Source organism: Phalacrocorax carbo, chromosome 2, assembly GCF_963921805.1.
Source record: "Phalacrocorax carbo chromosome 2, bPhaCar2.1, whole genome shotgun sequence".
NCBI lineage: Eukaryota > Metazoa > Chordata > Aves > Suliformes > Phalacrocoracidae > Phalacrocorax > Phalacrocorax carbo.
This window is the reverse complement of record NC_087514.1, coordinates 117347675-117419537: the sequence shown is the minus strand read 5'-3', so window position 1 is coordinate 117419537 and position 71863 is coordinate 117347675. Positions and strand designations below refer to the sequence as shown.

The window sequence follows — 71863 nt, the reverse complement described above, 5'->3', positions numbered from 1 at the left end:
CAGACATTCTCCCTGCCCCCAAAGTCTTGACCTCCTGTGCCTCACCTGGGAAAAGATGTGGATCTGCAGCGTCAGGGACTAAAGCAGCAGCCACAAATCCTGCAAACCTCTTGTGCAACGCGGCGGAGTCATTGCAACTGGCTCGCTTTGTCTCCTGTGAGAGGCTGAGTCATGCTTTTTGGTATCTGCACCCGCTGATACAAGGGAGCGTGAAGGTTGCTTCTAAGAATACAGAGGGTGCACCAATTCACCCTGTTTTCCTATGGTTAAAGTGATGGCCTGTCCAGATCTGCCAACCAGGACTCAATTATACTATTTTAGAATGAAAACTGAAATGAGATAATAGCCATAAATACAGCTTTGAAAATAATAGTACTGTAAATCAAGTAAAATAGTGGGAAAAGTAAGGTGGATTATGGGGAAGGCAGTGAGGTTGTTTTTGTGTATGTGTATCATGTGGGTTCTAAAGCGGACTGTTTAAATAAAGTTGAATTCATAGTGTTTTAATGATCAGCAGAGAGCTCACTCTGTCAAGAACAGAAAGCATTTAGTCACATATAGTTATCTAACTGGGAAACAAGTAGCAAACCCCCATGAATCCAAGCAACTCAAATTCAGGCAATTTTTTAAAACTAAGGTTGGATTCAGATCCTATGGCTCTGACCAGTATCAGGAATCAGGCTTGCTATTTTGCTTTTTTTTATTTGCAGGAAGAGGTTGAGGTACTGATGTGATGTGTACTGACGGGATCTTTCAAAGAAAATATGTGGAAACAATAATTATTTGAAGTAATAAAAATGAGTAAAAGTTTCTTAGAATTAAAATATAATATAGTTGCCAGAACTTAAATGATAAATTGTTTATAAACATATACATACAGATTTAATAATAATAAAAAAAACCACATTTCAAATAATTATTCAGAACAAACTTCTTTTTTTGGTATTTACTGAACCCATGTATATCTTCAGTTCACAAGAAATTCTATAGCCACTCATTTATACAATGTTTGCAGATGTCTTTTGACACATGTATATGAGGAATTTGATATTTATTTACCCTAATCCGTAAAGTTGCAGTTGGGACTTTCATAAAACAACATTTAGGTGCCAATTTAGCAGTATTTCAATAAAAAATTTAGGTACATCACCATTTCTGCATTCTAGAATGGAAATGGTTAGAGAAGTGAATGCACAGATTTTTTACACAGGCACTTTGACCAGACAAAATTTCTTAGAGACAAATTATGAATAGGGGTTTTGTTCCCCTTTTGGAGCCTCTGTCTTTCCACGGAGAGAACTCACTTATCCACAATGTAAGTCTGGGGGACTATTTCACTGTAGACAAATCAAGAAAAATATATCATAATATAGGCAAGAATATAACATTTTTCTATAAAATCCCAAGTAATATAATGCAAATTTGTAGCAGCAGAAATGGACTCTTAAAATCTGCTTTTAACTGAGTAACCATAGTGTCTGTGATGCCTCAATTATTAATTCCTTGTTTTTTAATATTGTATGACTCATAACAGAAACATTCTTGTATTCATTGCCAGCATTTAAAGACAATAAGTGGCCTATTTAGAAGTAAATTCCTACTGAAATAATTTCTGCATACGGGTTTTTCTGCATGCAAATGTATCATGAGCGATGGATTTTCCAGGACCTACGCCAAGTGCATAAGCGAGCAAGCGTATGAGTGCTTGAATTGACAGCAGATGCAAAGGCCAGCACGGTGCATGGCCATCTTTGCAGTGGACAGCTGAACCTTCCCCTGCATTCACTCTGATGGGTGTCACAACAGACAGAGGAAATTGAAAACGTATAAATTTGAGAGAGATTAGCCAAACATCACCTGTGACCAGAGTTTAAGTTTGTTCAGTTTAAATACCTGCCGATGTTAAACATGTTGGCTGATTTTAGACTAGTTTAAATGCTAATCTATAGCCCAATCCTTTGGGAAGGAAAAGCCATTACAACCTCAGGTAAAACAATATCAATTTAGTGACCAGTACCTTGTTTAATAAAACAACATTCTTCATTCTTAGGCCTCAACAATGTAACTTTTATTCGAGGATCCTGGTATCAAGCAGACATTATTCTAGTTTCACATTGGATCCTGTGAACTGCATGGGGATCGCTTTTGGGAGGACTGCAGCCGGTAGCAGGCTGCTCCGTGAGGGGAGGCAAGCCACTGTCCGGGGTCGACAGCAAGTCAAGGCAGGGCAGGGGCCTCACTGTGTCTTGCCTGGGAGCAAGGCGAGCAGGACGGTCCCCTGGCAGTGCTGGGGCCAGCCAGCAGCCCGGTGGCTGCCACACAGGTCCACAGTCACAAGGCAGGTCCCAGGTCAAGGCAGGTGTCTGACTCAGTGAGGTGCATGACTTGGGCACAGGCACAGCCACCATGTACTTCAGGCTGGGACCCACGGCGAGAGCTGGAGCTTAAATGGAGCTCCCAAGAGAAGGGGGGAGGCCTCCAGCAGGGCTTCTCGCAGGTCTTTCTCACCCACCAGCTTTTCACAGCCATCTGATCCAAGGTTACACAGCTACACCACATCAGTGCTGGCCTCCAGCACAGGCAGTCAGACCTCTGCTGGGGTCTCTGCACCCAGGGTCCTCATGCTGTGGATTTAATGGTATATGTGTGGTCTCTGATTTGTTGGTTGCAGTTAAAATAAACTGGTTTCTTACCTCCATATACACTGTCTCATTTTCTGAAGTGTAAAAATACATGCTTCTTTATGTGTATGAGAATGGCAGTGTTCTTTTGTCTTAAATGCTTTAAACATTTGGTACTGAATGTGGGAGAACTTGTATCCCACTTTGTCACAAAGCTACGTGGTAAAGGAGGAGTAAGAGCAGTAGAACCAGTCATCTGAACTACAGATTTAAATTTGAGATGGACCTGAATGACAACATCTAAAATTTCAACATAGAGTTTGATTTTCCACCCACAGTTCACTTTTATTCATCTCTGTGGTTTTGCTGTAGACCATTATAAGTCTAAGGACTAGTTTCAAAACTTTAGCTGTAGACTTGGGTTGAGATTCAGAAATCCAGAAAATCCTGTTATGATGAGGCTGTGTCAGTCCTTACCTAAGCACAACTTCCCTTGAGTGCAGTGAGTGTTGCTTAAGTATGAGCTTCCAAAGTATGCCCAAAAATAGGAATGAAGCACATCTTGGCAATGGCTAAAATTCCTCATATTTATGAAAGCAATCCTGGGGCATGATGACATTTTCAAAACTAGCATCCAGTTATAAGATTTTGGAAAAAAAAGATTGAGACGTACTTCAACAGAGGATAAGAAAGTAGTATTCTCCCGGTATCATTCTTCTGAAGTATGTATGATGAAAGGAAAGTGCTTCCCGGTCATCCATTTCATTTCTTCAAGCAAACACGTGTATCAATCAGATTTTGCTAACTGAGGAGACTTTTAGAGAAGTTGCAACATTCCTGACGTTTTGTAGCACTACTCCCTTTTCCCTGGGATCCTGGAAGTCTTCACAAAGGCTGTGCTCTCTGGGTTGCACCAGTACTGATTAGACTGGCAACGTTTTCCTTCTTCAATGCAATGTAATTGATACCTTGCTGCTGCTTCAAGAAATGCTAACTTGAGCCTGGAGAATGAAGCAGATATGGTGGCTATGTCTACAATGCATTTGAGGTTACTCTATCCATTTTCACACTGCAGACTGCAGGGGCTTCCAGACTATTACAGGGATGTCCATACATAGGGATACGCCACAGTCATGTCAGAAAAAGAAATCAGACCTTTTGGCTTTGAAAACATTTTTAAGTGCCTATTTATGCAACCTTATGTGTTTAAAGATGTGGCTTTGTGCAAACCAAAAGCTGCCTGCAAGGTACCATTTCAGGAAGCATGGTATTTGTGTGGTTATGTGACCATATTCCTGGCCAGGCCAGGAATTTTATTCAAGGAGTGTTACTCAGTACAAAATACTTCTGCTGTTCTTACTAGCATTAAGTTATAGCCAGAGTCTGTCACAGTCATCTCCAGGGAATCTTGCTAGGCAGTGCTTGGCGTCCCAGGGTTTGGTATTCAGCTGGCATTGCTGGAGGAAGGTCTACAGCTGCAGGTGAAAGCCAGAGTGAAAATACAGGTATAGCTGCTGTGGCTGTGCTTGTCTACTACCAACACTGTTTTTTGTTTGTCATTGTAGGTGCAAGGCAGGCTCTGGCTCCAATGAAGCACTTAGCCCTTCTGGAGCTGGCGCGTGGTGTGATGTCCTCTCTTGTGCCTTGTTGGTGTGATGCTGTAGTCAGCCTGGTGAACAAGATGGCTGAATACCCCACTTGTGCTGCAGAATATCTGCAGAAGCACGTCACAGGGCAAGGTAAGTGCTTGTGGTGCAGGCTGTGGTGTGGCCCTGTAGCTATATGTTGTCCTAGCAGCAGTGCTTGAGAGCAGATCAAGCCCAGACCTCCTCATTGCACACGGATACATGAGGAGGATCCTCTGCTAGCTGAACTAGGTTACTCTCTCAGTGCCTAGGAGCATGCATAAATAATTGACAGTGGACAGTCAAGGTTTCTGGCCTCAGGCAGCGTACAGTCTAATAAGGCAATACAGCTGAGATCACAGAACACGGTTTCAAGTATACTCTCTACCTTCCATGCCAAGACATGATCATTAAATGAAAATCCAAGAACGCAATTATCACAAAAAGTTTTCCTGAGCCATAATTGCGTCCAGTAGTCCATGTAAACGAATGTTTAATCCAAACAGTATTTTTCCACAAAGAGGCACACCCCATCAAAAGATAATGCACACTGTATCTCGCAGGACTGGGCAATGGCTATGTAATCATTGCCTGAATCCAGACAGTCTTTATCAGCTTTAAAATGTGTCTGTAATCTCTCTTCATAAGCATATAGATCTCAGCAGGTGTTTTGCCTGAAGGGTTGTACAGCAGCGGGCCTTCTGAGAGTAATCAAGCCAAAACTCATCATATGGTTTCAATATAAAAAACTGTTGCTGATATTTCAAATATTTCCAGCTTTAATTAAGTTTAGCTACCATTATTCACTCCTATTTAATGTACCACTGTTATAGTTTAATTGCAGATTGACTTTCTTTCCATAACCACTAACTAGCAGTTGGTTTTATGAGCCTTGTTTTTTTCCCGCTCTGATAAAAGTCCATTATACAATAAAATCTGACTTAATTTTGGAAGAGTTCTGGTCACTGTGTTTTATTTCATGTGTCAGTAGTCATAAAATAGAGACCTGATCCTGCAACAAGGAGAAAATCCAATAATAAATTAATACATAATAGCTTTGTACAGTGTTATCTTTTGACACCGAGAGATTAATTTTGTCAGCATGGCATTTGCAGTTGGTAGTAGATTCAAGAGATACGCTACTTCTCTCAGGAAATAAGTCAAAAGCATGGAATGAATATTATTACTTTCAACTTTATCTTGTGGCTCAAAAAAATGAGCACCCTATCACTTCTATGGGTATCCCTTACTTATTTAGGCATTGCTGAGGGTAAGGGTGGAAATATGATTTATCCTTACCGTCATTACCCATGAAAAGTTTTTTCTTTCCCTTCTATAAGTGAATTTTTAAGATAGAAAGGAAAAAGGGCATTTTGTTCCTTGATGGTAACAATGTTGTGGGTTATACAGTAGGGCACAACAGCTACCTCTGAGCTGTAACACAGAGCTAATTGGCTTGGGGCAGCGCTTCTGCTTTGAGAACTAGTTCTGGTGGGACTACGTCAGGAAACTCTGCACTGTGTTAGACAAGGCAAGTAACCTTGTACATTTCCATCTGTCTTCATCTGTTGGCTCTTTACAACTGTATGTTGCTTCAGACAGCATTTTTCTATTTGCTTGGACAGTAATTCATGCAGTTGTGTCCTTCCTCTGCAGCACAGTAATACTGACAACACTAGAAAAGTGAGAATGTCAGACAGCTTAGTTCCTTTCAGGTGTAGTACAGAGCAGAAAGCAAATGCAAGAAATGCACACTTATCTCCATTCTGACGTTGCCCCAGGCCAGTTTGGTCCCTGGAAAAATTCCAGCCACCCTAAGAGTTGCCCTAACTCGTACCATAATTGCTATGTTTCCCATAGGACTTTTCAGCACTCTGCGTGACAAGTACTGAAGAACATCTCAGCCACACCTCAGACTGCTTTCACACTGGTTTGCGCACGGAAAGATCTTTAGCAAATACTACCAGTCCAGTAATTTCTTCATTTTTTAGGAGGACCTCTTCTGGTACAGATCTTCTTGGGAATGTGAAGAGAAGTAAAAGGGGAGAGACAGGGACAGGTAATGGCCACAATATGTTAATGAATCCTACTAAACCAGAAATCCCTGGTTCTCTTCCTGGGCATGGCATGGTAAATAGCTTTTCTGGTCTATATATAAGATAAATCTATTAATATATAATTGCTTCAATTATTGTCTAACTTACTTATAATTTACAAAATGTTCCTAAATCTTTGCAAAGACCCTTGCATGCACCTGCAGTTATTTACTAGGTATTATGGCAAATAAAACCACACTCCCCTTGTTCCTCATTGAATGTCTAAAAGCCCTAAACATTTTGCCCTCACTTAACCAGGACATCCTGAGCTTGATGCTTTTTCACAAGTGTTCTGGGTCATCACCTCAGCTTGCAGTCATTGCCCACAGTCCTCCATTCTTTACAGCATTCCCTTTTCCATTCCCTAAAGAGTTACCATTCTTAATTCCTGTGTTTCCCTGCATATGATCTGGCTAATATGCCATTCTCAAACATGGTTTATCATTCCATGTCAGTATATGAGGAAACAGGAGGGGAAATGAGTTGGAGCAAACTTTTTGTTTGTCAGTGGTGAGATACTGTGTCAGCACGCTGTCACAGCCCAAGAGTGCAAATGACTGGATACGACTATAACATTTCTGAAGGAAATTTCTGGTGAGCCTTAAGTTTTCGTCTTTAATTCCTGTCTTTGCTCTTAACAAATAATAGATCACAAGTAAAATTTACCACCTCTCATGCAGCTGTTTTTTGGGCACATATTTTAATGTGCAGGTATTTAGACCTTATATGAGTTTTATACAAACGGAGATGGTTACCGTCAAATTACTGCATACATTGCTGGCCAATAAACCAGAACATCTAAATAATTAGCGTATAAACACTAGTCTGTTGAAGGGAAAGTCATATTGAATCATCTACATAGTAAAGAAAAAATTCTTTAGCTGCTTCATCTCTGAAAATAGGTACCTCATTAGTCACTGATAAACTGCCATGCCAAGCAGGTAATACTGGTAAGATCAAAATGAAAAAAAAAAATGGCAGTCATGAGGTGGAACAAAACATGCCATGGGAAAATTAATCGACCTGCTACGATGACTCATATCTAGCTAACCAGTCCGAAGTGCATTCTTTGAACCCTGTGAAAAGAGGAGGAAGCTGATGCTAGAAACAAACGTAGACATAGGGGTACAGAAAGGACACACAAAAACACAAATCTGAAAGTGGACAGCCAGATGCATACCTGGTGTTATCAGAGTTACAGAAGCATGAAGGATTCTATCAGTAAAGAAGCGGTTAGTAGTTGCTTTTTACTTTGTGACATTCACTTGCTGTCCTAGAGTGATTCCAAGGACAATTTAAAGTCAGTTATGCCTAGTCATTGTCCAACTCCTAGCTAAGTAGTTTGTATGTAGTGCCAGCTGACTGTAAAATTGACCGCTGATAAGCCTGCCGACGCTTGCATGGGGAGTGGATAGCAATTAAGCATTCATTTAAACGTAATATTTGAGGCAGGAATATATTGCCTTGAGCTCCTTAAAATTTCTTATTTGTGTATGTCAACATCTCTGTATCTGAAAGAAGGGGAAACAGTGTTAAGTTGCTAGGTATAAGCGTTTGAAAGGAATGCGACGTCACAGTTTATGTCAGTCAGTGTGAATGAAAGAAATGTTTCATATACAAATCATCTGAATGTCTGACTCCACACAAGAAAATAACAGGTAAGTTTTCTTTTTTTCCCCCTAGAAGTGACTCATTACAAAAATTTCAGTCTGTGTCCATGACAGGAAGAGCTTCCTGGAAGTTCAGAGGGAACATCAGGCAGAGTAACCTGAGAATTCATGAAGTAAGCATTAGGGATAATCTCCTGAGCTTCTGGAACACAATTTGTGTGCTAAGTTCCTTACAGTAACATTTTAGGTACTGGCATTAGTCAAGCCATGTCCAGATACTTCATGCTGGGATGAATCATATATGAGAAATAGTGCACTGAAATCTGCCCTAATTTATATAACTTCTGCAAAGGTGTTGACTGAAGTGCAGTCTCATCACACAAACTGGCTCATCCAGTGTCTCTCAAACTCTCCCCTTTAATGTCTGAGCCAGACTCTTGTGATGTCTTACGGATGTCCTACCACAATTAGAAGCAACTTTAGCCACAGTTATATCCTTTGATGAGAAAAAAATATATAGGAAAAGTAATGTATTGTAAAAATGCCTTTGATCAAATCATCCTCCCGTTGCCTTTTTTGTGCAAAAGCACACTGCTAATGCTGGGTTTTGTTGCCTGCTTGCACCATGTATGGCCACACAGAGCCAGCAGTATGATGAAATAGAAGACTAAACCATATTTTTTGCATCTTACTTTTCGTAGACTGCTCCAGTGCAAGTTTGTCTATCATTTTTCCTTTGAACATTGCAAAGCAAGCATTTTTAGGAGGAATCCTCTGGCATTGTTGTCAGCAAATCCTGTTGCCATTTCTTTATCCCCAGATTTTTGTGGTTGGACCGAACTTTGCAAAAGAGCTGCCTGTGCTGGCATTTGTTACATTATGTAGCGGAAAAACTGTGTTCTGATTCATTACGTTTGGAACGTGCAAGATAAAAACCTTGCATTATGGACAAGTTTAACAGCAGGACATGAGGATCTCCACAGCTTTCAGAAGTGGATTCCCTATATTGTTATTAGAGGTGATTCTTCGTAAGGCCGCCAGTGCATGCGTTCAGGAGATGTTTTGAACTGGGAAAAGTCATAAGCCCTGCCCTGCATGGCCCATGGAACAACCCTGATCTCAGGGTCTTCTGTCTTTTGTTTGGTCTTTCCATTTTTTGTAAGGTCTCAGACTGTTGTTCACCAGAGTAGGTTGTTTCCAAAGAAGGAGGACCAGAGCTGTTTTTCCTGGACTACATTCCTGAGGAATGAGTTATTCAATTACCACACTAGATGAAGAAACTTGAATTTAAAGCGTTTAAATCAGGTCCTTGCTTTCCACCTTACATGCTTGTCATCCCCCTTGGACCTAAGATTAGGCCTTGGACCCTGCTGTTGTCTCCTAATACCACTCTAGCAGTGTGATTCTGCTCTGTCCAGCATGTAATGACAAATTCTTCCCCCTGACTGTAAGATGCTTTTACGTGGGAGATTCCATCTACACAGAGATGATGGCAATATGCACAGATGGGGGTACGGGGGGTCGGCCCATCCGAGCATGCTCAAAAGTCTGGTTTCTGATTCACCTTGGTTCAAAGTCCCTCAATGTCACTTTACTGAGTAGGCAGAGTGCAGTGTCTCGTTGCTAATCTGAATTGGTGAGTAGGTGGCAAATAACCTAGCAACGAGCAAAGAGCTGAACCGTGCATTTGGGCAGCCACTGCTGCAGGCACCGGAGTAGAGGCACATGCCCCCAGCCAAGGGACAGACGCTTCCCGCCTCACGCATGAGCGACAAGCTTGTCCCTGTTGGAGCACAGGTACACAGCCCACAAGAGAGACAAAGTTTATTACTGTCTTCTCAAAAAACAAGACTGCTTTATGCAGTAAATGAGTTCTAGATATTCGAACTGCTGAAAATAAAATCTCACTGTTGAGAGGATTGCTTAGTGGTGCAAACCTCTGACTTGCTATAAAAAGGGTCTGTTGAATGACAGAACTGAATTTCATCAGTATATTTTAGTGAAGTTTACCAAGTGACTGTATTTCTGCTGGGATCTTACTTACCATCCTGCTTGTTCCGTGTAGCAAGAGGCGATGCCTCTGTACTCGCAAGCATTATGCTGTATAATGACTGGCTACCTAATTCCCTACTTCCATCCAGACTTATTTCAAGCTACGTAAAATTATTTTTATTTCAATATTTTATAAGATATTTCAGGATAAGAAACACTCCAGATAAAAAATACTATTGAAATAAATGCTAAGTCAGCGATTACTTATAAAGGATCTTCCTCAATTAACCAGATGTAATTCCTTTCACATCTTCAATGTAATAAACCTAGCAGTCTGCAAATTATACAAGGAGTTTCCTAGTCAAGCCTTGTAGCTGTAATGTAATAAACAGAAAAAGGCATTTTTCTTGCATTGAATATACAGGCAAAACCAATATAAAATTTAATTACATATTGTAAAATACCAACAAAGGACAAATATTAGTTTCTGTTTCTTTGAAGGCTACTCTGTCCCTCGGTGAAAAAAGTATTTGGGATGAACTGATGACATATTTGGACAAAATTCTTTATAAAATATGAATACAAAGCTTTAAATAAAGCAAGCAATGTTTCAAAGGGAATAAAATTAAGCTGTTGCTTTAGGTAAGCCCCATACTGCAGTAATGAAGAGAATCAAAGTTACCCAGTTAACTTTCATCTATTTTGGTGCTTTCCATTATTGATATATTTGCATTATTTAGTAGTACAGAATTTCAGTGAAAACTTTCTGACTTTAAAATCCCATGGGGTAGCTTAATTAGCTGAGCTTGTAAGAGCAATTTGTAAAATAAAAAGCTCGTCTCTCCTCTGGAATGAATAAAGAATCACATACTTAAGTTTCAGTTGTTTATTATTTTAAAATTAGAAGCAGTAAAAACACCGCATAGTTAGGGGGAGGATATATTGCAAAACACTTGTGTTTCAAGGTCATTAATCCTTTCTTCTTTTAACTTTTAATTGAAGATGTGGTAACATTAGAACACTACCCACCTCCTGTTGGGGCTTCTGAAATCCTATGGCAGTTCAAGGAAATGTTCATAGCAAGAATAAGTGCAGTGTAAGGCAAAAATTAGTCCATTATCACAAAAAGCAGACGTTTGATTTTTCATCTGCTTTTAATGCCATATGACAGGTACTTTGTTTTGCATTCCTAAGGGCAAAAATTATTTAAAACTCCATAATTTATATATGTAAAGTAGAATTAATGATTTGCTAAGTAACATCAATGGCTCAACACCAAAGGCAGAACAAACCTTCTCCTTTCAACAAACTCTCAGAAGAAGGCTCTATACTTTTTTTAAACTGCACACCATAGACGTTGCACCAAAATGTGCCAATTATGGAGTTTTCATGCCAAAATCTAAGTCAAATACTCATGCATGACTTTGGATTTTTCAGAAACTTATACAAAAGGTTGGATTCAGTAAATAGCTGTGTAATCTGCCCAGGATTAAATGACAACTATGTCCACCTTTTCTTATGCCTAGTTACCCCATAACCAATAGATGGGAAACAGGGTGTGAATTTATATCCTCACAGACACTCTCATTCCGAGTAGAAGTGCCCATTTGGGGGACTACCAGACGCTGGACTTGTATCAGTATATCTACAGCGCTGCACATTTATGCTTTGTTTTGTACCTGTGTAAACATTGCCTCTTTTTAAGTAGAAAGCATGTATATGGAGACAGAATTGTAGAATCATAGGACCATTAAGGTTGGAAAAGATCTCTAAGATCGTCAAGTTCAACCGCCAGCCCAACACCACCATGCCTCCTAAACCATGTCCTGAAGCGTCATGCCCACATGTTTTTTCGAACAACTCCAGGGATGGCGACTCCACCACCTCTCTGGGCAGCCTGTTCCAATGCCTGACCACTCTTTCAGTGAAGACATTTTTCCTAATATCCAATCTAAACCTCCCCTGGCACAACTTGAGGCCATTTCCTGTTGTCCTATCACTAGTTACTTGGAGGAGAAGAGATCAACACCCACCTTGCTACAACCTCCTTTCAGGTAGTTGTAGAGAGCAATAAGGTCCCCCCTCAGCCTTCTTTTATCCAGACTAAACAAGCCCAGCTCCCTCAGCTGCTTCTTATAAGACTTGTTCTCCAGACCCCTCACCAGCTTCGTTGCCCTTCTCTGGACACACTCCAGCACCTCAATGTCCTTCTTGTACTGAGGGGCCCAAAACTGAACACAATATTTGTGGTGCATCCTCACCAGTGCTGAGTACAGGGGCACCATCACTTCTCTACTGCTGCTGGCCACACTGTTCCTGACACAAGCCAGGATGCTGTTGGCTACCTTGGCCACCTGGGCACACTGCTGGCTCATGTTCAGCTGGCTGGCAACCAGCACCCCCTGTGCTGTGCCCTAAAATATGGCATACAAGAATACGGTAATATAGCTAAATAGCAAGCACTAAAAAAGCATTTTATATCTTTGTATTTATATACCTTGCACTAATCCCGACCTTCAGGTTTTGGGAAACATGTTTTAATAGCCTCTCAGCTTTTTCTTACTGAACTGAAAGTTGCTGCTCCCTTCTACAACTTGTTCTGCTTTGTAAATCTTCTAGAACCTCAGTGATATGAATAGTATAAGCAGTAAAAATAATAACATTTTAAAATTCTTAGAAATCCTTTCTAGTGGGCCATAATTTTACCACAGATGTTTACTAGGATTTATGAAAATAATTTAGCAATGCTTTTGGTGCTTATTATGAAGACCCACTACTACAAACCATGATGTGGGTCAGCAAAATGCTGTTTCTTCCCATTTCCTGGGTTTATTTGAGGAACAAGCACAGGCACTCTCATTATGTGATCAGTAATATGCATATTTCTGAAGCCTGCTGAGACTTGAGGAAAATTCTAGGCCACACTCTAGCTGGCCTAATAGCTAATATTCTTGCAACTGTTTGTGGAAAATGTTGCGCTCATGCTGCTTGGATTCCCTGTTTGCTCTGCTCTAGTCCATCTACAATGCAGCAGGTAAAATTATTTAGCTAGGTCAACAATTTCCAAGCCTTGCATAATCTCTTCCGTATCGCATCTAAGTGCATATTACTTCACCTCCATCTTCTCTTTGGCCTCCTCTGATCCCCAATTCTGCTCCTACTTCCCATTTATTTAATATACAAGGTTCCTTTACTGTGTCACTAGCTATGCATGTGATGCTCTTCTTATTCTAGACAGTTCTGCCAGCACCCTCTCGTCAAGCAAAAAACAGCCATAGTTGCTACCCTAATTTAGCTTGTGGTTGAAAGGCAACTTTGTGGTAATTACCACCGTACACAAACGTCTACCGTAAGTAAGTGTCTCGACAGTATTGATTTAGACCTGTTTTCCCCCTTCTCCAGCCTCTCCTTTCTTCATCCTGATCTGCATCACACCTGGAATTTATACTGCAGATGTGTTTTCCTTATTTAGCATCCGAACAGCGGGAGGGTGGTATATCGAGCACTTTTCTGAGTGTGGCTCTACAAGCACGAAGATGAGCACGACCCCTGCCCAGCTGAGCTTGTTAACAATGTGTCTTCTGGTTCAGGTCCCTCCTCACCTATGAGAAATATAAATAATAAATACAAATTAAAATTGAGGAACATAGGATTAATAGTTCCTCTAAAATTTGAAACAAAAGGTAAAGGAGCATCAAATTTGAAGGAAATGCTAGGAATTCTTCCTGGTGCTTTTATTTATGGCTGTTAGGGAGAAATTTCATTCATATATCCTAAGAATTCAACCTTTTTTTCTAAATGGGCCGGAGGACTAGATGCGTTATTCAGATGCAGTCAGAGCTTCTTCTGACACATAACTTGTTTTCTGCATTCCCTCGTTCTGGCGACTGATGATAATCACTCGTGAAACTCATGTTCAAAAGACAAATGGTGGTAAAAGACTCAGTCCTCACCCTATGTCACCGAAAGATTATGTCAGGAGTATCAAAATGGGGTTGGATCTAAGTCATTAAAGGAAGCTTTAGGCAAAAGGACCATTAGATTTAGTGAAATGAACAACTAGCTGCCTTATCACTTCCTTTTTCTGATTTTTCATTCGCTTAGCATAGCACCTGTTTGCCAATTAGTGCAATTGCTACAGGGCAACTCTTAGGCTACGGATAAAGCACCGTGATCAAAACATACAGAATAAAATACGGCAAATGCAGAATAAACCCATGCTTTAATGAAATATCTGTACACAGAATTTGTGAACAGAAAGCGAGCATAGAATGGGACATCAGAGTCCAGTGAAAAGTTTTCTGCCTAAAAATCATAGACAGAAACCACGCAGAAAAGCCAATTTGCATACTGAAAGCAAATCCAACTTTTAGAAATGCTCTTGCAAAACCGCGGTGCTCTACATATACATAATGGTTGTGTGGGAAAAAGGCGAACACCGGGGACATCTAATGATCTCTCTACACGAAAATGAAATATATCAGTGACCTTGGTAACGCTTAAATATGGCTATAACTTGTTTATACTGCATTACTTAAAACATTTTAGGGGAAACCTGTTTTAAAGTGGTTCCCTTAGATACTATCATAAATTTGTTGAAGAAGGAAGTATAGTCTGTTGTTTAAAGCACAGGACTCTGAGTCAGAAGATGTAGATTACGCCCCCTGTGCTGATAACTACTGCCTATGTGGCTTCCTCGCCTCTAAATTGGGAAATAATACTTAACTAGTCAGAGGTAACAAGGAGACAAGTAATTATTCCTTATAATATTATAATTGTAATAATCAGAAAAAAGCCTTCAGAGCAGTACTGAATTACTAAGCAATATGTGGGAAATAAGCAAATCACCTGTACGTCTGACATTCTGGAAACTTGGTCTAAGACAAAGTGAAATTTCTGTGCCATGTCGGTGGCCGGTTTAGGAAAGCAGGTATCAGTCATTGTATTTGTTAAGCAACAGCCATCTAAAGGTCACCATGGCTCCAAAGTAGAACTATGATCTCATAGCTGCAGTTTTTGCCCTTCCCTGTTCACACCCTTTCCATGTTTATGACTGTTACGCTGGAAGGTATTGATGGCTTCCATCTTCCATATATAGACAGCCATGTATCTTGTAATGATGGGGAGGCTAACTACACCCCATTAGGTCTTGGTGTTGGGAACAAAGGGAGGCAACTGCCCAGCTGCCTGTATCTTAAGCCTAATCAGAATCAAAGCTCATGAGGTTTCCCCTGGGACAGGAAAGTGCAGTCAGCGGGAACCTGACTCAGGCTGAGAGACCAAATGCTCACAAGTCTATGTGGGAAATAAAACCTGGGGGGAAAAAAAAAGCAATGAGGAACTCACATGCCCAGATATGAGTAAGGCAGGACAGCTTACTTTCTGTATTCATCATATGATAAAAATCCCCCTTTTTTTTAAATGTAAAATTAAGACAACTACTACATGGTTTTGATTGAGCTATGAGAAATTGAGCTGGGTGTTTACTCTGCGCAGGGAGGCAGGTGTGCACTGAGGCACTGTTAACATATATATTCACTTTTTGTGAATATGGCAAAAGTTTGTAACAGAAGCAGCCGGCAAGGCTCTGAAGGATAACTACTTGGGCCCCACCGAAGGCAACTGGAAGAAGCAGAACAAGGACAACTCTGCTGCCTCCTTCCCTGTGCTTGTGCCTGGGAAGGCCTGGGTGCAGTTGCCACAGCAGCTTTGGGTTGTGTACAGGGGCGGGTAACGCTGCCAGAGCCGCCCCTCCCAGCAGTGACAGGAGCAGTAAAGACAGATTTCCCAGGCTCTGCCCTTTTTCCTCTTGTGCCACCACTTCAGACATTGATCAGATGACAAAGAAGATAGCTCTACTTAGTATAATACACTTTGAGTAGGAAGGGACCTTCAGCTTTACAGCAAAACTTGTGGTCTGCTACAACACGAGAATGAACCCTATTACATAATTTTAAAAGCACTTTAACCACTCCTTTTAATGGTATCATCACCTTGGGGCTTATGTAATAAGACAACAGCAGGCCCTAGCTGTCTGGAATGAGTGGCAGAAGACAGGGGGAAAGGAGAACATGGGTTGAACGCCCCTTTTCGGTCTTCAGACAAGCCAGCCTTGCAGATTGCCTGTTTTGCCTATTTGAGCTATACTGGGCTGAGTCAGCAGAAAGCAAGTGTGATGCGGATGACAGATCTGTAATTACAGCAACACGTCAATCTGCGCCTTTTACTGCCAACAGAGACGTTTCAGTATTTGCTACGGAGAAGCAACGTTTCACTTTATTTAAAACACCCCAATTCTCAGGGTGGGTTGAGTGTGGGACCCTTTGCTCCCTTGTAACACGTTACAAACCTGACGTCTCCCTAACTTTCTAGTAGCCACTGCTTTTACCAGCGTGTCGCAGCTCGCACTACCGGCTACTGAAGCTTCCCTTACCACAGCGGAGCTCCACGGTCGCGCCTTTCGCTAAAGCACGCTTCTCGCACCCAAGCCCTCCGCCCTGACCCGGCCTCCAAACGCCCCCCAGCGCCGTGTCACCCACCCGCCGGGCCTGCGGCGCCCGGGGGCGGTTTTCTGAGGACCGCGGTGCCCACCCCCCTCAGCAGCCTCCCTGAGGCGGCAACGGCCGCGCCCTGCCTGCGTGAGGGAGGCGGGGACAGCGCGTGGGGCGGGGGCACGTGACGGGGCCGCGCCGCGCCGGGAGCGCGCACGACGATCCCGGAAGTGGAGGACTACGGTCGCGGTCTAGTGAGGCGGCGGGTCGGGGCCGCTCGGGAAGGAAAAGGGTTCGCGGGGCTGCGGTGGCGGCTGCCACCCCCTAGCCCGTTCGGCGGCCATGACGAACTTCATCTCGGTGCAGCTGAAGAAGGCGTCGGAGGTGGACTTGGCCAAGCCGCTGTGCAAGTTCATCCAGCAGAGCTACCCGGGCGGCGACGCGCAGGCCGAGCACTGCCGCGCCGCCGAGGAGCTCAGCAAGCTCCGCAAGAGCGCGCTCGGCCGCCCGCTCGACAAGCACGAGAGCGCGCTCGAGACCCTCCTCAGGTATGGCCGGGCCGGGCCCCTCAGCGCACCGCCGCGCCGCGCTAACCCCCGCCGCCATCCTTCCCTTCTCCCCTGTGCCCCGGGCGGCTGAGGCGTTCCGGCGGCAGCCCCGGGCACAGGCCCTGGGCGCGGCGGAGCCGGAACCGGGCAGGCCCAGGTGTGAGCGGGGCAGGGTGGGGCGGAGGGCCCGGCTGGAGGAAGCGGCCGCGCCGGCTCCCGCGGCCTGCAGGTCGCCCGCCCGCCTCCCCGCCCCCGGTCTGCCTCCGGGGCGGGCGCTCGGGGCCCGGCGCTGAGCGCCTTGCAGCATCCCGGGGTTCCCCAGCCTCGCCGCAAGGCGCCGGTGCCTGGGCGTCCCGGGGTGCCGTGTGATGGCAGGGCTGGCGGGCGGCCGAGGCCTAGCTGGGAGGCCTTGGCCCTGTCAGCTTCCCCTCCCGCCAGTCACGGCTGCATCTAGTTAGAAATTGCAGGCTATTTTCCTTCTAAGAGAGTAGGTGTCTTTTGTTTTAGTGTCACATTTTGCTATTACAACTGGCAGCTTTCTCTTCAGTTTTATTGTGTTTTTTTCCTTACTGTCATGTTTTCCTTCTGTTTGCGTTTAGCAGCTTTTTAATGTGTTTGTAAAGTCACACCCTTATTTTCTACTTAACACACCTACTTTATTACCAGAAAGTTTACCGATGCCTCCGGTGTGCTGGAATTATCATAAGTTAGTTGAGCGAAAGATTGGTCTGTGCCTTCTGCCCGGTAAACTACATAAAGTCTGCTCTAGGACTACCTGCTCCATCACCTACAAAAGCACTTGATCTTTATTATCTCTCTAGAACGTTTACAGATTTCAGTACTGACCTACGGGGGCAATCCAGTCATTCTGTTCCTCTATGTTGGAGCTACTGAGCCCATTTATTTGTAGCTCATCTACTCACCAAGTTCACTGTGATTCATTCACTAGGTTAGTACTAAGCAGACACTTCTATTTGCAAAGCTGTGGTCAGAGATTTGCAGTACCAGGATATGAGTTTCTGTGTGGTGGCAGCAAATTTTTTGTTGTATTAAAAAAAAGGGAGAAAGATAGGTATTTTCTAGTATAGGGAGAAATAATACTTGTAGACATGATGCATTTCTGTAATATCATGAACAAGTAGAAATACATTTGATGTTCACTAGAATTTCTTATTAATAAACTTAAATGGAGAGGAATGGAAAGGAAACAAGTGATTTATTAAAAAGCAGACAAGACTTATAGAAAGAGTTACTAGTGTTTTTTGAGCTTATCAACCCTTCACTGGGTGTTTGGGCTATAAAAGCTATGACTGTACTGATTGTGTTTTGCAGTATCTTTGTGGTTTCCCTTTCTATTCTTGTTTATTACTGCGTATGCTTTTGAAGGTTCTACTGTGTATGCCTTTTGAAGGTCAGGGAAGTAAAGGGCATTGATGAACTGGAAGAAGAAATCTGCTAGCCAGATTTAAAGGCGTATGATTATCTTCCCTTGGACACTGGAACTGAGCTTTCTTTTCTGATGGTGCCAGTCAGGTTTGTGATTAGTTTCTATCTGAAATCCCTGTTGGGCCCAGCTGCATCATATGACTTCACCCAATCTAAAAGCTTTCTGGTGCCAAAAGAAGAAAGCCCTCTCTTCAATTCTGGTAGGCTAAAGGTGTTCATGGCTTTCTGACTGGTGAGCAACTTGAATGAGTTCAGTGGAAGGTCAGATGAACATCAGGACTGGCGCAAAAGAGGACAAAAGTAGTATGGCTTGAAAGCCAGGGGGCTGAGCAGGACCTCCCTCTTCCTACTGCCGGTAGGACATTAAATTCATTTGAGTCAGAGTGTGCAACTTCACCTCAGGTTTTCTCCCTGAATAATGGAAGGGAAACCACTTGCAATTGCATAATTATCAGTTTTCCTTTTGAGTCAATTCCATATGCAGTGATCTGTTCTCTCTGCCGCTGATCAGTAGGTTACTCCAGCTGCTGTTGCAGTAGTTGGGAGGTGTTGAATGTGGCTCTGCACTGCTGCCACCTTATGTGTGAACAAGAAGTGATATCCCTGCTACACAGAAACTCCTCTCATAAAACACCTGCATTTTAAATTGTATCGTTTGAGAATACTAGTTCCCTTTACAGTGGAAGTGAGGTAAGATGAAGGTCTGAATTAACTGTACGTTAGAGAAAATAAAACAATTGGATGTTTTCCCCTATCTCTAGCAAGTTTTGAGTGGTTTGTCCCTCTCTGACTATTTATATTCATTACAGTTGCTGGAAAATCAGTTTCTTCTTATTCTGACATATATTCTGTTAGTACAGTTACCGTAAAAAGTCAGACTGTCTGCATACCCAGATGTTTGAAGTATCCAGCTGAGCTTATGACTGAAAGAGCACAAGTGTCTGAGTGCCTTACATTTCCTCTGAAAATTACCTTTACTCTCCATCTTTATGTATTTTCCGCATGTTATTTAAGAGTTGTACTCAGTTTCATGTTTAAGTACCAACTTTAGCAAGATTTGTGTTGAAGTTGGTGTTTAAAACTGGTTTGTTAGTGAAGTAATGTTGGACGAGCTAATTACAATGTCGATACCCTTTGCATCAGTGTACTTTGCGGCTTTTTATAGACCGTAATACCTAGTAGAGCACTGAAACAATTTAACTGTTAAGAAATGAGGGCTTAATCTTCTGCTAATTAAGCTAGGATTTGCCCAGGGTTTTGTGATCTTTAGAAACCTTGTTTTGCTGGGTAGTTACTGCAGATTTTTTTTTCTTTTACAGAAGAAATGAACTCAGTTGCAGCCCTATTTCCTAGGCAAACACTGACCAATAAAGCTTTGAAAGTGTGTGGTGCACTGTTGTTTGACTGATGAACACAAATGCTTCTCTTGAAGTGTTTGAGGTACCCAGTGAAAAGAGGCACAGTGTAACTGGGAAAGACCTCAGTCTGCTTCCAAGCTTTCTTTGTTTTCTGAGAATCTGAGTGCTCTGAAGGTGACGTAGGTGAGCTTGGTACAGATGTTTCCCCTTAAATTCTGTCATAGCAGATTTGATTTAGTGTTTGGGATTTTTCTTCTGAGTATAATTATAGCTTCAAGGGGATCCTTGCTTCCTCTCTTTAATATTAAAGAAAGCCTGGACTACTTTGTTTTCTGGAGGGATGGAGTGGTGGTGTGAGTTTAATTGGTTTAATTTTGCTGACAACTCTTGCAGTTCTTAAAAAAAAAAAAAAAAGGGGGGGGGGGCGGGAAGGGGTGCATGGCTTTATTTTGAATGGTCAAATTCTCGAGGGGCTGAAAGTTGCAGTTCTGGTTTCCAGCTGCAAGTTCAGGACTCCAGTTCTTATCTAGAAGAGCAAAGGCAGATCTTGGTCTCTTTCATGTTCTTTTGAAGAAGATTTTTCTTTATGATTCTTTGAAGGAGGAAAAGGATTTTAGGTTCTTAATGCAATACATGTATTTTAATTAAATTTTAATCTAAACCTTGACTTCCAACTCATTTTTACTAGCATTTAGGAGCGTGTAATGCCTATTTTGGTGAAAGATTGCTGTACTTGGAGGTGTAGATCTGTATTGTGACATCTGACCACCCTTTCATTGCTAGTAGTTGGAACTTGGGCAGTTGATATGTTTGCGTGGTTTTCTGTAGTTCATCACTCTGGCACAGTCAAACACACAATGCTCATCTATGTTGTGTGGTAATTTCTGTTCTTTGTGTCTTGATAGATTACTATAAATTTTGTTCTAAATAACACCTTTTATGTTTTCCCTCATCCTTCAACATGTAACTGACTTGTGCATCAAATGTGGCCATTCTTTCAATATTTATTTTCTGTCCTGTGCTGCTAGTTTTATGCTGTTCTGTGGTTAACATCTTCATTTACCACTTTATTTATAGATGTTTATATATACCATTATGTTTATGTATGTTTAGCTACTGCTAAACAAAACTAAATTATTTCACAGGGGTGTTTTTTTCTCTCTTTCTTTATTTTTGGTCTGCAGAATTTCAGAGAGCTCTTAAATCTTGAGTGGAATTTCAAGTCCTGTAATAAAACAAAATAACATCACATGCTTGAAAATAGTAAAGAAAATAGTAACATAGGTTCTGAACTTGTTTAAAATCAACCAGACAAAAAGTCCTGTGTTGTTGGTACTCATTGATGTTAAATGCAGCAATATGCATGCTTGGGGGAAACACACACCTCCTTGGCTTATTTTCTTTCTTTTTGTGTCTCTGTTGACGTACAAAGCAGAGTCTGTTTGCAAACAGCCAACGTTTAGGTGGGCCAGGTTTCACAAGGCAATTTAACAGGCTTTTACTTCTTTACTACCCTCGTGGCAGATGATGGCAGTGTAATGGTGGAAGGTGGGAAGACAGCTCGGCTTTATTGGTGACTTTTGGTTAACACATTAAATTGTGGCAGGAGGGAGAGGGCATGGAAAGTCTTTGACAGTACCTGAAAACGGCTGTGCTGAGACCAGCCGAAGGCAGTGAAAGAAATCCATTTAAATATATCAGTTGAAGTGATCTTCAGTGTTAGCATTGAACTAATTTTTGTACTGCTTGTGTTAATCTATATCAGTGAAACCGATTAGCTCAGGAAATGGCGGGGGTGGGGTGGGGGGTGGAGTGTGATGGTGTGATTAAATCAGGCCAAGCTTAAACCGATGACAGCATCAGCATGCAAAGCTGCATTTCTTCAACTACAAAAGGGATGTTGCCCTGTACAATTTTTATAGATCAAGCCTTGGATGTAAGGTCACTTAAAAATTGTAACAATTATATTTAACTGTTGCTTCATTTCAAGTGGTATGTGCTTTCAGGGTATGACCATCAAAAGAAAGATGAAGAAAGTAGACAAATGAAAATCTTTACAAAAAATAAATATACATTCTTTTAGAGCCAGTACCTTTCATATGCTGGCTTCATAAATGTTGGAAGACATTAGTTACTGTGGTATCACATAGTTTGAAATTATCAGACTGTTATTGCCAATATTTTAGTCTTTCTGAAAAACAACTTTGATCTGTAAAGTTAAGTTTCTCAGTAGAGGCATTTTTGAAATCTGACTTCATAACAGCTGCGGTTGTATTAGCAACCTCAATGCTGACAATGTGGCAAGCTAGAGTACACATTAATAGATTTGTGTAGACAGTGAGAAAAGTAGTCATTAGCTTTAAAATACACATTAAGGTTTGGGGTGTTTTAGTTTTTTTTCATTAGCTATACCTTTCACATACTTGGTAAATTGATAAGTTAGAATTAGTATTGATTAAACTGCTATCACAGTAAACATCTTCAGGGTTTTTTTTTAACCTTAGGAGCAATTTCTTTCAGCTCAATTTTTAGCAGAGGTCCTGTTGGGATACTGTTGCAGATCACTGTAGCTTCAGAAATGGCTTGGTATATTATGTCTTAAATTGCAGCGTAAGGAAACAGGAACAATGTTAACCCTATTTCACTGATTGTGAAACTCGTTACTACAAGGTGTTTTGTATATTGGCAATATAAGTTGTTAATAAAATAATTGGATCAGTACTATGTTGGGTGTATGCCAATATGGCAAGTGCTACAGGAAGAGTATAGGAAACAGGCTTCACATGTTACACGTTCTCAGCAGTTGGCAGTTTAAAGGTTTTCTGTTCTGCATCCAGCCTGTCGTGTTTAACATTGAAGTGGCACAGGTGTAGGGTACAACTCAGGACAACTTTAGATTGTGTGAGGGACTGTGCTATACTTGCTATATTATCTTTCTGGCATTCTTTCCCCACTGTGAGTAGACAAAATATTGGCACAGAGAAACTTCTGCTTTTAATTCACTGTGACTGCTACAATATACTCTAATGAAAACTGAGCTTACAACTGAAGAATTTTACCAAGGACTAGGCTCACCAGCTGATACTGTGCAAGGCAAATGGCATCTATTTCAAAGACACTGAAGTTTAAACAGAAAAGTTTAGCCAGAAAATGTACGGGAGTGGGATATAATGTTTTGATCAAGGGAGTGCAGTGCAGCTTATTAATGTGTTAAATGCTGTACTTAATTTACTTTTGCAGCATGATTTAATGCCTAATGTACCTGTTGTCTTCCTGTATGTATACAGGGTCTCCTTTGCGTGACATTCTTTTCTAAACCATCTTCCTTCAGAAGGTGAAATGGGTCAGCTTTCTGTGTCATAGTCTTCTACTTCTGACTGAGACAGTGTTTGCACATTATCTGTGGAAACTACCTCCTACTGAACTTGTTCCTCTCCTGAAAAAATCCCTTTAGGCAGAATTCCTGTGTGTCCTGCAAATTCTCAGTAGTTACAAACCAGCCTCACAACTTATGTATGGGATTTTTGTACTCTTTTTCTTATGTGCCAGCATAAGAAACAAAACTCTTAATATGATTTCTCTAATAGCTATTTCTCCTTTTTTTTTTTGTAGATACTATGATCAACTGTGTTCAATTGAACCAAAGTTTCCATTCTCTGAAAATCAGGTAAGACGACTTATAAAACTGAATCATGGCACCGATGATGTATGACTTCTAAGCCTGTACCTAATCCACTAAACAGTACTTCTCTCCAGCAAGGCATTTAATCTCTTTGAACCATATTTTCCTAATCTCTGTTTATTTTCTAGTCAGTGCTCATATATAGTCTCTACTGAAACTTCACCTCTAGTGGCCCTAATTGCCTTTGTTTTACAGATTCAGAAATGTTTTGACTTTGGCTAGTGATCACTGCAGTCTAGGTCAGCAAGAGTTGTGTTGTGCTGATTCCTCATGAATTCCAAATGAAAATCTATTTCATACTATGTTATAAAGGCTTTTAAAAACATAATTTCTGTGGGAAGACCTTTAGTAATGGATGGAATATGATCTTTGGTTTTTGAAGTAGGGCAGATGTTTCATTCACAACAGCTAACATAATAAGCTGCTTTATTCCTACCTCTGCATCTATAAATTACCTAATTTTTATCTAGACATGCTGTTCATTAAGTGGTGGTTTGGTTTTTTTTCTCCATACCCTTCTTTAGAATCCTATCTTTAAGGAGGAATTCAGCTTAACTTCTGCCTATTGAAGTCTTCTTCCAGTGGACCCTAGAATAGATCTTTAGGCTTCTATATTTTGGTGGAAAAAGATGTACATTTTCTTTGCATGTGTATACAAAGAGGACAGAATTTCCATTTCTTTCCTGATCAAGTAATATTTAAGTGTTAATGTTACGATTAAAAGAAAAGGTTTCTTTCAGACTTACAGATTACAAGTAAGGGAAGGATTTTAATGCAGTTCAAACTGATTTGAGTTTTGCATGTAGCTGTATTCATTTGTAGCCAAGAACTGCACTTTGGTTTTTAGTCTGTAAATGTCTTGATATGCAGATTTGCAAACCCTGAGACATGAAGAACTGTAAAACTTTAGGAGCAAGTTCTGCAGATCTGTAAACTGTTTCATCAAAGGGAAGTAGTCATCAATGGAAGCAGCAATGAGCCGCTGGGGACCAGAACTTCCTGAACTAGCATTGCTGCTAGAGGAAAATACATTATCAAACAGTACTTGTGCTCTTTCTTAACTTTATTCTTCACAACCACTTTTAACATGAGGAATTCTGCTATCTTTTTTGGTCAGATACCAGTTGCTTACAACTCATTTGGTCAGCTAAATAAGGAATTAAATTGTGGAACTTCAAAGCAGATTCTGTGAAGTGTTTGTATTGTCTATGAAATAAATGCTGGAATTGTTATTGTAAAACACACTGGTTTTTACCTGCATTCTCTTTCCTGCGAGCATTTCCTGATAATGTTGCTATTGACTTCACTCATAAAAATGAGTGAATTTTGATATTACAAGACAGTTCCAATTATGCTAGTAATTTGGAACAGTGGAAACTGCCTGTTGGGTGGTTTCCTTTTAGCTGTGACTCTACCTGACTGTCAGACTTCTTGGGAGAGGGAATATCTTGGTTTGGAAATAAATTTATCTGTCACTCAGATTATGAGCAGAGCTGAAAGATTATTTTGAGAATTTCTGCTTGAAATATTCTGAGCAAACTAACAGGAAGGAAAAAAAGGTAAATTTTTAAAAATAACTCTTGATGATTTCCTGAAACTTCCAGAATGTTTGTAGTGTTACAGGTGAATTAAATGTTTTATGCAATTACAATATAAAAGGATAAATATGTGAATTTTGGATATTTTGTACAGTTTACATATTTAATTTTAGAGATCAAGATCTCTCTTTCTCCCAACTTTCAGGTCTGTGTAACATTTACATGGAAAGATGCTTTTGACAAAGGATCACTTTTTGGAGGATCTGCCAAATTGGGTATGTGAGCATCCCAAAAGAGCAAGTATTAATGATATTAAATTTTGAGAATATTTCTATATAGCTGAATTGTTAATAGTCTTTCTAGTATTCTCAGCATAGCTTTTGAATGAGTTCAACTATATTGGTAAAAGATTAATATCTTCAGCATTGATAATGAATAAATGTCCACCATGCAAAGAATTTCTACAAATTTGAGGTTTAATATTAGTTTTCCAGATGCACGAATAGATCTGCACTCTGATAATAGTTGTGCTGTCTGTTCCTCAGTCTTTTTGGGGAGCAACCCCAACTGACATTAATAAAAAATGTTCAAGTTAATGTTGAGTTTCAGTAATACATTTTTGGCAATCCAGCTCTTACTGTTCTAAATAAATGAGATCCTCATGAGATGCACTTTTGAGTGAGCGAGTCCCCTCTAGAAGAAGGGGGTGATGCTAGCTGGCTTCAGTAACCTAGTCTGATGTCACATTTTGCTCAAGAGAGTAGAAGGATGTGCCCGTGCCCTGAAATGATTCTCCTATTGCTGCTTTTTAAAAAGATTTTCATATAGATTTTAACACCTGGAAAGAAAAGAAGAATTGTATTTGCTTCGAGCAAACATGAGGAGTTTAAGTCTGTGATTCGTTTTAGTCATACAGGCACAATTCTGCACTGCAAATTGGGGGTCGTGAAATGAATCTGGAACACTTGCCAACAGAGAAACTAAGACTAAATCCTTTTGAGTTAAGTGAGGAGCTGTTCAGTCATGTGTCATTATTCTTTAATGTTTCTATTTATACCGAAGTGTTCATCATTACTAGCATTGCAAGATGACCGTTGCAATTTTGAAGCTCTAGACAAAGCCTGAAAAAAATGTTAAGAGTACTTAGTCTCTTTTACCTTTTTTAAAGTTTTCGTGACCTTCATATAGTTCTGTCAGCAGCTACTGAAAGCCTTTGCAGTGTTGTGTGTTCTGAATACAGGTGCTAAAGTTGTGCTTGTGTGAACTATATGTGTAACAATAAACCGCATTTCTAAGCATAAACAGGTGGTGTACACCTTTCTTTGCTTTATTTTCTAAATGTTTTAAGAAGTCCTTCTGGATAATTGGAGAACTTCCTGAAGATGCTGTGTTTTTTCTCAAAATTTGGTTGGTTCCGTCTTCTTTGGGGCTAGCACTTCCTGATGACTGAACCTGTTTCATAGCGAAGTTCAGAATACTTAATTATGGCTTAAACATAGTCTGTGAATTGCCAGAGGTTTATAGTAATTGTGAGAAAAAGAATCAGTAATCATAACGATGATTAGCCTGAGAATTTGAATAAATGTGATGTTACAGCATCTTAAGAAAGCTTGCTTGTCTGCACGTTAATTATCTGTTAGTCTAAGTAATCTGTGAGGCAGATGACCAGAGACGTATGCAACAGTCCACGTGAAATATCAAAGAAATTCTGAGATGTGAGTAATGCTCAGTTAACAAGCAATGGAATAAATTTGAATTTGAAATTTTAAAGCAGATATTAGTGGAAAGAAATTAACAAAAGGAGTTTTAGTGCAGTGCTGTATCACGGATTATCGAGATGTTCCTCTCCAGATTAACTATAGCATGTGTGTCTCACTTTATTTCAGATCAGAATTAGCAGTGGGGTTTCTCAGTGAATAGCAAAGTTTTCAGTTACTGAGGGAGCAAAATATCTGTTGACTTCTAGGAGGAGGTGATCCTGTCTCCAGATGGCAATTCAATGTAAAACTCCTTTGGCTTTCATGGGGACAAGATGCAGGAGTGCAACTTGAGAGTTCTGGCTCTTGCTGTGGTGACACACTGTCTTCTTCCCATCTTCCCCTGAATCCCAAGTCTGTATCACAGGGGTAGCTGACAGATACTGTGGCTGCTTGAAAAGTGACCCAGTTCACGGCATGCCATGTAATCTGAAATATGTTGGCTTAAGTTAATAGGTAGAGCTATAAACAGATGAGTCTGAGGAAAATCTATATTGCTAAACAGCTGTTCTCACTGTAGTAAATCACACTTGAGATGCAGTCCAGGGTATATAGTAATTCTGCACTTCAGAAACTTTAAAGTATATTTTCTTCCCTTTCTTGTGTTAGTGTCAGTCTTTTGAATGATATGTAAATTGTGCAAGATCTTTTTAGAAAAATTCTCGAAAATAAACTACAGAAGAGAGGTAATCTAGATAAATGACTATTTTCTTGATGAAATACAGTGACTGTGTAACTCTTCACTTGGAAACAAAATGGAAAAAATAGCATGTCAGATATGGCTGCATATCTGAAAACTTTGTGCAGGTCAGGGAGCACTAACATATCTGATATATCTCTGAAGTTTCTAAATAGGTAGCTGTATGAGGAGGCTGGATGTTAATGGAATGAAACAAATGTGCCTCTTTAGGACCTTCATATTTTAAGGATAACTTAAGAGTTGTACCTGGGTTTGTGAAATTGAAAATTCACCAGCTGAGTTTTCTGCATTCTCCAAGAAGAGTGTCTAGACACTTTTTAACAGTAGTAGGAAACTAGTATTGGCAGTATTTAGATTTCCCAGTGCCTGTATATGGCCAGTACCCTTTTGAAAGCAATTAATAGATTCAAAATGGTTTCTGTTCAGATATTGCTGTTTCTAGAAGTGTGGGCTCCATCCTCTGGGACTATGAAGTACTACAGGAGTTGAGTCTGGACATGCCACGCTGCTGTCTTGTGAGCCCAAGTGTTAATTAAGTAAATCCTTAGCTGTTCCAGTACATGTATAACTAGGATATTTGTCAGCATTTTCACATTTTCAGTCTGAAACAATAGCTTTAAGAGGTGAAAAATTTCCTGTATTTCAAATGATAGTAAGACTAAGAATGTAAAAATCTTTGGTCTCAATGGGACAGGGCAGTTAATCTTGCGTTCAGGATACAGTAAGAACATGTAATTGGGCAGTTGTTGCAAAGTGATTAATGCATAGAAATTAATATTTCAGATTATACTTGAGTAATGCATGTGTTTCTGTACCTTCAGGAGCCAAAAAGCTGCACTCCAGTTAGAAAGACTTTCAAATTATTTTGTGTATTGTGTAGATTTTCATACCACTACTTTTTTGCTTTATGCCACTCTGTGTAGCTCCTCACATCAAAACATTTTTGGAAATGCTAAATTAGGTTATGTAATGCCTTCAGAATGAAGATGTCTTTTGACTTTAGAAGTTCAGTGTGTTTTTTTTGTGTGTTTGGTTAGGTCTTTTTTTGGTCTTGTAACTATTAATATTTTTAAGTATAGATACTGGTTGTGTTGGCCTCATCTCTAGGATGCCAGAGGACTCAAGTTTATTTTCTTAATAGTATGGGTAACTGTCCATCTTGTTTGCAGCTCTGGCAAGTCTGGGGTATGAGAAGACCTGTGTTTTGTTCAACTGTGGAGCACTGGCAAGCCAGATTGCAGCAGAACAGAATCTGGATAATGATGAAGGACTGAAAGCTGCAGCTAAGCACTATCAGGTACAGAGGGTCCCTGCTTATGCTTAGGAATTCAGAATTATTAATCTTAGAACATCAAATGAGTATGTCTCAATCTTAAAGCTACATATACGTAAATATATATACACATATTTTCCCTGTCTTAATTGCAAAGGTGGATTGGCTAAGTACAGGTCTTGGCTCATATTCATTTACCAGCTTTGAAAGATTTAATTTCATACAGTTCCCCATAGCCCTTCCCCCAAGTGTGTTGGTAACTAATAACTATCAGCTTAAGACTTAGTAATTTTAGCTAGTATGAATTTTAGTTTTAATGAGTTATACAGTAGTAATATCTTTGTCGTCTTTGTCAAATGCATTAAAAATTCCATGTTCTTATGCTGTTAGGTGTAGCTGATGGACCTTTACTTATAGTCCATCTTGATAAATGGATTGGTGTAAGTGGCTTCAAGAGCAAGAAGTCAAAAGGAATTGTTTCTAGTGGCTAAACAATAAATGGGAAACCATTCTCAAAAAAGCCTTTTTTTTGATTGTTATATGTATTCTATTTGTATGAGAACCTGTTTGGAAACATGAATGATAATATATTATCTTCTTTTACTTAGTTTGCGAGTGGTGCTTTCCAACACATCAAAGACACAGTTTTGTCAGCCTTGAGTCGAGAACCTACGGTGGACATCTCTCCAGATACAGTTGGAACTCTCAGTCTTATTATGTTGGCTCAAGCCCAAGAAGTCTTTTTTTTGAAAGCTACAAGAGGTATATCTTAATTTTTGGCTTGTATATTTTTATGCTTGTTAGAACTTCCACAAAAATGTAGAAGTGTTCTAAGTTATGAGCTTGTAAAGGTTGTTACAGAAGCTTTTATTTTTGCTTTTACTGATCTTCCCTCTCCTCTACCGCAGAAGGTCATTAAACAAAACTACAGATGCGACTTAGGAATTTGTCTAAGGTTAACCTGACAGTGCAGTTGTCCCATTTGCCCTTCCTTCCTTTTTATGTAAAAAACCATCAGCCATCATCTTTACAAAGAATTTTGCTGGTTTATATTTTTTCCTTTCTCCCCTTGAGAACTAAAGACATTCTCTAGAAGAACTGAGACTACTAGAAGTGGTGCATAGGGGTTTTATCGCTACTCCCCTGATCTGCTGCCTGGGGAATGATTTCATGAGAATTTAGAAAGAAATATATGTCTGTGCTAGGAAATGGGAAATTTCCTAAGGGTTTAGGGGAAACAAATTCTATTTGATTGCTGCTATTTTTAAGAGAGGAACTCTTTGACTCAGTCTAAGCTTGAGAATGCCCCATTTATCTTAAAAGGTGAAATTCTGCAGGTAGAACAAAGAATTATATCCCTAACTGTTAAAGGTGGGTTATGAAATACAGATTCAGAGGCTGCATATTTTAATACAACTCTTAAAAAACATATGCTTCAAAGAAATTTTCTGTGGAACTATCTTTGGTACAGGATCTCTTATTCTCTGCTATTCTGTTCTTCTCTCTGAACTTACAAGGTTACGCATCTAGAAATTACAGAAATCTAAAAGTAGAAACAAGGGACATAGAGGTCACTTGTGACTGTCTGCCAACTCCTCTCTCTCCCCACGTTGTTTGGAATACAATGGAAGATGAAGGTTATCTTAACTGGGATGTTTCTTCTCTTCACAGGGAAGATCCCTGAAAATTCTTGTAGCCTTGCTGCCTTTAGGAAAATTTCAGTGAGAAACTATTGTCCTTCAACCAACTGATAAATGATGTTTATGTTCTTTATCATGCTGGTAGCAGTGTTATAGCCTCTGGCTATTTGGACATTGCTTTGAAATAAATTTGTATAACAAATGCCTGAAACTTTTCTTCAAAGCAGGGGCAGATGCTTACCTCATTTTGCATGGGAAATAAATCTGTGTCACCTTCTTGATTTCTTCTTATTCGAAATGTGAAAAAGATAAAGCAGGGCTAATCCAAAACACACATGTGCCCAGTGAACTGAAGATTTGTGTGACTACTCCCAAGACCACAAGTCTGCCTGTATTAGAGGGACAGTAAGGTTAATAATGATCTGACTATGGAGGCTGTAGATTTTGCCAGATGTAGAGAGGTTCCTTCCCTTGGCAGGAGAGATGTTTTGTGTAGAATTATGTTTGACAACATGATTAACTTCAGAAATCTATTTTTCAAGTGGAAATGCTTCCAAGTTTCATCTCAAAAGTCAATGCAGCATGAAGCTAAATTTGAGTATTTAACTATTTACCTTGCCATTTTCTGTTTTTATTTTGATGTGAGGCAGTCCATTTAGGAGCTTACCAGCTGATAGTGTTATTTCTGATAGAACTGAGTTTATTCACAAGTTGAAAGAAAGTAGAAGTGTTTGGCAAAAAACAAATTGAGTCAAATCTAACTCCACTGTGTAACTACAGATGAGTTCTTTAATTTCTGAACCTTTCTTAATGTTTTCTTTGGGTCTTTAAGTCTGCATGTGTTTGCTGTTCCATCTCAAGGTTTGCATTTTAATGGTAATGTTTTAAAGATATGTGAGTAAAAACTAAAGTTTCTGATGGTGAAAGATCTATTCCGAGCTGTCAGCATGGACAAATGGTTTTTGTCCTCTAACGTTTCTTTGTTAATGGAAATGTAGTTGGTATGCCAATATTTTTTTTTCTGTTAAGAGTTCAAGCTCTATGAAGGAAGATGCAACTACCAGACACTAGGTGGGGCTAGAAGTACAGTCTATTTAGATTTTATTTGGTTTGGCTTTATTAAATATTTCGTGCACTGGACGGAAACATTTTAGCAAAGAAGTTAGTTGCTAGATCTCATAAGCTCCTTTCTGTCTCTTTCTCCTCTCAATCCTGTTCCACAGTGAAAAGATCTTTCTGGCATACCTTAAATGCATTTACCTCATAGAAGGTAAATAATTTTGGCTCACGCCTGAAGTGTTGTAGACAGATGTGTGAATATGCTGGAATAAGCAGCCCACTTGGGAATTCTTTTTATTTCATTTTGCAGTTAAGCATAATATTCTGCACATTTCCTAATCCCCCTAGACCTTCCACTTGTGCTTATCAATCTGGCAGTACCTAAAAATCACCTGAATCAGAGGATACTTGTTTGTAAGGGCAGCTATTTAGAGCAGATGGCCAGTGTTTGCGTTGACTGCCCGCCTTCTCTTGGAAGGCTGAATTGCTAGTGCAGGCCAGAAGTGATTATAAAAGGAGATAGATGCCGCATGTTCCGGTTCTAACACTTCTGGCTTCGGGAACAGGGTAAGGACATGAGGCAGGGAATACAGCTGCCGCTAGGCCCATGCAGCTCTGATATGAGGTAGTGGATACCACTTGGAGGAAATGTGGTTATTTATGTCTATGAATGGTGTTTCTATACTCACAGTAAGCTAACAGTGGTGTGGACTGCCATGGAAAGGGCCGTTCCCTTCTCCTCGGTTGCACTTCTGCAAATTTTTGAGAGTCCTGACATGGAGGTGGGTTAGAGAACAGATTCCGCTGAAAATCAACTATTTTTTGCTAACTATATTTCAGCTAAATTCTTTGACTGTGGCTGCACAATATCTTGTGCTAGCACAAGGGAAGGCTGGGAACAAGCTGCCAGAGCTAGAGTGGGACTGTGGCTTTTATTGGCAGCTTGCCATTGGTCTTAATCCTGCATAAATGCTAGCAGCTGCTGGAAGATTTCTTGTACTGACTGAACCTTCAACATCATGACTGAAGTAGAAAATCTGGAAACTGCTGCTAGATGTCAGGAAAGAAGAATGGGATCCCAATGTTAAGCTATAATGTAAAGCTGTACCCTTAGAATGCAGTTATTGCTGTTTGAAGATGAAGTAATTTACCTGCTCACTTGTAAAAACTGATGATGATAATTGTTCTTTGTTTTTTCTCCCCTTCCTCCCAGATAAAATGAAAGATGGTATCATAGCTAAACTAGCTAATCAAGCTGCAGATTACTATGGTGATGCTTACAAACAGTGTCAATATAAAGATACTTTGCCCAAGGTTAGTAACTCTCATGGAAATAATCTGGGATCTGCTGTTGTTATGAATAGCTGTTATTGTTTACAATGTACTTGATGAGATATACTTAAAATGTATCCTCAAGAAAAGCTGACATATTGCTATGTTTAAGGGAAATGAACCTGTAAGTTGAAAAACAGTGAAGAATCTAGGAAGCAAAAGATAGTGTGGTGGATTTTTTTTTGTTTTTTTAATAAGTAAAATCTTATTACATGAAGTGTGTTTACTTGCAACAAGTTTCATTTAAAGTGACCTTGAAATGTTTATGATAGCCTTTAAAGATGCCTTCATAGTATTTAACACCTAACTAAATCTTTTTCAAACTAACACTTTCTAATGGGGCTTAATTGGCTTCTAGTCTCAATGTTTTCACACGAAATTTGCTTTCATCTTGACAGCATGAATACAGTGGTACTGTTTCCTTACCTGTTAATGAAAAACATGAGTGGAAGTCAGTGTGTGTCTTCTGTTCTTCTGCCTGTCTTCTCCTCTTCCTCCACCCCAAAACAGTCTTGATACTTGTAAATTATCTCAGTTTAGTCTTGACTGTTCACTTGAGTGCTGTTGATTTTAGAAGATGCAGAAGGATCTTTTTTCATGCTTTTTGAATATATACAGTGTAACAAGAACTTTAAAAATTATTAGGTGTTCAACGTATCAGTATCAAATGTATAATTTATGTTCAAATCATAAAATAGTAGAAAACCTATTGTGTGGTGTTATAAATGTAAAAGTTGGTTAAGATTTACTTACTTTTCATATTGTTGGAGTCTTGAAATTTATATCTAGCTAAGCCGGAGATTGTCTTACATAGTGCTTTTTTTTGTGAATGTCCCTGGGAAGCATCCCTTGTTGCTAATTTGCAGTTGTTTTTCATTCATTAATAGTTTCAGAACTCTAAAATAGCTATTCCAGCTTGCAGTGGTCTGTCTTGTAACTTAATACGCAATCTTAGTCAAATAATTGCCAAAGTATTTGCTAAAGGCACTTTTATTTCCTCTGGGGAAAAAAAATAGGTAATTATTTTTCCCCCCTCTGGTTTCTAATGCAGAATAGAATCTTGATAATGATAGAAACTGTATGGGTAAGGGCTACTGTAATAACGTAAAAGCATTGGTTTTTTTATTCTTTAGCAGTACATTACACAAATGCCTTTGTAGGCCAGTCAGTGACTTTATATATACTTTTGAAAAAAAAAAATAATAACAATTTTCCAAGTTCAGTTGACATCTTGCTTGGCTGCCTCTTGAAAGATTCTTATATACACACGTGTTTCCTCTCATGTATCCTGTGGCATTTTACAGATTGGGCCAATCTCTCACTTAAATATTATGTTTATAATTGATTTCTGAGAGGCAATGAGATATAAAGCCATTGCTTTGTCTTTTGTTGTTGTGGACCTTTCTAAATCATAGATCTGCTCTCTGTTCCAGTTGCACAGTAATCTGTCAGTTGATTATTTGAAAGAACATAAGGTTTGCTAGTTCCATGGGTTAACACCAGCTCTAGGAACAATTACATGTTTAGGAGTGTGAAATAGACATGGACTTGATGCATCAGATTCCAGTTGCAAGGCCTCCCAGACAGCTTTTTTTCTTCCAAATTTACTCTCTTTTTTTTCTTCGTTTCTTGGGGGCAGCAAATTTGTACAAATGTGAAGAAGCAGATCTTTAAACTGAGGTCTTTAAAACATCACTCTGGTTTTCCAGTGCTCCTTGATTTAAGAAATAAAACACTAAGGCAAAATCCTTGATCAAAGACCATGCTTATACTGTGGGCTGCAGCATAATGTTTTCTTCATGTCTTGGTTGGTACTCCTGCAAAGATAAGTGCATTTATATAAAGTCTGAAAATGACTTTTAAATTGCTTTCCATGTCAATAGTTATTGGTCCTCTTTATTTGTTCTTTGCTTTCATAATTTTAAAGTTACTTTCTTGATAGGCCTGCTGCTGTTTTAAGTGTAATTGCTTTGTTAAATAAAAAAAAAGGCCTGTCTTCCCCTCCCCCCCTTCTTTTAAGAACACTTTGTCTTGGGAGCATTTGGGTGTGTTCATGCAACTATCCTTTCTAATATATGCATGCATTTCTAATCTTTGAAGTAAATGTTGTGACTTCATGGCTTTATTTTAAATTGTGATCAATCTAAAATAGTGGACACTAAGAAATTTGCAACAACATATTAAAACAAAAAGAAGGGATTCAATCCATGCAAAGTCATGTGGTCTCTGACATTTATCTCTAATGTTATAACCTATCTAAACTATTAATTGGGTGATTCTAATTTCCTTTTCTTCTTCCTTTTTCTTCCTGCATCCCATGTTGTCTGTGGTGGTTAATGTGGTTGGACTTTCCCCTGGTCAGTATTTTTATTTCCAGGAGGTGTTTCCTGTTCTGGCTGCAAAGCACTGCATTATGCAGGCCAATGCAGAATATCATCAATCTATCCTGGCAAAACAGCAGAAGAAATTTGGCGAAGAAATTGGGAGGCTACAGGTGAGTAACTTTTTTTCTTCTCTGAAAAATATAGCAAAACTTTAAATCCTGAAAAGCTAGCTCAGAGTTCTAAAATTCAAATAACTAAGAATGAAACTTATTTAAAAATTACAGAGCATGTTTATCATGTGAATTAAATAATTAGCAGCTCCAAAGATGAGTTATATCTGTAGCTTTTATAAAGATATATTTTGAGTTTTGGGCAGCTTGATACTGCTTGACGTGTTGGGCCTGTATCTTTACGTTTGCATAGGTTTCTTATCTCAGTACAGCTAATATAACAGATTTCTTAATAAATTTTCTGAAGTAATATTATTTAAAAATACCCAAAACATTAAAATTCTGCCTGGTACATACCTAATTACTTTCCTGCAATCCTGATTTAAATCCGAATAATATTTGAAAAACAGAGAGTTGTATTTTAGTCTTTATATGGTTTTTTGCCTCTATGTCTGGTTTCTAGAGGGACACAGCTATAGGTATTGTAATGAGTAAGCTATTATCATGTTTTAAGTACAGTAAGGAAAAAATGGCTAAAAATAACTACTTTCTTCAAGTCCCCTGGTCCTTGGCAGAGCGTGGGGGAAGAGCTGCTTCAACAGACTTTGTAGGATCCATGTGCAGTATCTATTTACACTAATGCAGGAGAGTTGAGAGACTTACTACAAGACTATCGTGTTGAGATTTTGCAAGTTACCAATAAGGATTTATTGACTTTGTGCAGGATGAAGCTTGCAGCTTTTTTGTGTGCTTGCATGACAATGAAGTGCCTATATAAACTTCTAATACCAAGTTGTTATATCGTGACTACATTACTAGGTGATCTGTTTATTCTTGAGTTTCAAATCTGCCTAGCAGACCTCTTTTTTTTTTTTTTCTAGGGCTCTACTATAACAGAATATTAATGTGGTTTGGTGGGGGTTTTGTTTTGTTTTGGGGTATTTTTTGGCTGGTTGGTGTGGGGGATTTTTTGTACTCACCCTTGACAGGTCTGCCTGTATCAAATCTACTGTCATTGTTAAGTTGCAGATTTTTCCTCACGTAGTGTTACAGGAAGCATCCCTTCATGCTGCATAGGTAAAGATTTTATTTTTAAGAGAAGCCTATGGGGAAATACTCCATTATTACTTATTTCAGCACTGCTTCATGAACAGCATGTAGTCAGAAGTTAAAATCCTCTGTCATCTTATTCAATATGTTTAGTAAGATGAAACTTAAATCCTGTTCTCAATAGCTATTAAAATACTGCTTCCATAATTAATCTAAATTAGAGACTTAATATCCTTTTTAATGAGTTTTTGAAAAATGCAGTTGCTATAAAGTAACACTTTTTATCTGCCTTTTTAAAAGCTAGAACAAAGATGGATTAAATCGGGTGGGATTAATGTAAATTATTCCAAATTAAAGTATATATGCACACCCCTGTTTCTTCTCCTCTCATTTACTGGTTCTGGCAAATGCTAGTTAGACTGTAATATTGTATCAAACCAAAACTACTATTGTGTGATATATGGCAGAATAGAAAGCAGCAAAAAATCTCAGCAAATTCAGATGTTCTTCACTTCTAACATAGGTCATGTTCCACTTCACAGTCCCAAGAATTTTGAGTTTGAGTTGTGAGTTTATGTAAACCTTGACTGATGTTGCCTCTTGGTGTTTTGTTTTACACATTGATAACACAAATGTGATCTGAATTGAACAGATACAATCTAAAGGACAGTGTTTTGGCTTGCATCTCTCCTGCAGTAAATTGAATGTAGGAAAAACAGATACGTCTGGGCTGCATCTAGGCTGAGCAGACAGCCTGAAGAGACAGCAGACCTTGTATATTATTTTAATTTGCAGTAGGATCCCAGCATAATTACTGTAGCTGCTGAGCTCAAGGTTAGATGCGTGTTAGTGGCAGATGTGAAGAGTAGGACTCTGGCCTCTTCCATCGTGAATATGAGCAAGTGAGCAAAGTTTGAGAAACAGTTTGCAGTAGCTGCAAAAGCAAGCTGTGGGTTTCGTGAAACAACATGAAAATTACTTGATGGCTTTTTTCGTGAATGGGTGTTTGAAGTGTTATTGCCTCTAACTCATGATCACTTCTTTTGAATTTTGGGCAATCATAGTGAGACTATTGTGAGATATTAACTTGGTTACTATATGTTTGGTTGAGTTTTTATTGGACTATTTTAATAAGTAAGATCTCCTTTTTCCTTTTTGATATATAAGAGGGGAGAATATTTTCTCAAGGAAATAATAATATTGATCATATGCTTTGTCAGTAGTTACTTGATTAACTGGGAAGCTCATCTGTTTTCCTAAGTATATCTGAAAGGCAGGAAAAAAGTTATAATTTTAACTGTATTTTAATATTTTTTAGCATGCAGCAGACTTGGTGAAGACAGTGGCATCTCGTTATGATGAATATATAAATGTTAAAGATCTGGTTGACAAGATCAACCGTGCACTTACAGCTGCCAAAAAAGACAATGACTTCATTTACCATGACCGGGTTCCTGACCTGAAAGATTTGGAGTCCATTGGAAAAGCCACTCTTGTGAAGTCTACTCCAGTTGTTGTTCCCCTCAGTCAGAAATTCACGGGTAAGAGAAGTGTGTGGAGTGCACAGGATAATTGTTACCTTGTGAAACATGGCCACCAGAATTCATTTGTACCATGAAAGAGTAAATGTTTACTTTTTAATTGTATTAAGGGTACAGCAATGTTTTTGAAAGTGCCATTTGTCTCTTCCAGTTTGTTCTACTACTTTATGATAAAAAGTACTGGAAGAATAAACCATGGTTGAAAAACGTTATCTGTAGTGTGCACTTCCCTTTAAGATGTTTCTCAGATTTTCTCAGCAACTGTATTTTCTATACGAAACCAACCTTTTTAATTTCAGAAGGGACAGTAGTGTAAGGGAAGGGTATCAAATTGTTCAATCTTAACTAACCTAGTTGTTGGCCTTCTATAAAGCTGAAAAATTTCAGTTTGACTGTACAGGGGAGTTTTGAGAAATGGTCCTCTCTTCCTTTTCTCATTTTCTTCCTTTAAAGAAGCAAAATTAGAAATGAAACCTTAAGGAAAGTCTGATTTGTAATCCTACAGTTGTTTTAAATATAATGCCTTTAAATTATAACTCAATTTCAGTCTTAAAAACTAAAATCTTACCTAAAGACCTGTAGAAATAGATATTTTTTTTAAAGAAGTCTTGAGGAGTGGGGGAGAGTATCATAAACTGTTTAGATGAGTCTCTGTAGTACAGTGTGTACAAAAGAGCTGTGACGATGTTTGTGTCCTTTTACGTCATGGTGTAACTTGAGTAATTATGTTTTAATTGCAGACCTGTTTGAGAAGATGGTTCCCTTGCAAGTTCAGCAATCTGTGAGTGTGTATAACCAGAGAAAGGCAGATCTTGTGAACAGGTTAATAGCCCAGATGAGAGAAGCCACAAATCTGGCAAATGGGTAAGTATTGTTAAATGCTTCTTAAATTTCTCAAGAGGAGTTATGGGCCAGCCTATAAACACTGGTTGTGTTGCAGCCTGCAGATGCCCAGGTTACAGCAGTGGTTTTTTTATTACCGTATGGTAGGCTGGCAAACTTAAGCCATAGCAGGAGTATTTAGAACTACTTTTCTGCAGATTTTAAGTCTGAAAGCATATTAAAAACAAGTAGTGTTTAATTTTCTTCAGTCTTTCTGCATTTTTTAGGGATCTGACACTTGTTCAGAAAAAGTTCCAGTACCATTAATCTAGAAGAATTTTCACATTCCAGTGGTCAGCTTCATTGTAACAGTGACTCAATGCATGATACTTTTCCCCCCAAAATTTTGTTCTTTAAAATAAATAATAATAAAAAATTTGTATCAAGCTGAAAGCTAAGAACGAAACTCAAGGCAGTTGGTTCTTTATTTACCAGATAGTTACTACTGAAAATGTTTGCCTTATTTTGTAAGTGCTAAAAGACTAGGATTTGCTTAGCTCTTTAACAGCTTTGAAATGTATTTTTGGTGAAGTATACACTAGGAATAAGGCTAGTTTTCAGTTTGAAACTTCTGCCTGGGACTACGTTATACTGTTCCCATTATAATTGACTGTGATTGTTTGTTTGGACAGCAGTTTTAGTTGCAGGATAAAACCATCTAATAGTACAAACAAGTTGCTGTTCCACATGTTGACTTTTTCAGTGTGTTGGCTTCCCTCAATCTTCCTGCTGCTATTGAAGATGTGTCTGGTGATACTGTTCCTCAGTCTATTTTGAACAAGTCTAAGTCCGTGATTGAACAGGGAGGAATTCAGACCATTGATCAGCTGATCAAAGATCTGCCTGAACTGCTACAAAGGAACAAAGAAATTTTAGATGAAGTAAGCTCAGCAACCGCTAAAACTAAAACATTCTTAAAAACACCACCACTGAACTTTTTCTCTTTAAATGGCAATAGAAAAAGTGCATGATTATCCAAAATGCTTGTAACTTTAATAGCACTTTAAAAATATGCCATTTAAGTGTTTAGTCTGTACAAAAACTGTGCTGTCACATGTGGATGTTCCCTTAGAAGTGTTTTGTTTTAAAAATTGTTGGGAGAGGAAGCATTCTAAATTTTGGTGATTTGTGCTTTCCATGCCTGTTTTTTATTTGCCAAAATAAATTTTATAAAGGACGTATAAGCATTCTTGATGCTTTCTACACTAGCTTTGTAGCTTTTTCATGTTTAGAACAGTTTATAATGCATGTAACGTTTAACTTCTGTAGTCACTAAGATTATTAGATGAAGAAGAAACTACAGACAATGACTTGCGAACAAAGTTCAAAGAACGCTGGCAGAGAACACCATCCAGTGAACTCTATAAGCCTTTAAGGGCAGGTAAAGTTCATGTTTCATGCTTTGGATTCTGGGGGCCCAGAATCTGGGTTCCTGGGGGAAACCAGGGATGCTCTAAAAATGTCCATTCTCATTGTGTAAATTAGTTTTTAATGCTCTCTGATATTATCTTTAAAGTTACAAATTTTGGTTTAGGAGAGGTTATGCCAAAAATAGCCTTATTGCAATCTGCACCATTATTTGGAGTTGAGAGATGATGTGATAGCAGAGTATTTGCTGCTGCTTTTGCACCCCTGGAGTGCACATGCATGCTTAAGTTTCAGAAAGCATATGTAATGAAAAATGGGTGCCTTCCTAAGAATCTGGTTGCAATTACCTCTTAAATACTTCAGTATATTTTTCTTTGTATATTAACATCCTTTTTTGTATTTCCCATCAAGTTGTTCTTTTCTCTTTGATTTGGTGTGTTGTTTTGGGTTTTCCCCCTGTGGTTAGTCAAACTGCTTAGGGCCATCACTGTAGGATGTCTTCTGTGCAGTTAATATGTATTGTTTTGAAGCTAACAAGGAACTGGTGCCACTGCCGGCATGTTCAACGAAGTTACAGGGTTTAAATCTGGGGAGTAGTTCAAACCAGCGTTCATTCATATACTTTTGTATGCTTCTCTGGAGAATTAATGTAGGTGCCTAATTTATGATCTACTTAAAACATAACTTAAGCTTAAGTTTTATTTATAAGTCTTAATAATGTCATAATGCACAGGCTTGTAAAAACATTTGAAGATTTGCTGAAAAGCATGAAAACTGCTCTGGTGCAAGATTTGGGATAAAATAAGTCTTGAAATTATATGAACACCCTTTTTTTTTCCCCTCCCACCACCAGAGGGAGCCAATTACCATAATATTTTGAATAAAGCTGTGCAAGCAGATGGCCAAGTCAAAGAGCGCTATCAGTCTCACCGGGATACAATTGCGCTTCTGTGTAAGCCGGAGTCAGAACTCAACGCAGCTATTCCTTCAGCCAACCCAGCAAAAACATTACAAGGAAGTGAGGTAAAGGGTTGAAATTTGCCTCTATTTTGAACAGAAGTGTTATTAGTCTAGCAAAGTAAAATTACATTAATTGGTGTGGTCGCTGGTCCTTAGCTGCTCTTGTTTCTGTCACAATTAATGCAGAAGGTAACAGCATTTGGAAAAGACGTTTTCTTTTTTGTTTAATATCTTCTCAAGTATATTTTTTCACATGTAGTGTGAGCAAGTTCAATCACCGTGGACAGCAAGACAGCAAGGAACAATCTTTGAATATTTTTGTTGTTTAGGGTGGTGGGGTGCAGTGCTCAGGTTTTTGGGGCAGTTAGGCAATGTAAAAGGCACAGCTCAGTATTTTAAAGTATTAGGCAATTACACCAATGTGCTTTCCAAGAAAGTCATGGCTCATCTGCAGCAATATGATAATCTTTCTCATGGCAGTGGTTTGAAGTCAGTGTTTTTGACTGCCATTTTTAGAATATCCTATTGGAAGGTATCTGGTCAGTTTTTTTTTTTAAAAAAAGATTTAAAAATCCATGTAGTAATTCAGTGTAATTAGTAGAAGCAAATCTTTAGAAGAGAATATAGCTTCAGAAATGCTTGAAGATCATTGTTTTGTTGTCTTTGTTCTGTCCTGGTTTGTCATCTTAAACAGTTATAAACAAATATTCATGTGGTAGTACTGCAAACATCAGTGAAGAGTGCAAGATGGAAAGAAGTAATAAGAGTATACTTTTGCAATAATTCCTCTGAACATGCTAACTTGTGACAATTTTTATTGCTTAGGTTGTTAATGTCCTAAGAACATTGCTGGCCAACCTGGATGAAGTTAAGAAGGAGAGAGAACAACTGGAAAATGACCTGAAATCTGTAAATTTTGACATGACAAGCAAATTCTTGACTGCACTTGCGCAGGATGGTGCTATAAATGAGGAGGCTATCTCTGTGACTGAGTTGGACAGAATTTATGGAAGTTACACACAGAAAGTGCAAGAGTCCTTGAAAAAGCAGGAAGAACTTCTCAAGAACATTCAGGTACAACACCTTGTATGTCTTTCTCTTAAACTAAGGAGCAATGATTCCTCTACTTCTCCAGTGCTTTAGAAATCTCACTTCGCTTTCTACTCCATTTTGCTTGTTACTCTGTCATAGGCCAGTTGATACTCCTTTATTCCTCTGGTCACTGAAAATACAGGGTGGGTTTTTGGGTTTGGTTTTTTGTGGCTTTTTTTTCTTTGTGCTTGCTCATAAAAGAAAAATTTAATGAAAATTGCCCAAGGTTGATTTATAAATTCAGCCTTACTTTGTCAGTAATGCTAGAGTACCTGAAATATCTGACAAAAGAGGAAGCCTTAGTGCTTGGACAAGTGACTGTAGTGGCATGAGTAACGGTTGGGCCTATTCATGCACAAGACTCCTTGCAAGAATAGAAGACTTTTCCAAAAGGGGAAAAAATTGTTTTTAAATGACCACATGTTTATCAAAGATTTTTTTAATGTACTTTTAAAACCTTGATGGGTATAACTTTGTTGTTTGAATGTCCCGGAGTGCAAGTTTGGCTGCTCTGGCAGATGAAGTAGTCTTCTTAAGTTTGCGTGTTTAATTTTCCCAAAAGAAATGAGATGTAAGTGATCCTTCTGTTGGTTGCCACTTCCCTGTCCTTTTAATAGCTTGCCAATGTCAGCCAAATTTGAGGTAGCGCTTCTTAAAAATACTAACTTTCAATATGGTTTTATGAATATCAATGGAGGGTAGTACAGGAGAGAGCCTAATTAGTGTAGCCTCCAGAAGAGAATCTGCAGTATGAACTTGAGAATTAGCTGAAGGCAGCCCACAACAGAACACATAATTAGCTGATACCTACTGCTAGTGAATTAATATATGCTTAGTTCTGAAATAGCCACTGAAATCTGCACTTGGCAGATAGCAAGTATTAGGAAGTACAATGGCTGGAAGGTGAGGAAAGGCAGGTATCGGGGAAAGGGGGTGAGAGCAATGAGTAAGAGGGAAAAAACCAAAAGATACAGAATCGTACACAGACCTAGGTTGCATTATTTTCACTGCTTATTTCTTTTCCCCTTTTAAGAATGCACATCAGGATTTTTCAAAGATGAAACAATCAAGCAATGAATCTAATTTAAGAGAAGAAGTTTTGAAGAACTTAGCGGTAGCAAATGACAACTTTGTGGAACTCGTAGCCAATTTAAAAGAAGGCACAAAGGTATGGTAAAGCTTAGAGGATTGGAAGAACTTTTTTATTTGCTCAATGGGATGTGAATCAAAAATCGTAATAAACTACAGACATGCTAAATGAGAGGTACACTTTTGTGAGGATTTTGGTACTGAAGTAAGGGCAGCTATTTACTTGAATTTTGATTGTTTAGACAGCTGTGAAATGCTTCTTTGTTCCTATCTAAAAAGTAAGCTTTTCTGAGCATTGCTGTATATTAAAATAGGAAAAGGTGTTAATTACAGCTGAGTAACTGATGCTGAAGTACCCAGATGAGCCATTTTATCTGAAGAATTTTCATCTGTTCTCCCATGGTATTTAATCACCTTATCAAGTTTGTTTTATATACTGCTACTGCATACATGAGGAGGGCTTTATTTAGCTTGCTTTTTTTGATCTGGCCTTCTGGAAGGTGTTTTACTGCTTCTGTATTAAATACTGTTTGCTGGTTTATGGATAGCTCACTAGAGGAAAAAAAATAACCTTGAAGTCTGTATAACTGAAATGTGTGGAACTGATTGAAGGTAATAAAATTAGAGTAAATTAATTATCCTTTAAAGATAAATAGCTAATCACCAGAAGTGATATAGTTCTTGTTTTAATATGTTTTCTAGTTGTCTTAAACTATTTTTATATTTACACATACACAGATATAAAAATATCATACAATTTTTATATATATTACAGGGATGGACAACAACTGACTAAGTTGTTTTTGAAAAGTAGAATAAACTGCACTCACAAACTTTACTGGAATGGCAGGTTCTGGGCACCGTAATAATACAATGCCTGTATCTAGATCAGTATGCAGAAACATGCTAGCATGGAGTCTGACAGTACTGACTATGTTATGTGTTTGCTCTTCCCTAGTTTTACAATGAGCTGACAGAAATCCTGCTGAAATTCCAAAACAAATGCAGTGACATTGTCTTTGCTCGCAAGACTGAAAGAGATGAACTGCTCAAGTAAGATTCCAGTCTTTTAAGTGGTGTAGAAATTTTTAAGTATTTATCAGAAATTAATATTTGGGGACATGTTCATTATGGCACTTAGTGAAATGAGAGGGAGATGAGGTATGTTAAGACTATCACCTCTTTGCCTTAATGCTATATCCCCACTCTACCCCTGAAGAAAGAAGAAAGTGATAGGAGAAATAAATAAAAAAACCTACTTTGAAGTCTGCTCTGCTATTCCTCTGTACAATTCAGCATGAATCTGTTTCATCTTACCATGATTTCACTGCCAGTTCTTTTTGGCATGTGTTACTAATTTTATTTTATTCTCTCCTTTGAACCTCTGATTTCTGCACCTTGCCTCTGCTGTCATTTTGGTTTGAGAAGTTAGATAAATGCTTCAACATATGATTGCCTTCCATGTGCCCAGTAAGGTGGGGGGAAAAAAATTGGTATTCCACCTCTGCTCTGTAGTCTGACCTAGTGAGATACTTTATCATTGTTCAGATATGCGGGTTGTCTACACTGCTGGGGAGAGAAGTAGATTTTGTCCTTCATATGAAAAAGTGTCCGATGTTGTACCCCACATGTGATCAGGCTAGTATAGCATGCTTCAGCTGTGACTTATAGGTTCTCCTCTTAAGAGGAAATCATAACTGAAAACACTTGTCTTTTAATCAGTATTCTTTAGCAAAACGCATAGCCTTTTATAAAAAGGGTTAGTTGTTACTGAAGTTTCAGTTGGTGAAATTGCAGTTATTCTGTGCACATACCATGTTGTGAATGGGATGCTCAGCTCTCAAATTTTACCTTGCCTAACCTCGTCCTTTGTAGAACTGCTCTTTTCAGTTGCCCATTACTCTTGTAAATTAATTCTTAGTAACTCTATGCAACCCCTTCCACCTCTCTTCTACTTCCTACATTCGTGCAGTTTGGAAGCTGTAGGCTGTCTAACCAAAGCTTAGGTCTGAATATCTCACGTATCTAATATGTTAACATTCGGTGTTAAAGTTGTAGGTTTAGTGTTGATATTCATCACCCCAAGATTCAGCTACCTTTTGCTGCCTCATGTGTTAACTGTTCACTGACATGAAACCCCGTCAAGGTTAGGGGCAGCAATGAGATCTGGGATATTTGTAGCGTATGTCTACAAAATGTGTTTCTCAGTGTGCCCAACGCACAGTTTGAGTGAATAAAATGTGTGTTTTGCCCCTTCCCCCTGCCTCTCCCACCCCAATGATAAGAAAAATACTGACTGGGGGCTTCATCTTCACTAAGTGAAAATAAATTTGTTTAGATGGCTTCCCATTCAGATTCCTGCCCTCGTCCCATAATGATTGCCCATTGGAAGATCAGTTTTAAGCTTCACATTAAATGTGTTTGATCACTTTGTGGTCAAAATATACTCTAATCTGGTACCAGCGTTCTGTAAGCCATTGGTCTTTGCAGCACAATTCTAAGAAGAAAATTGCTACTCCATCCCTTCTGTCATCTTCTAAGATGTTAAGTTTTGGTTTTGTTGGTTTCAGTATAATAGTGTTGAGTAGTTACTCCATTTTCTGCAGCAAAGTTTGAGATATGTATGCCCACATATGAAACAAAGCATCAGGATAGTATTTCCAGCTTCTTCTCCGTCATTCGTTTGTATTGCAGGTGTAACTGGGAGGACAGCTTTCTTGGAGTTTTCGTTGCAATCTTGGTTTTCCTACCAAGTTTCTACAAAAGTTGCCAGTTCTGTTCTCTTTCTCTGTAGCTCCCCTTTGCGTGCTGTATTATAGGAACCTGTAGTTTGTTGTTAACTAGACTGTACCTTTGTCAGTCTCCCTTGTGTTCTCTTTCAGAATGCCAGCTATCAAGTTCTAGCTGTTACATATTGCTCACCTATCGTTTTTACACAGAATTGTCTGAAATTTTAAATGCTTCCTAAAGTATCTCTGAAGAATCTGCCCAATCTCAAATATTGAGTCTTTGCATTGAGAAATCCACTACGTTCTTCTGCGTACATAACTTAGAACTGGGTTCATGGTGTTTTCATGACAAGCTGACTGTAAAATTATGCTGTGTAATGGTAGCTTGTAGTACAAGAGGACACCAAAGGCTCCTTATATCCTAGCAAAGTATCTTACCAAGAGTCATTCCAACAGTAGAGGTAACAGAATAGAGAATTTGAAAGCTCATGTGCTGAGCCATTCAGATTTTCTCCAGGGGTTTTTTGATAGTAATGGTCACCTAGATAGAAATGATATTGCGGACTTCTCTTCTAATTAACAGTTCTGTTAGATGTGTGGTATTTGCATGCAACGTTATTTAATTTAGGGCAATCTACAATCAATATGACATTGCTTTTCTTCTGTATTTGAGAATCTCTTTGTATGTTAAAACTAATTAAATTTATCCTTTTCTATAGCCTTGAGGTTTCCATAGGTTCTCAGGAAGGCTTCCAAGTTGCTAAATGTTCTGACTATTCTGTAATTTCTGATTCCAAAGCTTTTGGCTAATTCAGTGATCTATACCCAGTGTTGAGTTGGAACATCAAGACATTATTAGAAAATAAATTTAACAGTTAATCAGAGGATTGCCTAGAGGATTGTTTCTGTGGAAGTGATTTGGACTCCGAATTGAGTTTGAGTTAGCTCAATAACCATGCTTTAAATACTAGATTTACTGTTGCATCTTTGTTACACACTTCAGCAAGCTAAGCTAAAAACAATTATTAAACTAAGCTGTGTGTTTGCTTGTTTGTTCTTAATAGAGATTTGCAGCAAAGCATTGCTAAAGAACCCAGTGCTCCCTCTATTCCTCTGCCTACATATCAGACCACATCAGCTGGAGGAACTAAGCCTGCTGCATCGTCGACTCCTACTCCAGCACCCAGAACCATGGTGGTAAATATATGCTACAGAATTAGTGGGTTGAAAATAGAAGGTCCATACTTTGAAACTCCAAACTGATTTGTAATTTGTATATATCAGCCTGTAATGTATTGGTGTATTTGGAAATGTGCTGAAGTGAAATAGAGGGCAAAGTGTAAAGGCTTTGCAGAGAGGTGTATTATGTACTATCAGTGTTTATAATTTAGAGATTTGAAGTGGAAAGCTTATTGATTTTTAGACACTTCACATTATTATCTCTATAGGGTAAACATAGAATGCCATTTAAAATGAAAATGAAGATCAACCAATCATATAACCACAGCTTTTGATTCTAAGACTTCCAGAAAGAAGCTCCAGCTTAAGTCACTTTCTCTTTTTAGGGGACTAAACCACAGCCACCAGCACGGCCACCACCACCGGTGATTTCTGCAGCAAGTAGTTCCTCTTCTGCATCTGCACCCACAGGAACAGCTACAGCTCCTGCTGTGGCTCCTGCTGCAGCTCCTGCTGCAGCTCCTGCTCCAGGAGCCAGTGCACCTGCAGCAAGCACTGCACCTTCACAGGCACAGGGACCTCCTTACCCAACTTATCCAGCTTACCCAGGGTAAGCTATGGGAGTGCTTAAGCAGTTCTTTGTTAACGTGTTATGTAAAAGCACTTGTTTGTTGCACATGATGTTTTTAAATCAGGTATTGTTATAATTGAAGATGCATTTAATGTTTGAGGCAAAATAATTTTTTTTTGTTCTAATCATGTAACTGTTGTTGGAATAATTTGCTGGTACCGTTTCTGTTCAGTTTAGGTTTTTGTAATTCGGCTTTTTTTAAAGGAGAAGGGGAATAGGACTGCAGTTCCTTAACTGTGATTTGTGGACTATTGCCAGCCCTTGCGTAATCAGTTGTGGTGGTGTTTATCTCGAAAGTGTTGGCATATCTCATTTTTTCAAATCTTGGTATCTTGCTAAAGATAATGAAAAATGCAGAAAAAATTCCAGTTGAGTAGCATGCTTTCTTCTGATGCTTCTTTCCATCTTTCTGGAGTCATCATAAGGAATTGAAGGCAGCTGCTCGCTCACTCAGTAGCAGGCTCAGCGAATGTTAAAATACGTAAAATGATATTAAACATAATTAATAAATTCTTAATAAATTCTTAATAAATTAAGAATTAATTTAGATCAGTTCTAGTTCCAGCAAGTTGCCTTTACTCCACCTTCTGTCTGCATTTGTTTCACGCATTATAATTTTTTCATGTTTGATCCTTGAAAGTTACCACACTTTATGCTGCACAAAAAAGAAAATGAAAGGAAAGCATTTGTAGTGATTGCATGTCTTTTTGTATCTATAAATGGTTGTTACTTGCAAATTAACATCATTGGTATTTTACAACTAAAATATACTCTTTTTGCCCCCACGCACAGGTATTGCCAGATGCCAATGCCAATGGGCTATAATCCATACATGTATGGTCAGTATAATCTGCCATATGCACCCTCACCTGTGTATCAAAACCCTGGACAAGCACCATATCTGCCACCTCAACAACCCGGATACCCTTTTCCTCAACAGCCTTATTACTCTCAGCAATAATGTGTCTGCAGAGAAGTTCTGCTTGCAAAAATTTGGGAGAAATTGGCAATAAGCATACTAAAACTTCTAGCTTCAGTTAATGTACCATACTGAACTGTATGCAGTCTGTAACTCCTGTTTCTGTTAACTGCTCAAAAATGTCTAGATCAGGTTTTGATTACACTAAACACTTTGAAAGGCCTGCTGCAGTGGTCTAGACTGTAGACTAATGCCAGAGTTAGAGCCTAATTGAGTGGTCTGAAACTGTACACTACATGTTGTCTAGACCAAAATATTTCCTTGCAAAAATCCTATGAGTAACAAATGGGTTCACATGAGAAAAAATGAAGCAGTGCGTGCACTGGGTGTGATATATTCTATGGAACCATATAGCTTTTCCTTCTATACTCTGTTGGTTTGTATTTTGGGGGGTTTAGTTAAAATATGCTATTTTGTCTAATAATCAAGGCTTTCTAAATCATAATTTACTTTTGGATCCACCTTCTCAAGGGATTAATAACCTTGCACTACATTTTGCATTAGGTAGTGAAGAATGCAAGTTTGTGGTTAATGGCTTCTACCAAATATTTACTAACCGTCTTTCAGTTTTTGGGTTTTTTTTTTTTTTTTCAAATGCACTTGTCTAGTGAGGGACTCAGCGTTCCTTTAGCCCTTGACATGAGTTACTTGGTTCAGTGAGACAGTTAATTTCCTGAGTCCTTTCATACAAGGTGTTCTGGCTTTACAGAATAGCTATCACAATACCTATGTTTAATGTTACTGCTTTGTTTTTCTATTTAAGTGCCTGATTAAAATATTGAGGTATATTTTAATGTAGGGGTTTAGAGGGTGCCGGTTACTGTAGCATTTGAGTGGAAACTTCACTGGATCTTGAATACTCTTCCTCATAAAGAAAGCAGCATGTGTATCCATGTGAGCTCCTTTCTCTCTGTCTCAAGTTCTTCTTGCTGTGTGATCACTGATTACTTTGTGAAGACTCCTTGTCTTTAATGCTCCCTGACCCCATTAGAAAATGCAGATCAAAAGGTAAAAATAAGCATCTCTCCTAGGACAGGAGTACCTAATTCTAAGCAAATTTATTAACGTTGTAGAAGCTATGTTATGTGGGGGAACAGGATGAAGTAGGGGAATACAGCACCATAGGTACAACCATGTGCAAGGACAAGTGCTTTCCATTTCTTTATAAACATTGCTGAATGGGGTGGCACAGGAACCTCTGCAATTTTTTCCCCCTGATAATAATATTAAAGAGGCAAGTGAAGACAATGAGAAAAAGCTAGGAAGGTGGTAACTGTTTGGAACCAACAGCCAGAACCTGATTTTACTCTAACTGGAAAAACAGTAGTTTTCCACTAATTTCACTGTGTCGATGTGAGCAAGTGCAAGTCTAATGCAACCTCTTAAGTTCTAAACTTCTAGTACACTATGGCCTGTAGATTTTTCAGTTTGCACATTAGATGCATTTGAGCTATTGTGTAAGTAAGTTTGTTTCTAGTGCCTCAATTCACAAAACCTGTTTTAATGCTGTGTAAAAAAAAAAAAAAAAGTAACTCATTCAGCATAAAGATTCCTAGAACTGAGAATTCCTTTTTAAAATTTTGTAGATCTGGGAATCACTGTTAAAACTTTTTCCCCAGTTGTGTTACTGCTTGATTTAGTCTGCTATTATTTGGATATGTATAGAAATCTATGCATTATGTTCAGCTTTCACATGACCATTTTTCTTTTTTTTATTCTAAAGAGAAAAGAAAAATCCAGACACGTGTATGTATCTACTTCTAAGCATGCAGCTGTCATGACTTGGATTGAAATGTTACCTTGTTCTTCTCTAGTTTATTAAAAAAAAAATCAGTTAGAAAACCTGATTTCATGGCTTTTCTCTTGAGTCTTTGGCTTCAGACAAGTGTTACCTTGGAAAGGATGGAAATAAGTTGTGGGCCCTCAAGTAAGTTTGTGCTGTGGTGAAGGCACTCAGTCTATCAGCTACAGCATGAAACGGTAGCCTGTGTATGCGCAGGTGCTTTACGGTGCAGCTGCTGCTCTGTGATTACAACTGTGCTTAAATCCTGGTAGTTGTGTTCATTTCCAAAACTGATGGAGGGTGTTTCCCTTCGATTACATGAGGAGAAAATGGTAAGGTCCTTCTGCCTTCAGAAACTTTGATTCAAAGTTTGTTTTCGTGAGCTCATGTTAGGCTGGATTTCCTATGACTCACAGCAGCACGGGTATTCTGGGCAAGGCCATTAAAGGCTTGTAAGGGCAGTTAACTTTTCCCAGTAGATAAATGGCTCCCATTCTTCTTTAGAAAAAGACTGTGTGTAATACCATGCTTATTGCAATTGCTGTGTGGAGACAAAAGTTTACAATCGTGTCCTTTCAGAGACTTTGAAGTCAAGCATTTATTTTGTCTTGCCTAAAAGCTTTCAGTGCATTTAACGAGAAAAGCAGGTCTTATGAAGCAAACTAATTACGGATCGTCGGTGAAATACCAAACTATTGCAGAGCTAGTCAGTGTTTCCTCAGTTTTTCTTTTTAATGTGGTTTCAGCGCATATGAAAGTGTCTGGTTTCCTGACCACTAATTTGATATTGTCAGCTAATGATGGTTCTTACCGTTGTCCTGAATACGATGTAGGATTGCTTTGATTTGCTTTTACAGCCAATTTGTGGGATCTAGTTTGAATTACACCGAATGTAATTTCAAAGTACCTTGAGGCGGTATTTGGACCTTGATGTTCTGAAACAATGTCACCCTTACCAGGTGGCTGAAAATGGCAAGAAAATTCTTCAGAAAGCAAATTTTTTTTCTCTGAGTTACCTGAGATGTACTTGTTTGTTACTGAAAGTGTTCGGTTCTGAAGTGACTTGCAGCTCAGAACCTGTTTTCTGGCACGTATTTATCCTGACAGACCATTAAAATAAACTAAGCTGAGTGATTGTGTTTTTAAGTTTTGGTTGTATGCGACTGGATGAAGCTACCTACCTGAATTTTCAAGACTTTGCTATGTTTAGTTTAAAATAAACTATTTTGAAAGCTCTAGCTCTTGAAAACATGAGCTGTCATGGTAGAGCAACACTCAGAATTGCTTTTGTGTATTGTTTATGGGGGAAAGATATGGGAGGATTTGGGGTGTTTTTTTAGTGTTGTCGCTTCTAGCTAGCGTTAGTCACCTGCTAGCTTTTTAGAATTATTATGACTCGTGAAAGTTGTATTCAAAGTGGTCAGTGATTATTATTTTTAAAAAGTTGACATCCTGTTTGTCATGATAGTTAAATCATGACTACTGCTAGATTAAGGAAAAAAATTGATGATTTTTTTTAACTGTTCTAAGTGCTTTCCTTTATGCTTTTGTCCTGACAAAACCGTTATACTCGGGTTGAGATTTTTCTGGTTTGGACTCAAATTTAGGACTAGAGTAACCGTTACTGGCAAGCGTATGGTTACTCTTAATGCCAAATGATGACTTTGCCTTGCATCTGATTTTTGGAACTGAGTGTAATAGTCCCTGATGGTAACAACTGTATCCCAGTTGTTGTCTTTTTTTTCTTTATTAAATAAAATGAAGTTATGTTAGTGATGTTTCTAAATCCTTGGGAGAAACTGGCCACCAGTTTCACTTAACTAAGTTGTAAAGAAAACCTTTCTACTATCAAGCATGAAAAGGAAGAGGTGACTGCTACTGCAACGTTAGCACCGAGTCTTCAGCTCTTTCCCCTTAACTCCATTCAGCAATTCTGCACAGCGGTATCTGACTGTGTTTATGCTTTTAAATGAAAGCACCCCTGGCCTCTAAAGTGCCATCCTCTGTCCCTTTAAGCAGCTGCAGTGTTTGCTGGTGTGAAGGTGGCCTGTTCCAAGCAGCCCTTGTGCCAGCCCAGTGTGGTGTGGGGCAGGGCAGCAGGCCTGGGCAGGCAGGTAGGTGCAGCTGGGGTGATGAATGAGCCTGTGGGTATGGGTGTTCCACGCCAGCTGCCCCTCAGCCCGTGCTGTGGGCAGGGGTCGTGCAAGGCCTTGGTTCTGGTTTCCAGTGCGGATGCTGGTGAGATGTACACCAAAAGGAGATTCGGCCTCAAGTAACCTTTGACTTAGAGTAACATTTCACCTAGAGTTACCTCTGTCCTGTGACCTGAACTAGCCTTTATCCTAGAGTAACTTCTGTCCTCTGACCTAAAGGAACCTTTGACCTCAAACAACCCTTGACCTGAAGTAACCTTTGACCTCAAGTAACCTCTGTCCACTGACATTGAGTAACCTTTGACATAGATTAACTTTGGTCTGCTGACCTCAAGGAACCTTTAACCTTGAGGAACCTCTGCCCTCTGACTTCAAGTAACCTTTGACTTTGAGTAACCTCTACCTTCTGATCTCAAGTAACCTCTGCCCTTTGACCTCAAGTGAAAGATACCTCAGGTATCATCTCACCTTTGATGTCAAGTAACCTTTGACCTCAAGTGACCTTTGTCCTGTGACCTCTGGTAATGTTAGACCTCAAGTAGCCTATGACAGAGGCTGGACTGGTCTCGCTCTGGAAATCTGCCCTAGAAAGTAATCTCTGACCTCAAGTAACCTTTGATCTCAAGTAAGCTCTATCCCATGACAGCCTGGAATGGGCTCTCTGGAAGTCTGCCTTTGGAATTGCTGGGGTGAAGCAGCATTGGGTGACCCGGGCGGAAAGAGTATGGGGCTGCTGTATGAGGAATGCAGGGCAGATAGCTTCCTAAGCCATGGCCGAACTCAAGCTTCTGCCCCACCTGAAGCACCCTCCGCCTTCAACGCTGGCAGCGGTGGGTTCCTTGGTGGAGGTAAAACCCCGGGGCCAAGGCAGAGGATAGGAGGGCTGTCACTCATGTGGGGTGAGTTAGGCTGTCTGGCTTTTACTACTGCGGATTTCCGCTGGAACAGTGGAAGGGCCAGCCCATGCTGTTAGTGTTCTTAGAAAATAAACAGCAGCGGGACATGCAGCGATGCGGTGCTGTGTGCTGAACCTGCAGCAGAGGGCAGGCTGAAATCACGTAACAGAAATGCTCTATGCTGCTAACAGATCTTTCTGGTGTGACTATATGCAAAAAGAGATTTTGAGTTCACGTTGGTGGAAGGACAGGCAAACTGCTTTTAATTAAGCATCGCCAATTTTTAGTACATGTGGATTATCTTGAAAGCTCCTTGGTTGATGACCTGGAGCCTGAACTGTAGAACCAGCCACACGCAGGGACAACCACATCAGCTACCCACATCCACCGTCCTGACCATCAGCAACCTGGACTCAGAGACCTGTGCTGCAAAGGTGAAGGGATAGGTAAGACTTCACGGTCATCCTAAACTCTGCAAGAGTTATGTAACTTTTGGGCATTTTCTGCCTTCAGTCTGCATATCTGGACAGTCTAGTCCTGAATCTACCCTGTGTGGTTTAAACTCATCCCCATCGTCTGACACAGTAAGTAAAAGATGATGTGTGTGCTCCTTACCTACTGTAGTGCAAAGTTACCTGATTAGGCTTAAACCGCTGCTGCGATGAAGTGACACTGGAGTAGGGTAGACGGCGGGTGTTACAGTGACCCATTCTGAGAGCAGGAGTAGAAAAAGGAGCACACGTTGCTGGCAGAAGAGTGCATCGGCAGTAACAGTTCTGTCCCTGTGGGGACAGAACGCTAATGGCAGATGTTGCACCAGGGGGATGAAAAACACTTAGAGAGGGAAGGTGCCAAAGTAGTCAGAGGAGAGAAAGGGCCAGGATAAAGTGGAAGGAAAGCTGAGGGACAGCTGATGGCTGAGGAAACAGGGCTCGCCAAATGAGTTTAGGAAGAGGAGGGAGCATGGAAGAAAGGCCCTAGGACTTTGACAGCATGAAGTCACAAATTGTAATGTTTTGGGTGGTGCAAGTAAAACAGAATTCAAGTTGAAAGGGCTTAACAATTAACTGAAACAGAAGAAAGAGCAAGGGTAGTAAAAGGAAGGAAAAAAGATATGGAGCTTTAGCTGTACAGCAGGGAGGGAGAGTTCAGAAGAGGAACTTGAAGGAAACTAATTTTTTCCCCTTCTCCTTGGGTGAGAGAAGCATAATGGTATGGAAAGGGGTTAATCAAGAAGGTGATTTCCAGTGGTTCTGAAGATCTGGAGAGCTGGATGAAAGTGAGGAATCAGTGATGGGCAGAGAAGGTCTTTAAAAGGGAAGATGCAGCCTATCAGGTGGATTTGACAATGTTGGCAGAGGCTGGCTGCAACAGGGAGTTAGGTCTTAGAAATTCGTAGGATCATCCATGGAGCAATCAATCTGAGTAGAGGAATCCAGGCAGGTGCATACATGCCAGTCTCCAGTGTCAGAGACGCAAAGGGGCGATGTGAACCCCACAGCCTATAAAGGAAAGGAGAGACAGCAGGTCAAGCCGCAAGAGCCCAAGAACTGGTAGTAAATAGGAGCATCTCAAAGCAAATGGCGTTTCTTATTCAAGTAAGACACCTGACTTTCTTCTCTATTCAGCCTCTTCCTGCCACTAGTTATAGTTCATTAGTGAAGGAGCATTTCGTATTCTATTAGTAAATTTTTTATTAGTCAGTGGTTTCTGGCAAATATTAATTTCCATAAGCAGGAAAGGAATATGTGAAATAGCATAGAAACCGATGTAGATCCAGTGAAAAAAAGTGCCTGGTGTGTTCCTGTTTTCCAGTGCTGTCATATGGCCACGCTGAAACACCTTTTCTTGTTGAAGTAAACAAAACTTTGCAGCTCTCTTCCAGTCCCCAAATGTAAGGAAGAAATAACTAACCAAGGTTGTCTGGCAGTTTCCATATAATGCACGCTAGGTGGCATTATATGGAAAGACATAATTTAAACCTAAATCGTCCAACACAAGCTGCACTGCTGTTAAATCCCTGCATCTCAACAGCATCATCAGCTTTGTGTGGAAAATTTTGAACAGCATTGTTAAGGGTCAAGATGAAACAGTACAAACTGATGGAAGAAAGTTTTGCTGTGCTACAAAAGGAGGCTGTTGTGAAGATAGTAGAGACATCAAAATGCTACCTGTAAGTCTCTAGGAGACAGTTTTCTGGATTTAGAGACTCCCCCCTCCACCTTTGGCTGTATTAAGCATGTGGTATTTCACCACAGGGTTGTCAGTGGGGCTAACAATGGAGCCCCTCCATTCCCTCTACAATTTTCTGTGAAATAACACCTCATGCCCATTATTTTTAATTAAGGGACAGAAGGGCAGTAGGTTGTGTGAAATACTGGTAACAATGACCTACATCATCAGTTAATAACCTTGCTAGTATAAAATATTTCTCCTAATCTCTGAAGAGGAGGTAATAGGGGGCACTGGAGTCTTCTCTTTCCTCCGTTCTTCCCCTCCAGACAAGGGCCACCACTTTGGATAACTGCTTATGCTGTTGGGTAGCAAAACCAGTGTCCTGAAGGTGGCCGTGCTGTTGAAGACTTACTGGTTTCTGCCACGATGTAGAGCTGACAGCAGGACCCTGAATGTTGTGCACACTGGAGCATGTTGGTTAAGGCAGAGGAGGAGTGTGTGTGCCCAGGGTGAATTTGTCTGGGCTAATTTTTTTACCTCCTGCGGCTTTGTGGTGGCTGCATTTCATGTGACTCCTCATCTACCATGGAGAGAGGAGCGTGAGGAGGTGAGCTGGGAACTCAGGGTAATATACGTAGAAACTTCTTGTGCCTTGGTGTACTATTCACCGGATCTGCACTCTCTGTCTTTTGGGGTGGGTGTGAGGAGGTGGGTTCCCTGCACAGCTGCAATAATATTCATATCACATGGCACAGAAAATGTGCTGGTGGTTGGAGCACACTCAGTAGATTTTTACCTGTTACTGAATGTTACCAACACACAGGTTATCAAAGCTGTCTGTGTGTGTAGCAGGAGATACAACACCCCTGGTGCAAAGAGGATAATCCTGAAATACTGCTCAACAGTCATACAGGTCACTTTGAAAATGACCATAGGTGTAAATAAGAGTTTTTCTCTTCTAGAGTATTGATTAATAGAGGTCACAGTGGTTTTATGCTGCTAACCTTAAGCATGGATGATTTCTTAAAGCATATGCAAGATGAGGCTGACAGAGCTTTGTCACAAATATCCTACATGATAAACTAGCCCTTAAAGCTTGTGAATAAATGCAAACGCTCCAGCTAGCAGGTGTCTCATTCAACCAGATCCTCCTGCCTCCATATGTGCTCTGAGTGATACCTGTTATGGAAACATTGCTTTGCATACTGTGTGTTAATGCTGTGCGTGGGGAAGACCAAACACAGACAGAAATTTGCTATCAGAATGACCTTGAATTCTGATTGAGAGCCGCAGAGCAAGGGCGAGAGCAAAATCGGGCTCTGTGGGAAAGCATCTGGTGTGTGCCTCTGCTGACAGCCTCTACTGCAGTGAGCAGAGAAATGGCTGCCCGTTCTTGCAGAGAGCGGATTAGAGATTAGAAAGGGTAGTAAAAGAAGACAAAGGTACAGGTTATACGCTTGCATACTTTTGCAGCCTACTAGGGTGTAGTCTTGTGTAACTTCGTTCTTGTAATTGGATTAGCAACAGTGACAGAAGGGCATGGAAACTATGAATATGTAGGTATTCTAAAGGATTTAATATATTCCTGAACTAAGGAATGTAGTGATGGGTGCTCAGCATTTCTCCATAATTCAGCTTGATGATCTGACCCATCCTTTGTCTTGTGTACATGGCTGAGAGAGGCAGCATGGTAGCTTGTTCTGAAGGAATGAAGAGATGGGCCAAACTTCATTGCTTCATTTTCTTTTTCTGAAGAGTGCAGGTGGCAGGGCAAGGCACCCCAAAAGATGGACAAACAGGCAAGACAGATGTTAGTTATTCTGTCAGCCTCCCAAACCTTGAGGCAGGATGTCTTATGTTTTGACAGTTTTTAAACAGGAGCCCTGACTTCCAAACCAAGAGCAGATTTCCCACGGATCTGTGCCTTGTGGCAGGCAGTGTGTCACAGTGTTTGATGTCCAAGCAAGTATGAGCTTTCCTACTGAAGCACCTTCTGGAGATGCAGCAGTTACAGGGTGGCCTCTCTCTTTCTTTCCTCTCATGCAGATTCTCTACTGTCTAATGAGATTTCTTTGGCTGGAGAACTTACAAGCTCACTTTTCCCTCACCTGGATACTTTCACAAAACTGCATCTAATTATCCTTGGAACCTCAACTCCGGTGGCAAATTTGTTCAAAGTTGCTGAAGGCCAGGGGAATACACAGATGTACATACACGTGTGCACTCACTTATTCCCTTGCAGGACAGCACCAATGCACAAGTGCTGTTTCCATGGAAACAAGGCTGGAATACTGAATAATGGAAATTAGAGACTCATCTAACAAGTGTTTTCTATCCTGGACAAGGTTATTCTCATCTATCTGCTCTGTCTGCACGTGTCTTCACGGGTTTCTGAAAGACTGTGGGTTTTATTTTGTTTTGTTGGTGCTGTTTTCCTCTTAGGCGCAAAGAAGGACCCTCAGCAATAGCCCCTGTTGTTATTCCTTCTGAAGAAAAATGCTGCATTGCATCACTATGTGCTGCTGAAGCACCTCAACGAGATCAGAAATCCATGTTAAGGATTCTTACCTCGTGTTGGTTGCTCTGCGACCACATCCCCGCAGAAAGCAGCCCCCAGGGCACTGAAATAGGTAGCCCGAAGCAAGCTGTGCACTGGCGGTACTTGGTCTTTGAATCAGGGGCAAGCACCTGCTTCACACCAGCACCGGGAGTGTCAAAAAGGCACATTAGACAGTGATTTATCCTTGCCCTGCAGCTCTCCCAAATGGGCGTTCAACACAGCTGGGCTCTGAGCCCAATGTCTAACCTGCACCAGCAACTGGCCGTGCCCGCCCCGTGCCCTGCCCCAAGCAAGCTGCCACAGCCAAACAAAGCCTTCAGAAGCCTACAAAAGTGCTCTTGCAATTTGCATATAAGCAAGACTCTGCACTTCAGAAAATCTTACATTTTATTTCATAAACATAGGCATCTGCTGCTAATTAAAGTAGCAGCATATAATTATACCCTTTCTTATTAGTAGATATAGAGTCTGACAGTTGCTTAGATACAAAATAAGCAACTACAGATTGTCTTCTGCACTTTAACAAGCACAGGGAGCTGGAACAATAGAACTGTAAACTTCTTCTATATTATCTTCAGTAAATGTGCCTGGGAAAAATATGTTTAATCTCATTGGTAGCTTGTAATTTTAGCTGTAAGGTTCTTCAGCTACCTCTCGGCTTTCCTCCATGAAGTACCAACCACAAACTTTGTATGGAGAGGGGAGGATACTTCCTTGGGGAAAACATTAGACAGCAGGAACAACATTGCAGCTAACAGCCACCATTTTGCCGAGACCCCATTTTTCTAGCTTTTTATTTCCAATGAAAGTTTCTTCTTACTGACTGAAAAAAAAAATATACAGGAGCTAGTGCAATAATCACCGTAGACATGGGCAGATAAATAGGGACATAAACTGTGCACACGCTGTAGCTAATATTTTTAAAAGGCAGATATTGCAAAATGCAGTTGCCTTATTTTTGAAGTTCAGCCAAAGCGCTCCGGATGTGACAAGATGGATCTACAGCTTTCCTAACAAAGTCCCTATTGCTTCTTATCAGAAAACTCATCATGTTATATTGAGAAATCACTTTTCTTACCCCATGGAATATGACAGCCATATCCTGAGAGGCATATCTGAGTGTGTGACCTTTTCTTTTCTCACATTCTGCTAATAACCCCCAACTTTCTTTGCTCACAAATCCAAAACTCTCTTGATACACCTACAATCTCAGTGCTCTTGTTATTAAACTGTAGGGAATGTAATCAGAGCAGTTAATGCCACAATAATCCTCCTGATCCATGCAGTTATCTCTGAAGATATCAGAAACGATGCTGCCTGGAAAAGAAATGATGTATGTTCTGGTTAATTCCACCCCAGCAAACCTTTGGAGGAATACACTGAGCTAACCTTTAAGATGCTAAAACACTTGAAGTCGCAATGAGATTTTAAATGCCTTTATTATTGACTATCAAAAATGCTCAATATTTCTCGATGGAAGCGGTTAGCTTATTCTTAAAAAGTTCATTTTGGACAAGGTCGGTCTTTCCTCTACAGCACTGATGTGAGAGCCCTAAACAAAGGGACGAGGCTTGCAGGGGTGCCGGTAGGGCTTGGGCGGCAGGGGGTGCCCGGGGAGCGCCGCAGCCAGCCTGGCTCCTCCGGGAGCCAAACCGCAGCGTTTCTTCTCTGACCGGTTCGGAGAATTAGGGGTTGAGCAAAAAAAATCTAAAGTTTCTTCTTCACTTAGTTAGAACAGCTTTATCAGAATTTAGGGCACTGTTTGGCGGAGAGCTGAAGGCAAGGTTAATGCACACACAGGCAGCTGAAGCCCGTTCCCCAGCAGAGCAGGTTCAGGCAGTGCTCAGCATGCTGTTGAGTTACCTGTTGGGTCACGGGTACGGCAGCTCGCTTGCACCAGGAGATGACGCTTTGGTTTGTTTCATTTTTTTTCAGTCGCCTGCATATTTTCTCAGGTTTTTAAGCTCTGCTAACTGGGACTGCTTGCCACCAGGGGTGAGAGATGAAATGATCCCTCTATACCAGAATCCTGATTTCTGATTTTCCTCATCCTTCCCAAATACATGATAACAGTTGTCATCTGTCCTAACTAGTACTCAATATTTAGCCAGCAGGGTGTCAGGTTAGGAGTTCAGGTTCAAGACGGAGGGGGTCATGTGGTTTGTTGGTCGTAGCTCACAAGCAACGCGTCTCCCAGGAGGCCTTCCACTTGCACACAAGTCCAGGAAGCAGGTTGCTGGTGGAGAGTGATGGTTTGCTTAGCACTGCCTGTGCAGCCTGGTGGGGCTGACAGGTTGGCAAAGGTTAGGCAGGTAAAGTTAGGCTGTGCAGCATACTTGGAAATTACTTTCATATGTTTGTTACTGTCCCAGAATTAAGGAAAAAAAAAAAGATAGAGGAAAAGGGGGGGGGGGGGGGGGGGGAAGAAGAAAGAAAGGAAAAAAAAAAAAGTACAGAAAGGACAAAAGATGTTTCTGAGCCTAGTGCAGTCATTGGGTGTAACCATTCTGTAAGTACCCTGCAATGGCTGAGTATTGGTGAGTTTGGAGCACCTCTTCCATTCTCCAAATAGCCTTTTAGTGTAGGTGAGTTGTTGCTGTTCTCTCTTCTCTGAAGCATCACCAGTCTTAAATTCTGCCTTACAGTTTTGGCAAAGTGCCTTTTAATAGCTGGCATGAATACCTGCTCAGTCTGCTTGGGCGGAACAATAGCACAGGCATTCCTGAAATGTAGGCAAAGATGGGTTTTGGTTCAAAGTTTTTGTGCTATGGACAGCATCATGATGCCAGTAGATAAAGGCCAAGGCACCTTTTATTCTTGCTGTGTTGGTCCCTGGAGTCTGAATCCCTCTCTCCTTACAGTCTGCATGCGAGCTAGTTGGTTTGCTCTGCGCCTGTGTCTCCTTACAGCCCACTGTGAACTGATATAAAGAAGGACACACAGATCAAAAGACACCAGTACATAGAGACATGGGGAAAACATTACAAGAAGGTAAAGTGCTGCAGTGAAGAACTCTTAACATCTTTTCCCATCTCTGTTTTTGCTGCTTGGCTATTTCCCTTTCCTTCCCAGTGTGATATAAATTTTACCATCCCAGTAACATTAATTTGCCAGATCCACCTCTCTCTGAAAGACTCCTGACACAAGGGCTGCACTGTGAGCTCCTGTGTTCTCTACCTCCCCATCAGATTTTTCAAATATTTTGATGTGGGTTCAGAAGCTTCTTTGTTCTGCTGTTTTTATTTCTCAGCACGAACTTCATGGTCCCCAGAGGTAGATTCAGAGTTTAAAGGTAAGCGAAATGCAGCATCACTGAGTGTGCTTCAGGCTCTTCCACATGAAACAGAGACACATAACAATCCCTTCACCTCCTTCCAAACATGAGTATAGCCCTACTTCCTGTCAAAGTCATGCAAAAATCAGTGAAATCTTCAGTATAGCCAGCTGAGTTGGCTGCACATCCTTTTTATCTGTGGGCAGTTGACAGTTGCGTGAGACGTTGGTTTTTAGCAACTTACTGATAAAGTTGCTTGTAAATTCTGCTCTGTCCAGAGCACCACAGATCCTTTTCAGGAAACCAAACTTCAAAACAAGGTAGTCTAAGAGGTTGCCTACCACAGTCTTGCTTGACATTTTGGCTTCAGGCAAGGCATGTAAGTACACTGGTGTGTTGTGCCAAAAAATGAATTTATCTGGGTTTTTTTTTTTGTAATACGAAGCATCTTCTAACCCAAGCTCAGGTGATGAAGTTACCTAGTGGTGCTACAGATGATTTGTGGGGGTTTGCTTTGTGCTTGGATGCAGGTACAGGCTCTAATGACAAAACATGTGAGGCTTATGTGTGATAAGAATACCAGCCTCCAAAGAACTTACCTAATTGCTCTGGTCCTTGCGATCCCATTTCTTTCATAGACCTCTTGTTATACCTCCTTTTCTGTACTTTAAAGATCCCTCACCTTTTTAAATAAGATTTTTAATAGTGTTTTTTTTTTTAATATAGCGTTTTTAGTAAGATGATCTCCCCCACTAATATGCCTCTTTCCAGATAATGCATCAGGCTTCTCACATAATAGACCTCCAAGAGGCTGTGCATGTCCTGTCCAGTGGTTCAGTGTCCATTTGCCAGTCACCCTGCCAAGGGTTTTGCTACTTCAGCAGCACAAGAGCAGCAATTAGACTCCATCTTTCTTAGAAAGGGCTTCACAACAAAAGAGGAGGCAGTTCCCAACTGTCTGTAGCCATGTGGAGGAGGCTCTCCACATGAACAAGTGCTTCCCATGGAGCAGCTAGGGTGGAAATATTGCTGCAAGGCCCAGGTCCATGGGCTTTCGGTGCAAGCAGGTGTCTGCATGTGGCTAAGGAGGTAGGGGCCAGGTGGGTGAGGCTGTAGAGGGAGGGGTATGGTGTTACAGCACCAGAATAGGGTGGGAGGGCAGAGAGCATCCTTTTTGCTCTGTCTGGGGGCACATGTGGGCGTGGATAGGACTGGTGTGGGACCACTTTGTCCCATGATCACTGCAGAGAGGCATAAGGAGGTCTGCTCTCAGAGCAGTCATTATCTGCAAGTTACAAGTTACTACAGATCCAGGAATGAGTTCCTGATGCAACACAGGTGATCTGGGAAAGAAGGTAGCTGAGAGGTGGAATGGTGACCCTCCAGCTCCAGTGGGTGTAAAATGCCAAAATGGCTGCTTATATTTCCACACTGGCTGAAGCAATATTTAATTTGTGGTCTCACAAATGCACAGAGCTCATCAAAGCTGTAAATGCAATCAGCCTCTGTAAACTGACCAGAGAGAAAGGAGGAAAACTGCGGACCCAGAACCTGATTTGAAGCTTCAATGTGTCACCTTGATGAGCTGCAGGTATCACCAGTGCAAGGAAGAGCCTAGAGCGAGCAGGGTCCCCTTTGGCAGACAGCTCTCTTCAGGCTGGCCAGTGCTTACCTGCTGCAGTTATGGGAGGTCTGAAAGGTACAGCTAATTGGAATACCTTGCTGTATCTTGATGCATCTCGTACCTCTAGCATCAATAGTACCTTTGATAAAAGGTGCCTTGGAGAAACCTTAAATAATTCCTTGGCAGAAAAATAAATTTCAAATACAGGTCAAGTTTGCCTTTACTCATATTAAGCTTTTCTTTTGTGACTTTACCTCCAGGATGTTACTCAAGAACTTGTCCCATTGCTTTGCCAGAAAAAAAAAATTATTGTTTTCCTCCAAAGTTTGTTGGCTGTTCAGCATGAACTTCAGTAAATCTGACGAATCTGGGATGCTTTTGCTTCAGTGGACTGAAAGATGCCCAGATAAATGATGCTGCACTGAAAACTGTTTTGGTGTCTGCAGTCCAGGCAAAATGGGGAAATATCCATACTGTCACAATAGAGTCATGTTGTTCCCTCTGAAAAAAGCTTAGGTTTTTTATAGCGTATGGGTTTCTACAATTTGTTAGTCATAGTGTTTCTGAAAAAGAACCTCCAATTTTCCTGTTAGTGCTCTTCCTGGGCTGTAAAGAGTAACGATCGATCAAACGTCCTGACACCATTATAATGAGCTGTACCTAACACCTTAATAAAAACATCTGTGTGTAGGCTTCAGGGGAGGTGAGAACCAATAGAGACTATTTTTCTGGCTGTATCAGCAAGTTAGAAACTCCGTAGTTTGTGTAGTCTGGCTGGAGAGTATCCGTTTCTACCTTTCCCTGTTGGCTTTCTTCTTTTCCTAAATCTGCTCTGGGTATCCAGTCCCAGCCCCAAGTCACCAACTCATGTGGCAGTTCTGCTGCTCAGGGCTGTTCTGTCAGTAGTGAGGAAATCCAGCAACCAGGAAAGACTGTGGTGACACTCGGTGGTTCCTCTGCAAGCACATCCGACGTGCCATGTTTCCCAGTTCTCTAATCCCCTTGAGCAGACATTTTGATTCCCTGTCGTATGCTTCCGACTTAGACCACAGTTAAGACATTTCAGCTTCACCTCCTCTTTCTCCAACGGATAGAATATTTATCTCGTGTTCTCTGTGCATCCCTCAAAGGCACTAGTGTGCTTGAGGGCATCATTCAGCAAGCAATACTTCATTAATAAATTTTCACGGGCATCCTTCTAGACCCAGCCAACAAGGGCATTTGTTAACTGAGACAGGGTTTCAACCTGTGCGATACAGTGTCTGTGGAGCTGACTGAGCCTGTGGAAAGCTGACAAGAGGTGATTTCTTTCAACTGTGAAGCCTTGAACCATGAGGTTTGCAACATTGCTCAACCTTTCAGAACAGTCATAATTTGATGGATTAATCAGGGTTACTTAGCAGGGGTGCTTACCTGGCAAGACAATTCTGAGGCTTTTGTGCCTCTTGTGTACAAAACTCAAGGCCAATGAGCAGCTGCATCTGGCTCAAACGGTACTGTTAGACTTCAGGACCAAGACCTATGCGAGTTTTATGCTTCATGTGTGATTTTTTTCTCATTTGAAGAAACTGCTGTACTCTGTCTCTGCTGAGGTCCACACTTCATTGTAACCTGCATTGTTGCATCTGATGACATTCATAGAGCCTTTTGCCCTAGTAGCGTTGAGGAAATGTGTGTTTTTTATATCTGGTATGTATTTGTTATTAACAGTCCAGTGCATGTGTCGTGGTTTAGCGGCAGCTCAGCCCCACACAGCCGCTCGCTCACTCCCCCACCGGTAGATGGGGGAGAGAATCCGAAGGGTAACGCTCGTGGGTTGGGATAAGAACAGTTTAATAATTAAAATTAAAAGAAACAACAACAGAAATGCAATGTAAAGGGGAACAACGAGAGGCGCAAAGCCCGGGGGGAGGGGGACGCACCGCCGAAACAAACCGCCCGACGCGGCGCCGCAACTGCCCCCCCCAAATATACTGGTCATGGTGTCACGTGGTATGGAATGAACCTGCCATTGGCCAGTCGGGGTCAGCCGCCCCCGCCATGGCCCCGCCCCTCCCCGCCACGCGGCCGAGCGCGGGAAGCTGGAAAGGGAGCCGACCCCCACAGTGAGGAGAATTAACCCCTTCTCAGCCAAAACCAGCACAGCATGTCAGCATTATTGTTTAAAGGATATTTGTGCTTCAAGCCCTCTGGTGACAGTTCTGTTGACAGCTTTGAAATCAAACTTTCTGCTCTTCCCAAGTAAGTCTTCAAGCTTCCTAAAGCCTATCTTGGGAGATGGTCAGCTCTGAGGGACAAGACAGAGCACAGGTGTGCATGCCAGTGTCCCGAGGCTCAGATGTTCTTTGACCTCAGGAAAGGTCATGAAACGGCTTTTGCTAGTGAAGCTGAGGCCCTCGTCTGGGTTGGCTGTGAGATGGCAAGGACAGGACCCTTGTTGCTGCCTGCATGCAACATGCTCAGGTCAGGCTTTGTATCTTGTGATTCTTCCTGCCCCCCTCTGCATGGCAGCCTGAAGTTTAGGTTTCTTTCTTCTCCTATCTTAAAGAGAGGTCAAAAGCAAGCTAGCTTGCTGCTTTCTTTCCTGCCTGCCCTGGTTTATGTACTGTGCTCTGTTCTTTTAGCACCTGCCTGGGCAGCTTGTATTAATACTTTGATTTTAGTTTTCAATCTTTGATCTGCTCTCCTTTAGTTATTAATTGTCTTATCTCATTCATCAGTGAGACTGCTTTTTCCCTGAGAGGAGGTGCTCTCTTCCTCTGCCCTGTTTTCCTTCATATTAGAGCTACATCATGTTCACAGTGCCTGAACTTAGCTCAGCGATGTATTTTCCTCTAACTTGTTGCTTACAGCATTCTGCAGCTTCTCAGATGACATCTTATCTGCAAATGAACTCTCTCTTAAATAAAGTCTCATGGCATCTGAATACAAATGTGTTGTAGTCCTGTCAGGACTGAAGGCAGGAATGTGTTTTGCAGAAGGGCAGGGCTGTATTTCAGGTTGGAGTCATCCCCTAATGAAGCAAACGCCACTTCTGCCTCAGATCAAATGCTCAGACTAGAAAATGCTGATTTCTCTCTTCTGTGACTCACCTGGGGCTGCAGGCTGAGCTTAATAGCATCTTACTCCTGGTAACAGGGATCTTCAGAAGCTCTCCAGTGCTGGAAGGCTTGAATCACCTTTTCCCCTGAAGATCTCCAGCAGATCAGAACTGAGAAATATGGTCTGATTACTGCTTCCTGACTAGATCTCACACCTGTTTTGATAAACCCCAAAACAGAGGCTTATCTTTTTCCTAGGCATCTTCCCTACAAATTGTGTTCTGTTAATTGAAAGATCTTTTTAATTAACAGTTTCAGAGTACCCATCTTGAATGGCCACTAATTAACATTCTCACTGTTTTGGCATAGTACCCAATATAAAATCCCTTTTTAATTGTTTTTGTTTAAACTGTTGCAATGTGAAGAGTTTTACACCATTCAAGTGTTTTGTTTTTTCACTGTTTAGGTAGCTTGGCTAGATATATTTTTACTGCTTTTGTTTTTTCCTTTTTCTTTTTCCCTGCAGTTCTGCTGCAGTCAGTCCTGGAAATATCCTGAACTGTAGATTTCTCCTGTGTGCTAATTCTGTAAATGCCACAAAGTCTTCCTGCTTCTACATGAAGTGTTTTTTTTTAGCCTTTTCTTACCCAGAAAACAAACAATTTCTGGCTTCTGCAGAGGAATTCAGCCTGCTCTCAGCCATGTTTCAATACAGTTACCTCTTGGCTTGCTAAATATTCCACTTCTAGATGAGAGGCAGTTTTAAAAGTAAAATTTTAATAAATTGAATATTTCCTCCCTTTCTCATAACAAAATAAAAAAGCCTTTTGTCCCCAAACACATACAGCTTGTACCAGCCTCACTGCTGCTGAACATTAGCAGCATGGTGCAAGGAAACCTTATTTTCCTGAGTTATAGAAGGTCGTCTTCACTTGCACCCTGCTGGATCTCCACTGGATGTCTGCAATGCTGCATGTGGAAAGCCCCAGCATTCTGGCAGCTGATCTTGCTCCAGAGCTGGGGGCAGCTTTTGAACTGGAAGCAGTGGGCACCGATATCACGGTGCCTGGGCTGATATGCTCCAGGGCTTGTACCACTGTGCTGATGTGACCCTCCAGGCTTTGGAGAGCGCCAGCCCAGCAACTCCCACTGGCAGGGGTCAGGTGCAGTCAGAGACAGTTTGGGAGCAAGGACAGGGAACTGCTGAGTGCTCCCAAAGGACCAGTAACCCCAAACAAGTGTTTTCCATATCTAACACTTTTTCCTTTGCATTCCACAAATACCGTGTTCAGTTTTGGGCCCCTCAGTGCAAGAAGGACGTTGAGGTGCTGGAGTGTGTCCAGAGAAGGGCAACAAAGCTGGTGAAGGGTCTGGAGAACAAGTCTTATAAGAAGCAGCTGAGGGAACTGGGGTTGTTTAGCCTGGAGGAAAGGAGGCTGAGGGGGGACCTTATCGCTCTCTACAACTACCTGAAAGGAGGTTGTAGCAAGGTGGGTGTTGGTCTCTTCTCCTCCCAAGTAACTAGTGATAGGACGAGAGCAAATGGCCTTAAGTTGTGTCAGGGGAGGTTTAGAGTGGATATTAGGAAAAATGTCTTCACTGAAAGAGTGGTCAGGCATTGGAACAGGCTGCCCAGAGAGGTGGTGGAGTCGCCATCCCTGGCGTTGTTCGAAAAAACATGTGGGCATGACACTTCAGGACGTGGTTTAGGAGGCACGGTGGTGTTGGGTTGACGGTTGGACTTGATGATCTTAGGGGTCTTTTCCAACCTTAATGATTCTATGACCCCCATTTTTCAAGCCCATCCTGCTGCACAGGGTCATGTGCTTTATTCTGAGTAAAGATGGGTCTGGCTGCTCCTGGACGGATGGACTGTACTGCTCTGCACTCTGACTCTGGTCATGCTGGTAGCCCCTCCCAAACCTTGCTAGATCCTCAGTTGCTCTGAAAACTCCAGATAAGAGTAGATACAGGGGTGTTCTTTCATTTCTAGTTATCAAAAAGATTGCAAGACTATTTTTCCTACAGGTGGATATGAACTTGCCCTAACTATCCAAGCCTTTTCCATCTTCATATTAAATTTTTTCAGCACATTTCTACATGGGGCTAGGCCAAGTACAGTGTACATGAAAGTTAATAATGGAAAAGCTAAAAAGTTAAATCTGGAATTTTAAAATTAATTCATGTTAATAATGCAAACTGCCACTTTTTAAAAGTCCTTGCTATGTTTTTACAGTGCTATTTCAAAAATCTCTCCATCAAGAAGGCTAAAAAACAAATATAACTCATAACTTTTTAAGTTGCTTATGATTTTAATGGAGAAGCTGCTGGTGTCCATTGGTTCAGAAATTAACCCAAAGACCTTAGCAGCACGTGAAGAAATTGAGGAAAGATTACGTATTTCCTTTTGTCTTTCTGTTGCTTGCAATGCCACTACAACATGCTGCAACACTCAGTGAGGCTTCTCTGCTGACAGTTTGTAAGTGTGCTGCCAACTCCAAATGCTGTCCTAGCATGAGGTTTAAAAGAAAAGAACCAAATTGGTTCTTCTCACCTTCTGCTTTGAGTTTTGAGGTTTATGTGGAAATATTTTCTAAGGCCTGGAATGCTGGATGTTTTCTTTCTTTCTTTCCAAAAGGTGGTTAAATTTCCCATGGAATTATCTGGCATAAAAAACCTGAAGAGACAGAAGTCTGAATATTTGGAATAGTAAAGCCCTGGCATGATGCTGGATGCTCAGGTAGGAAGGTTGGTGGCATGCAAAGACCTGAGTTTTTATACTCCTAGCACTGCTCAAAAGCTGTTCTTCATTTAGTGGTACTTAATGGACTCATAGAGCCTTTGATATGGGACAATTCAGCAGATTAACATTGACTGAGAGCAGTGTAAAAGTTCTTAGGTGCAGTACCCTCATTGAGCTGGAAATACTTAGTTGGCAATGTTATATGAAAGAAAGGAAAACATTCTTAATATCATTAAGATATATTTGATTAAAAAGAAGTAGAAAATGCTTGGCAAACAGAATTTGCTGCTTCTAAACACCAGAACGGATCTAAGTACCAGGCCAGTTTTGGGGACTTGAATTCTACTCCTTGAAGAAAACAGGTTGGAGGAACATAGCTACAACTGGCTGAGTAATGTAGTTCCCAACCAGCGCTCATGGCAAATGCAGGACCTGCTTCTGCAGCCACCTCCACAAGAGTGGGCCCATGGACAGATCAGGGAGGCGACCTTTTTCCTGATGTCTGACTCTAAAAAGCAATGGAACTCCACTGCCAGAGACCATGGGCAGCGAACAAGAAACACCAGGTGGAGGCAATGCCTTGCCCCAGGACCACACCAGCTGCTTGGCCCCATAATGGACCCAACTGGCCTCACCTGGGATCTTTTCCCACCCCTGACTACACCCCAGGAACCTCATTTTAGGCCTGCCTGGGTTGCTGCCTGTCTTTTGGAGGCAGCTGGTTTTTGCTGCTGTGGGTTATACAGGTATGCGTGTGTATGCTGTCTCACTGGGTGCCTGGGTCTGTGCTAGGGACAGTCCCAACGTGGGGTCAAAACCTGAGCAGGTACACTGCAATCTGAGGCTCGTGATGGGGTTTGCGCTGGCTATGTGTCCAGTGCTAGGCTGCTTTCTTTGTTACATCTAGTCTGTGTATGCCTGCACAGTGGTGGCTGTGTAGAAGCTGTCTGTTTCTCTGAAAACCATGTGCTTCTAAGGCTGAAAGGGCAAGCGTTGTGCTGCTAACAGTCAAGACTAGCTGAGTTCGTGAGCACTCTCCAGGAGGACTCTGTGAGTGAAATGGAACAGGGTAAATGACATCTCCCCTGAAAAGGGTCCAGAGGTCCCTGCAGGAGAGGGGGACGTGGGTGCTGTCTTTCTCCTACCTATAGAATGACAATGCCTACAAAGCTGGCTGCTTACAAAGGGTCTGTAAGCCCCCAGTGCCCTTTGCATTTCCTTTGTAACTCAAGGAGATCTTAACGTGATGCCTTACTTTTCCCTGTCAACCAAGTTGTCTTGGGCCTGGAGCTGATTGTTCTCAGGCAGCCCAGGTGCTGGCCATGGCAGCAGTGCAGAATTTCACCACAGCTTGCTGTTTGGTTTTCATAGTGTAACAGGGTGAGCTGAAGAATTTAGAAGGAAAGAGGATAGTTTCTTCATTTATGGGTGCTGGTAACTCTGGGAGACCTTTCCAGCCTTGTGTTTGCCATCTACTTCCCCAGTGGGAAGCAGGAAAGAGCAGAAGTAATCTATTTCCTACTGTTTAGCTGTATTTATTTTCCACTGCCTGCCTCTCTGCCTGCAGCACCGCTAATGTTCCCAAAGCACCTGAAGTCATTTATTTTCTACCTCTGCCTATGACAGTGGTATTGCACCCTAGAAGGTTTTGCTTGAAGCCCTCTGGGCTTTACTGGGGTTGCTCTAGGCATGTGAGAAAATAAATAGACTTAGGAACAGCATGTGCTAAATCCACAGTGGGTGTATAGACTGCCAAGGTTTGTGTATGTTTTCACTTTTAATAAGTGTACATAGATATATTACTAAGTATCTTGTAGACAAACATACTCTAGATGCTGCAGACTTGCTGTTCGTATGGTCCTCTCAGGAGCCATTTGAGCAGCAGCAGCTTCCCTTTATAAACACTGTAACATTTCTTTAAAAACTTAGATTACTTTTGATGGTCTCCATTTAATTAGGAAAATTTTTGCTATGTTTGTCTCGTTTTATGAGCTTTCCTGGGTCATCCAAAGTCCTCTGTGAATAATGAGGATGCTCTGCCGTTGCTGGGGCTGTTTAGGTCTTACTGCTGTGAACCAAGCAGTGCATGCACAGACTGAAGTTCAGGGTTTTGAGAGAGATCAGCTGAGGGAAGGAGCCAGTTGGCTGATTGTTTTGAAGAATGATGAGGTTTGATGTGATTAAATGGCTACAGGCTTCAAAAGTAAGAAGACTTTCATTCTTCTCTGTGATTATAAATGGCTGAGAATCAAAATGGGTCCATTTATTTCTGTGACTGGCTGCTTAGGAAGTGCCTGGTTCATGCTTTGAATAGCTTGTGTTTTCCCCTCCTTCACTCCCTCAGCTTCTGATGATCTTTTGCAGGTATACCTACATGTACTTCTCATTTCTATCAGCTGTTTCCTTACCCTAGGTGGTGTCACTAATGTGACCTCTGGATCTTCGCTGGCAGCTTTCTTGACTGCTGGCTCAGTCATTAAAAAAAAATGGTGCTGGCTTCAAGATGGGGCTGGTTAACAGGGCTGCTGCCTGCAGTTTATAGCCAATCTGGCCTCTAATGGTGAGCTTGCAATGAGGGAAGTTCTGAGGAAGGGATGCATGAAGGTAAGCCAAGCCTGTTTTGCACTTATTTCACTTGGGTGCTTTCCCTCTTTCCCCTGTATCCTGCTAGGAAAGGCACCTGCTGCTCCTCTGACAACTGGCTGACTCAAGCTAGGGAAAAAACTCATGAGATATTTAAAATTTCTGTAATTTGAGCTCCTGTGTAACTTCCCTACTTATTACAGGGGAGACAAATCCTCTTACCTGGCTGTCTGATAAGCCCAGTGGTGAAGCTGGAAATGAGCTGTGCG

At 40.6% G+C, this 71863-nt stretch overlaps 1 protein-coding gene across 4 annotated transcripts; it reads left to right on the top strand.

Moving 5' to 3' along the window:
- Positions 1-16640: 16640 nt before the first annotated feature.
- Positions 16641-51783, top strand: PDCD6IP (programmed cell death 6 interacting protein). Of its 4 annotated transcripts, none has more exons than XM_064443987.1 (18): positions 16641-16983; positions 23400-23454; positions 25213-25282; positions 28634-28761; positions 29346-29499; positions 32650-32750; positions 35131-35262; positions 37631-37853; positions 38594-38717; positions 39439-39616; positions 40005-40116; positions 40957-41126; positions 41889-42137; positions 43189-43323; positions 44203-44297; positions 47038-47167; positions 47539-47762; positions 48576-51783. In XM_064443987.1, the coding sequence occupies exons 1-18, from the start codon at positions 16778-16780 to the stop codon at positions 48742-48744; spliced, it is 2655 nt and encodes an 884-aa protein (XP_064300057.1). In that variant the 5' UTR covers positions 16641-16777; the 3' UTR covers positions 48745-51783. The 4 variants fall into 4 exon arrangements, with proteins under 4 accessions (XP_064300057.1, XP_064300059.1, XP_064300058.1 ...); XM_064443989.1 differs by having other exon boundaries at positions 16642-16983; positions 35146-35262; XM_064443988.1 differs by having other exon boundaries at positions 16642-16983; positions 35146-35262; positions 47038-47170.
- The last annotated feature ends 20080 nt before the right edge of the window (positions 51784-71863 follow it).

What these genes read in the sequence shown, in the direction of transcription:
- PDCD6IP (XM_064443986.1), top strand. Translation starts at nt 16,778, where the DNA reads ATGACGAACTTCATCTCGGTGCAGCTGAAGAAGGCGTCGGAGGTGGAC. An exon ending in TTTTTTGAAAGCTACAAGAG is followed by an intron (nt 29,500 to 32,649) that starts GTATATCTTAAT and finishes CCTTCCTCCCAG; the next exon opens with ATAAAATGAAAGATGGTATC. An exon ending in CAGCACCCAGAACCATGGTG is followed by an intron (nt 47,171 to 47,538) that starts GTAAATATATGC and finishes TTCTCTTTTTAG; the next exon opens with GGGACTAAACCACAGCCACC.